Source organism: Crocodylus siamensis, chromosome 2 (genome assembly GCF_052110815.1).
Source record: "Crocodylus siamensis isolate JL-2025a chromosome 2, ASM5211081v1, whole genome shotgun sequence".
NCBI lineage: Eukaryota > Metazoa > Chordata > Crocodylia > Crocodylidae > Crocodylus > Crocodylus siamensis.
Window position 1 is genome coordinate 244,489,907 of NC_143396.1, and position 72,089 is coordinate 244,561,995.

Sequence of the window (72,089 nt, forward strand, 5' to 3'; positions counted from 1 at the left end):
GACATCAGGGTTGGAAGGGACCTCGGGAGATCATCGAGTCCAGCCCCCTTGCTCTTTGCCTCCCTCCAGCTTCTCCTCCCTGAAGCCCCTCCCCCTTCTTCCTGTCAGAACCTGTTCTCACTGAGATTAATTAATTAAAGAGCAATTAATGTGATTGTGGTGGCTAGAGCCACTCATGGGAGCCAGGGGCTCTGGGAGCCTGCCCTGGGAACCCCGGTCACAGACAGGGGACCCCAAGGCAGGTAGGAAACTCACCTGAAGGAAGGAAGGAGCCAGGACAGAAGTGGCGCACAACACTGCTATGCTGGCCTTTGAACCAGCTGGTAATTAGGATCAGTGGCACCCGGCTCATGACATCAGCCTCAGGCACCACCGCAGAAAGCTTAAAAACCCTGGCAGATGCTGGGCAGGGGGTAAGCAAGCCAAGACCTAGCCAGGGCATCTGGGAGGCATCCAGGCTGCTGGTCACTTCCTCAGCATGCTGTTCCCTCAGGACAAGATGTGGAGGCAGGGACAGCAAGGCTGTGAATGCTTCCCTAGCAGGAAGTAGCCCAGAGTGGAAGGCATGGCAAGGCAGTTTGTCTTCCTGTTATCCAACTTCTTTTTTTTTTTTTGTATTTAAACAAGATTGCTGCTAGAAGGACCGGGGCAGAGGCTAAACAGGTGGGCACCTCAGAGGTGGGCACAGAAGAGGTAGGCACAGAAGAGTCCCAAGCCTGAACCTCCTCAGACAGGAGTTGGCAGTGAGCCTTAATAAGGAAGCTCCAGAGGCCTGGACCAGTGCCTTCAGACCATGGGTTCCCAACTCGCATGGTGGGTGTGAAACTGGGGTGTAGGGGAGGCGGAGCCCCAGGACCACCAGCTTTGGAGACATGAGTACTACTGGCAACAGGCATGAGATAACACCACCGAACTCCTCCCCATTACATTTTGACATCAAGGCATGGCAGACAATTGAAGGAGCCCACCCTTGGGTGCCAAGAACTGCAGGGTCCCTTCTTCGCAGTGGTGCATTGGCCAGAAATCAGTAGTGGATCAACAATCCTGACTTGGCAAAAGCTATGATGCAGTCAGCAGCCATGGCCCAGATGGAGCTACTAAGTCAGGCTATACAGAGCTGAGGGCCTGGGGTTCAAACTGACCTGGAGGTGAGGCCAGGGCCTGTGTAGCCAAAGGTCCATGAAGGTGAAGTAGGCTATCTGAGTGGAGGGATCATGTAGGGGTCCAGAATAGAGAATTCTGGGACCTAGACTGGGGCTAGTGATGATAACAACTGAGGATGCCATCTGCAAGGCTTGGGCTATGGTGTAGGGGAAGAACGGAGCCACAGATAGGGCCCCCTGGCATCGGGACAAGAAATGGGCAGCCTCCCGCTATTTAAATTAACAACTTAATTAAATATCATCAAGGCATGGCGTGCGAGAAGGTGAGCTGTTTGGCCCAGAACAGTTGGGCAGGGCCATCAGTAGATGGGCCCCAAGAAGGCCCCCTGTTACAAGGTCATAGGCCAAGTGCTCAAAATGCAGCAAAGACAAGGGGCCCATCAGCAAGAGTAGAGGCAAAGGAATGCATCACTAATTTAAGATGTCCCATATGACTAAGGAAGATAATCCAGAAGGCTACATAGACGTATTTGAGCACACAGCATTGCAAACTGAGCTAGATCATTCTCAGTGGGCCCACCAATTAGGGGACTTTGTGATAGATAAAGCCCAGGCAGCATACCAAGCCCTCTCAAGGGAGGAGGCCTGTAACTATGAAACTGTAAAGGCCAACATTTTATATAGGTTTGAGATCTCATCTGAGAACTAGAGGTTAGCCTTCCAGGCCTGGAAGGCTAACAAGGAAAAGATGTCCTGCATCCTTCTGCAGTGCTTGAGGGATGCTTTGAACAAATGACTACCTCTGGCCCAATTTGACCATGAGGGAGTGATAGCCAAGGTCTTGCTGGCCCAGAAGTGGACATCAAAGGGATTGGCATACTACTGCTGTGGCAAGATGGGTCACATAGCGCAGAAATGTGGCCTAGGCCTAAGTGATTTTGGACAGGGCCCAACACCCACATTCTTGTCCAGAGACAGACCTTGGGAACAAGAGTGAAGTGAACCCATGGACTGTAGCTTCAGGTCCGAGTTTCAGGAAGGTGGATGGGAGTGCCCCGTAGTCACAGTATGGCTTGGCAGACAAGCTGTCTGGGTGATTTTAGACACAGGGTGCTCACAGTCACTTATCCAAGCAGATCTATCTCCCAAGTCATGGGTGAGATGGGCAGAGCCTCTTACCATGACCTACATATTGGGGTTCAAAATGAACTTTGGCAGTTGTTACATCCCCAGAGTGATGAAATATCAGGGTGAACTTCAAGTAGGGTTGGCACCAATGCTGGCTTGTGAAATGATCATAGACCAAGAGTGGGACCTGATACATAAAGTTCTGGACAGGGTTAGAGCCACTGTAGAAAAGAGGAAGCAGCTGCTCAAGGGTGAAGGCTGGCTAGGGTAAGTGAGCCAACTGAGGGCACAGGAGGGTGAGGCCTCCATTAAGTTGGAACAAATCACCAGCATTGCCCAGTTTTTGTGGGCACAACAAGAGGTCCCAGAACTACAGCAGCTAGCAGAAAAGGATTCCCAAGAAGGCACACACCAATAAAAGATGCATAGTACAAGGTAAGGAGAGGTCTCTTGTATCAGGTTAGCAGGGGACAAGAGACTGGGGAGGAGCTTTGGCAGCTAGTCTTACCCAGTGTGTTCCGCAGACAGATCCGGTAGCTAGTACATGATACCCCACTGGGAGGGCTCCTGGCCCAAACAAAACCAAGGTGCAGATTACTCGAGATTTCCTTGGCCTTGTCTACAAGCAGATATTGACCAGTAGGGAGCAGCATGACCAGAATGCCAGAAAACAAAAGAACAGAGGCCACCAAGGCTCTCTTACAGGCAATGCCGATAATAGAAACCCCGTTCTCATGAGTAGCCTTAAGCATTGGTAAGGGGGCCCGTTACCAATGTCTTATGTGGGACACCAATATATATTGGTCCTCATCAACTATGCCACCTGCTTCCTGGAGGCAGTACTCATGAGATCAATCATGGCATCATGAGTAGCTGAGGAACTACTAAAATGGATGGCGCATGTGGGCATACCCTGGGAGATCTTAACCGACCAGGGGACCAACTTCATGTCAGGCATGATGAAGGTACTGTGCAGCACACTAGGAATCATCCATTTGAAGACATCTGTGTACCACCCCCAGATGAACAGCCTGGTGAAGAGGTTGGAATGGAACTATAAAAAGAATGATCCAGAGATGTGCCCAGGAGAACCCGCACAAGTGGGATATGGTATTTGCACTGTTATGCACTGCAAGAATCATCACAGTTCTCCCCTTTCCAACTCATATATGGACACAGCCCCAGGGGTTTGTGCACATTCTTAAGGAAGAATGAGAGAGACCGGTGGAGCCAAGGGTGACAGTAGAAGGTTAACAGCATGATCTGTAGGAACTGCTTCACCGGGTGCAATAGTTCACCAATGAGGACTTGAAAGAAGCCCAACTCTGGCAGAAAGCTCAGTATGAACAAGGCATGAACATGAGGACATTCCAGCCCAGAGACATGGTGTTGGTATTACTCCCCACCTCCATGAGCAAACAACTCATGACCCTGAAGGCCCTTTTAAGGTAGTCAGACAGGTGGTGCCAATGAACTATGAAGTCCTGAAACCAGAACATTGACGAGAGCACCAAATTTACTACATGAATCTTCTCAAAGAGTAGAAAGCCCTCCAGGGCTGGATGGCTATGCATGCAGAGGAGGATGAGGAGTTAGAGCCCTCCTACCTGGAGTTGCAGACCAAAAAAAAGCCGGAGGCACAAATATGGTTTGGGGATGAATTGACCATAATGCAACAATATAAGTTATAGGGGCCGGTTCAAGCTTTCCAGGATGTGTTCCAAGAAGTCCCGGGGAAGGCCAGAGGGATGGAACATGACATAAGAACACAACCAGGGGCTCTGGTCAGGGAAAAATTGCAACCCATCCCACAGCACCTCCATCAGGTGGTATGCCAGAGATTGATAAGATGCTGGAACAGGGTATAATTCATTCATAGTGTAGCCCATGGCACGGCCCCATAGTGCCCGTTGCTAAGCCTGACCATTCACTTAGACTGTGTATAGATTACTGGAAACTAAATGCATTGGCGGCATTCAACGTGTTCCCTATGCCCGACATATCCCACTTGCTGGAGAGAAGCAGGGAAACCCAATTTATATCGAACATCAGTCTAGCAAAGGGGTACTGGCAAATCCCCATGATGCCCTCAGATTGTGCAAAGACAGCATTTGGGATGCTGTGGGACTTGTTTGAATTTGTACACATGTTGCTCAGGCTCAATGGGGTGGCAGCCACCTTTCAAAGACTCATGAATGCATTGTTGGCACCTCATGCAGCATACACCACTGCCTGCATTGATGATACTGTCACTTCTACAATGACTTAGCCGCGACACATCCAGGCCCTGAAAGCCTTCCTGCAAGAGCTTAGAGTGGCAGGGATGACAGCCAACCCAAAAAAGTGCATGTTTGCTGGACAAGAAATTAAATACTTGGGATTTAGCATGGGGTAGGGGAGAATCAAACCCACAAAATAAGGTAGAAGTCATATACCGCTTTCAAGAACCTCACAACCAAAGACAACTACACCCCTTCTTAGGCCTCATCAATTACTACTGGAGGTTTATTCCCCACTTTGCGAAACTAGCTATACCTCTGACAGATGCATTACAGGGAAGATCATCAGAGGCTATCCAGTGATTTCCTATCATGGCTATACCCTGTACAGGAGGGATCAAGTGGACAAAAGGGGCAGTGGTGTAGCTCTCTATACCTGCAAAGCTTGTCACCCAGCTTCCCTTCGATCGTTAGGTCACTGATTAGGTCATCCCCAGCTGCCAGTACCAGGTTGAGCAGTGCTTTGCCTCTTGTTGGTTCGTAGACTTCTTGTATCAGATAGAGCTCATCTACACATGTGAGGAAGCTTTGTCATAGAGATCAGAGACATGGTGGGATTCCACCCATGACTGGACCATGGGTATAGATGGAAGCTTTGCAACTGTTTGGATTTGGCTAAGCGCTCTTCCCATAAGATGTCTAGGAGAGACAGCTTGTCCCTACAAGCTGACATCAGCACCCAGGGTGGACAAATAGAGACCCTCTGGGTTAAAAACTGTGGGGAACATGGCACAGGAGATACAATGGTAGGAGTCTACTACAGACCTCCCTCCCACAATCAAGAGATTGACCAGGTGTTTGCCAGGGAATTGGCCACACACTCCCAGTCCGTGGTTGTCATGGGAGACTTCAACTACCTGGATATCTTATGGGAAGAGTGCTTAGCCAAATCCACACAGTTGCAAAGCTTCTTCACATGTGTAGATGAGATCTATCTGATGCAAGAAGTCTATGAGCCAACAAGAGGCAAAGCACTGCTCAACCTGGTACTGGCAGCTAGGGATGACCTAATCAGTGACCTAACGATCGAAGGGAAGCTGGGTGACAGTGACCATAAGCTGATCACCTTCACCATCCACCAAAAAGCTGTCAAATCAGTCAGCAGTACAGAGGTCCTCAACTTCAGGAGGGCTGACTTTGACAAGCTCAGGAGGCTTGTAGGTGAGGCCCTAAGGCACAATAAAAAGTCTTTTTTCAGATATGTGGGGAGCCAGAGAAAAAAGCAAGGGCAACATTGGGCCTCTGCTAAACCAGATGGGAGAACTGACAACCGACACCCAGAAAAAAAGCCAACTTACTAAATGGATACTTTGCATCAGTCTTTCACAAGTCCCATGGGACGCCCCTGCCCATTACGGGACAGAGACGCTCGAGTGAGGGTGGTTCTTTGCCCTCCATCAATGCTGACCTCATGAAGGAACACCTTGAGAGACTGGGCACCTTCAAGTCAGACAGCCCTGACAATCTACACCCCAGGGTACTCAAGGAGCTGGCGAGCATCATAACCCAGCCCCTGGCACAGATCTTCAAGAGCACCTGGCACTCTGGTGAAGTGACCGTACACGGACTTGTACACATCCAGCTTTTCTAAGTAGTCCCAGCCCAGCAGGTCAGTCAGTGGGGAAGGGAAGAGGCAGGGGCCAGATGGAGGCCTACATGGTGAGAGACAGAGTGCAGGAGCAGCCCGGTAAGTGAGGCCCTGGCCAAGCAGGTGGTGGGAGGGAGGATTGAGCCCAGGCAGCTCATCCAGGGGTGGGGGGCTCCAGCTGCTGTGTGCAGCCCAGCAGAGGCCCCAGGGGGCACATGCCCCCCCATCTGTATCTTGCAGAGGTGGCTTCTGCTGCGGGCTGAGCCTTATGCCCCAAGCCCTGCTGCAGCCCACCCAGGAGTGGCCCGATGCCACATACATCCTGCCGCTCCCAGGTCAGCTGCAGCAAGGCTCAGGGAGCAAAGCCCAGCCCACAGCAGGAATCACTTCTACCATGCACAGACTGGGGGGCCATGTACCACTCCTCCCAAACACAGGGCAGTGTGGGTGGCTGCAGTAACAGTGAGAGGGAGCAAGGCTGTAGCAGGGGCAGGCCCTGGTCAGCCAGAGCAGGGTGGGATGGAGCCATAAGTGGCTCATCCAGTGGGTGTGGGGAGGGGGGCATGCACCTTGGGAGGGCATGGAGGGGTGTATGCCCCTCAGAATTCCCCAGAGTAAAGTGGGGCAGGGCAGACTGCAGCTGACGGCTGGGGCCAGGCTGTTTCCAGTAGAGGCTGGGACAATGCAGCAGCACTGGCACTGGGAGCAGGACAACAGGGGGTGCAGACACCCAATATTTTGCTGTAGGCCCCCCAAACCCCTCCCAAAACTCAGTCCAACCACAGCCCCCATCCTCCACTGAGAACAGCCTGGTGCTGCCTTTCAGCCCACAGTGGCAACCAGGCCTCCCCCACACAGATCCAGGGCACACAGCCCCCCCATACCCTCCTGGTGGAAGGGAAGGGGCTGGGAGGTGGTGGTTCTGGGAGGGGGGAGGATGAGGATGGCTACAGCAAATTTACTGGTGGATGCAGCCCCCTGTAGTCCAGCTCCCAGGACCACCACCACTGCATGGCTTCAGCCTCCTCCAGGAACAGCCCAGCCCCAGTCCCAGCCAGCAGCTGCATCCCACGCTGCCCCACCCTGCACAATTCCAGGGGGCATGCCTTAGGTGGAGAAAGGGGAAAGATGGTGAAAGTATTTTTTTGTGTGTGAAATTAAGGAAAAGAAAAAAAGGAACTCAAAGCAGTGAGAACTGAAGAAGGAATCCAAATAGAACGGGGTTCAAAAGGTGTTGGACACAGCAACAGAGTTTTACGAAGAGCTGTACCAAAGAAGAGGAGTGGATGGAAGAAAAATGAAGTGTTGCTTGAAGGGGAAAAAGAAGGAAAAGAGAATGGAAAGAAACAAAAATTGGAGGAGAAGGTAAGTATGAAAGAGGTGCTGGTCTACTTAAAAAGCTTGCAAGAGAAGGAAGGCACCAGGAAGAGATGGACTTCCAATTGAATTCTGTGAAAAATGTTGGCAATGGCTGGGGACAGATTGAATTGCATTAGTAGATGATATTAAGAATCATGAACCAAAAAGATTACAAGAAGCCATAATAGAAATTCAGAGTGCCTGAGTGAGGCACTCACACAAGAGGCATGGGGGTGAGAAGGGGAATACAACTAGGTTACAGAAAATACAATGTTAGCCAACTAAGTCTGGGGGTGGGAGGAGGGAGTAGGGAAGGGGAAGCAGGGGGTCGTGACGCTAAGAGAAAAAGAGGATAGATACACACAAACCTCTACAATAGTCCACAATGGTGGAGGGGATAGGTTGAAAAAAGTTTCTCAGTCTATAGAGTCTTATTGCAGGGGTCTTCTTTAGATAGAGTGGAGTGGTCCATCTTGGAGTCCATCAGGTGCAGAGGGAGATTCAGGCAGTCCCCTCTGGGTCCGATCTAGTTGCGGTTGGTCTAGTTGGGTTGGTTTATTGTCGATGGCCCATAATGTGATCGACATAGATGTCATGGGACCAACGGATAGGGTTGAACATCATGAGGTGGTACACTGGCTTGGTATAGCGACAGTGGGGATGCAGCAGGCATGCAGGACAATCTTGATCTGAACCTTCAAGAGGCCAAGAAGCGCATCTGTCCCACGCCCCCCTCCCCCTGCCCTGGCTGGGCAGCACCTACCCCTGCCCCCTCCCTTCCATCACAATGGACTTACCAGCTGATGGCAGCTGTATCAGATCGTTATCAGCCGATATGCCTCCTTAAATATCAGTTATCAGTATCTGCCCTCAAAATCTATCAGTGCACCCCTAGTTGGAGACCCTGAGCTGCCCTGGTCCCCATACAAACCCCATGCAAAATTAGCTATGGGTGCACAGCTTGAACTTGCCTAGTAGGGGAGCCAATTGGTTCCCCCTGCCTGGCACTTGCAGAGCTGTGTACATGCAGCCTGAGCTGTACCATGCTCAGCTTTCAACTTGCTAATTCATGTGGATAGTAATCACATGTCATGCATGTATGTTATGGAAGGGCACACAATTGTTGGGATTGGGGATCAGATCCTATTACACCATCAATCAAATATCACTTAGTAGAATCTCTGATGCCATAAAACTACTAACTATACATTCTAAATGGAGTATCCAGGAAAGATGTTAGACAAAATATATGTCTAATATAAATTATAAACTGGAAAAAATACAACTTTTCAGGTCATAAAGAAGCACTACAACATAAAGCATGCACAAAACCAATTTGTTTTTTTCTTTAGCAAGCCACCTATAAACTGCAATATTATTCTTATTCCTTTTCTCCTTAAATATCAGATTTATATTTTATGGAGTACTTCTGGTTGGTAATTTTTCTTCAAGTGTTTTGAATGTATTCATAATAACTGGAGCTAGTTTAGTCATTGCTGTACTAATATGAAGTAAGAAATGAAAAGAATGATTCATTTCTATTCTGAAGTTTTAAATACAAATTAACAAAAAAGCCCCACTAATCTTCCTTTTTTTGGATTTAGATGGTGCAGTAATATGCAAAGTACTTAAAAGCAATAAAAGAAATAACCTGAGAAAATTAAGCAAAATGAATTTTCAATTAGTTTTAGAAATTGTGATAAATGCATTTTGAAAGCAAAGAGTAAAATGTAACTTTGTTCAGTATAAATTGAAATTGCCTTTTGTGCTTAATATAGTTCACTTATAATTAGCTGAAGATTTTGTTCTGGCTTGAAACAAAGTTCCATCTTGAGATTACTATGTTCTGTGTACACAGAACTTTTATCAAGAAAGGCTGGTGCTGCAGGGTTTGCTTTGACAGCCTTTATCATAGCTTTATAGAAATGAAAAGTGAAAGAACACAGCTGGTTTTAACAATGGGGCATGTTCAACATTAGACCAAAACACTTTAGATATTGCAAAATATTGCACATTATATTTATAGCTCTGTGCAAGTTTTTTGAAATTCATGCTGATGCTGCTCTACTCTAGCTTCTTGGAACAATCTGTCCCTTAATGATGGAATTAGCTTTCAGTTTGAGAAACTACTTTTTAAACCAGGGCAGAAAGGCTGCTTTCAGAGCAATAGCAGCACAGCAGTATGCTATAGTGCTTTATAAGTCACAATGAAAGATCTCAAAGAATTGCACTGCAAACTTTGTGACAAATTTTGCAGTGACCAGCTAGTCATTATAGTTTAGATTCTGTTCATCCTACTAGGCTCTGAAATGCAATTCAGTTCTACCCTGCTCAAGTCCCAAAAACAGTTCATGCAAAAGGTGAGTGAGTCCTCCTTTTTTGTCATTCAGGATTAAGAGTTACAAAAGTAGATTCATTGATGGATTTTTCAGGCATTTGAAAGGGGTGAAACAGAATTACTCTTAAGTATTTAAGTCTACTTAGATGCCTAGTAAGTAGAAAAGAATCTAACTCTAGGCATGAAAGCCACTTTTAGGATCTTAGACCTGACCTCAGAACTCTATCATAACAGTACAAATACTTATGTCTACTCTAGATCCATCATGGGCTCCACAAATGCCATTTCTGGTTCCTAACTTAAGTGCTGATTATGTAAAGTCAAATTCTGTTCAACCTATTAGGCACCTAAGTGCAATCCTGTTCCACTGTCATCAAGTCCCTGAAAATCCATAAGTGCACCTACTTTTACAACAACCTGTTGCCATCTTCTCTCAAGATTAAGTTACAGAAAAGCAGGGAGGAGGAGCAAGACCCATGCACCTTTTGAATTGGCAGTTTTTTAGACTAGAGCAGGATGGAATAAAAAAATCACACTTAAGCGTCTAAGTCCACTTAAATAGTTGGCAGGTGGAATAGTATCTGGCCTTTAAGCATGCCTAAGGTTCTCAAAAACCCTGTTCAGCTGCTGCCTAGTCTTAGAAGCACCTAAATTCCCTAGACACCAAAGCTCCTGCCAATACAATTCTGCTGTTGGACATACACAAACGATCAAAGCCTTGACAATACCAAGCTGTTTGGCTTCTACATCCCTATGGGATTTACAAATTTGGCTTTTCCCCCTCCATTTTTCCAGCAGGACCTATTCTAACAGGCTTTCACATAGCACACTTAACCCACGCAAAAGAATAAGGAAGTAGTTCCCCAAACTCTGTAGTCCCCCAAACTGTACTGGTTAGAATACCTGGGTATTTATTATGGGAGAGACTCAGAATACAATACCACCTCTTTCTGATTTAGAGAAAGTACTTGAAATGACTTATTTCACCTTCTGATTAAATGCCCTAACCACTGAACTATGGCTTATCCTGGAAAAGTTTCTCTTATTGAAGTGGTTCTACTTTGTATAAAATAAGTATTCATTTGTTACAAAGAAGAGTAAGAATGACTTAATAGCCTTGGAGATGTAGTGCTTATTGGAAGCTCTAAGTTTAGATCTCATCTAAATCAAGCAGAGTTCTCTAACCACTAGGAAACTGGATATAAGAGTGATACTGCTATATCCTCCTCCTCCATGGATCAAGAGTAATGTTTAACTTGGCCTAGGTGCTTAACTCCAAGAGTGCAGGGAGATTTTTCCTGCTTCCTTTTCTTTGTAACTTCATCCTCTCTACCTAGACAACCCCTGCTCAATTTGGTGGCCTCTGTAAATATCATTCTTTGGCATTTAACTCTCCAAAGAAATGTTTTGGGCTGTACAGGCCACTAGGCTGAATGGCAATACCAAGTGAGTGTTATGATGTCTCTGTCCCTTTGTGAATTGAGCCCTTCATCATTTTGTTAGTTCATATTGTAGAGTTAGCTTAGCTTAGGGGGGACTTACTGCTTAGGAGTACCTGTTAACTTAATTTATATAACTGTGGGCATGTCTACATATGCTACTAATGTGATGTAAGCTTACTGAGCAGTAAAATACTAAGCAGTAAGCTTTCCCCAGCAGGGTGTCTCCACTTGCACCTGTCAGGATCAGTTCAGTGCAGGGCTACTCCAGGAGAGGGGACACTTTCCCAGACCCATGCTCTAATTGGCAGATCAAGGCATGTGCCCACACTTCAATTTGCTCCTAGTCCACAATCTACACATGCACTACTGCACAGTAGTTACAAGGTGTGCCTACATGTGTATTTGTGCTGGATTAAATTTACTGCACAGTAAGCAGGAATATCTACATGTGCAGGTGTTAAAGTGCATTAACACTGTGTGTGGACTGACTTGGGACTAAAGTTGGTCCCAAGTCAGTCCACACACAGTGTTACTGTGCAGTAAGGTATCTACACATGCATTACTGCGCTGTAACTAATCAGGAATAAATGCTCAAGTTGGCATAAGTTGCCATATTTACTGTGCAGTACAGGTGTGCACATGTAGACACATGCCTGTAATTTTGGTTACTGCACAGAAAGTGTACATGTTTAGATGCACACACTATGCAGTTAATCTACTACTTGTATTTACAAGTAGTAGGTAACCATGCAGTAGACTAATCTACTGTGCAGCAAATGCTGCACATGTGTAGACAATGACTTTATTATGTGGTACATTAGTCTTTACTACTGAGCAGTAAACCATCTTATGTAGACACACCCAGATTCATCTAAGCATTGCATATCTGTATAAGGTTTAATGTTACAGTGTTAAAAGTTTTAAAATATATTTTAGAGGTTTAGTTCACTTATATTAGCATAGGATCGGACAGACACATGCCCCATAGTATAATTTTTTTGTCAAACCCCATCCTTGGAGTGCCAGATGTTTAATTACCTGAGACACAAGATAAGTATCAATTTAAAAATGTTTTAACTAAAAAAATGGCCAAGAATTCTTAGTAACTTTCAAATTTGCAAATAAAGCTCTTAATCTTTAGAAGCAGACACAAGTTGAATTAGCTATGATTGAGGGGACTAACATGACAGCTGAATATACTGATAAACTCATTGAAAAGTAAAATATATCTGTGGCTATTTCTTTAGCTTAAGCAAATTAACTGCAGATATACTTAGTTGGTAGCTAAGGGTATTGGTGGGGAGGTCAAACTAACAGATTATTTTTATAACGACTTTCTTTCTACTCCTAATACTTTTTGGTTTTATTCTTTATTGCAGAGTGCTCCAATATAATTCAAATGACCTAACACAGTTTAAAAAAAATAAAAGTGACAACCTGCATTAGTCCTTGCATAGAAAATTAAAACAAAAGATAACATGTCCTTTATCTGTATAACCATAAAGAGAAAAAAATGGGGTCATTATGCAATAAGGGTAGACATCAAAGATAAAGCTAAATTAAATTTTACATCAGTTTTTAATATGGATGGCATTGTAGGCTATTAGGACAAAGGCAGAATGACATGGGCAGGGGATCTACTTAAATTACACTGGAAATGCACAACACAGCAGCTACTTTAACCTACTTGTTCTTTTTACTGCATGCTCCCCATCTCTCCATCCCCCAACTGATTGGCGGAGGAGACCAGGCAGCCCTACCACTCACTCCTGGCTCCTGATCAGCCAGGAGGCAAAAAATGCAGTTTTAAATATGCCTTGGTTTTTGCTTCCTGGCTGATTAGCAGCAAGCAACAGGGCTGCTGAGGCCCCTCCACCAATCAGCAGTGGGAGTCAGAAACAGTGGCATATTTTAGACTGTGTTTTTTGCCTCTTGGCCAATCAGGAGCAAGGACAGGGCCACTGGGGCACTTCCACCAATCAGCAGAGTGTGGGTGCACAATAAAAAGAACAAAATTAAAGGAACCACTCTACAGTATACTTCCAGCACGATTTCGGTAGAATCCTACTTATAGGAATGAGCATATGGAAATGAAAATAGAAATGAGCTCAGCTCAGGTGTAAGCAAAACTTGAAAAGCTTAATCTTCTTAACTGGCTGGCTAATTTCCATCCTGGAATGTTGAAACAATTGGCACATGAAAGGATTTCAGAAAGTCTGTCAAATTAGGGTAACATTGTGTGACTGCAAAATAGCAAACTTAGTACCTACTTTTTAAGGAAGGGAAAAATTTAATTAGGATCAGCACAGGCTTATTAATCTGACCCACAGTAAAATGCAAGTTTGGAACAAATTCAGAAGGAAATGGTAAAGACACAGAGATAAATGAAAAAAGGATAAAATACAATACAGATTACCGAATACAAACTAAATAAAATTTAGGTTATATCTTTCTTTATTATGATACCTGATTTTCTAGGCCCAGTAAATCTTGTATATCTCATCTGTTTTGACTTCAGTAAAACATTGGATAATGTACCATACAGGAAATGATTTGTTAATATGGGAATTAACACAAGAATTATAAGATGGAAAAAACTGGATAATGGAGAGACAACAGTGGTTATTAGGAAAAAAAAAACTCACTGGAGGGAGTTAACTAGTAGAGATCATGAAGGATTGGTTTTAGGAGTAAAATGGTATTTTTTTTATGAATTATTTTGGCACAAGAAGTTGGACTATATTAATTTTATTTGCTGATGACACAACATCCCAATTCTACTTCATTTCTAAAGCAGCAAGGCAGTGATAGTTATGATTCTTTTCTACTTTATTCAAGTGCCTGAAAACACATTAACTAAAAAGTAGATAAGTCCTTATTTCTTTCACTGCTTTCCGCTTTTTTCTTAAAAGATAAATGAAGATAAATTACAAAAGTTGCATAAAGGAATTCATCTAGAATTTTCACTTCAGAAGCCATTGTTCAATCTCTAGACTCATTGTTTGAAGCTACCAATAGTTCGGGGTGCTGCTAAAGCAAAGCCTCTGGGTCTTTTCTAGGACTTGGTACAGGTGTTTGAGGAGGTTAAGGGGAGGTTTGATTGCACCAAAACTGGCCCCTCTAACTTATTTTGCCCAGCTGCAAACATTACACTTAGATTGACATAACTAGGGATCTAAGTGTGAACTGTACAGAAGTTCAGGAAGTTTAGATCAACCAGCCTGATCTAAGTGTACCTTGGAGATAGTCTAATTGAGACTGGGTCAGGTGAGATTGATCTACCTGGACTTCTATACAGTTCTCAGCACAGCCCAGGGGCTGGGAAAGCCCAGCCACTAGCCCGGGGGCTGCATTTTTCCTACTTACCTCCCGGCACCAGGTTATTTTTAGCCCCACAGCCCCTTGCCCCTCCCCTAGATGGACAATCCCCCCCACCACAGACCAGCCAGTCCCCTCCCCACTTGAACCCACCAACCCCCCCATCCCACAGGCTGCACCTAGTGCTGGGAGCAGATTGAAGTTAGTCATTGTGGGGGGACGGATGGGTGGATTTGGGGGGAAGATTTGCAGAGGGGTTTGTCTATCTGGGGGCAGGATGGGTCAGGGAGCTAAAAATAGCCCTTGGTCTGGGGACGATAGAGCCCCCAGTCCTCCCAAACCTACCTGCAGGCCACACTAGTCCCCTTGACCATACCAAACCCTCCCAGTCCCCACCAAACCCCCTTGGCAGACCGTGCTTTCCCCCCAATCCTCCCAACCCCCCTCAAAATCCCCACTTACCTCCCCAATCCCTCCACCCTCATAGACCCCATTTGCCCCCCACAAAGTCTACCAACCAGTTCCTCTATCCTGACTTACCTTGGATAAGGTGGCCATTTTTAATTCAATCTAACCTTCCCCTAACTTCCCTGTAACAGGTTGCCCTTCCCAGCCCCATCTTCCTAGTCCTCTGCGCCTTGCGTTGGGCACCCTTGGATCCTTCGTTGAGGTTCTTATGTCCCGCCCTATACTCTCCTGCCACATTTTGATGGAAATTAGGATTATGTTCTTGCAAGTGGGAGGCTGCCTATTGTATTGGATACACTGGGGCCTTTCCCCTATGTGGGACTGACCCCTGATTTTCTCTAGCTAGGCCTCCCCATCTAAACCCACTAAACAGGGTTTGACTCTGAGGCTCTAGCCTTTTCCATTGTCTTAAGGCCCAGGGCCCCTTTTCCTACTCCAATCTGGAACCTGGTCCAGAGGCCCAGGCACCAACCCCACAGCCACAAGCCCAAAATCAGGGGATGACCCTGAGCCTGCAGCCTCCCAGGCCACAAAAAACAAACAAACAAAATAAAGCTGCACTGCAGATGCACCAGAGCTCCCCGGCTTTAAGATTGCATCTCGCTGGTCCCGCGCCTTCTCACTGCCCCCTCTCCGGGGCTTCTTGCTGCCCCCTTCTCCAGGGTTGGGGTTCCCACACTGCCAAGGGTGCCCTATGAGGCCTCCTCCAACCCCTAATAGCCTCTCCCAAGCCTCCAGTGTTTTATACAACAAGAAACAAAACACAAGCCCCTGGGCTGTAACATAAATTCAAGCTGCTTGGCTATAACATTATTCCCGCCACATCAGGGGTGCTCTATCCTTCCCTCAGTCTCGGAGCTGTACCTACAGTCTGGCCTCTCCCCTCTGCTTGCTCTGGAAGAGCTCCATCCCCCATGGCTGCTGGCAGGGAACTCCTTGCCTGCCCTCAGCCTGGGAGTTATATAGGATCCAAGCCCAGGCACTTCTGGTCAGCTGACTCCCACTGGTTGCTGTAGCAACCTGCACTTGTGCCTCTTCATTACTACTCCACAAGTAGCAGGCACCTCAGTGCCCTGCTACAATCCCTGAATGTCTATATGTACTCTACAAGAACAAAAAGATCAATACCTGGAATAGCATAGGACATTTCTTTTTGTAGTTTGGAATCAGCAAAAGCTGTAGAAACAATCTTTATCACAAAGTTCTATAGCTCATGATGACCGGGATCCATTTCTATGTGCTTCAACAAAGCATTTCACTTAAAACCATGTTGAGAGAAAAACAAAAATTATGTTTTTTTGTTTTTTTTCTATTCTGTTTCATGCTCTGGATACGTTTTACTAAACAAGAAGATAAAGAAGCACTAGGAAAGGCAGTATTATGGCAATATTATGGATATTAGAAAACACATTACCTCCAAAATGGTATACCGAACAATGTATATGCTATGTATAGACTATTTTAAGCTATTTTGAAACATATCCTGTAGTGTAACTAGGGGTTGAGAAGAAGGCCACCCACTCTGGTCATTAAGGTAGGAGGGCACCAGAATCCCACCCTCACCTCCCAAGTCCACACTCTGGTAGCATATCAGGGGTGACCACCAGGATCTGGGGGAACATTTGTTCACCAGAGCGCCCCAAGGGATGATGAGGTTGAACGATGATAAACTACTGCGAGACCATTTCAGGCTGGACATAAGGAAGAATTTCTTTACTGTCCAAGCCCCCAAGGTCTGGAACAGCCTGCCATTGGAGGTGGTTCAAGCACTTACACTGAACACCTTCAAGAGCAAATTGGATGCTTATCTTACTGGGATCCTATGACCCCAGCTGAGTTCCTGCCCTTCGGGCAGGGGGCTGGACTCGATCTTCCGAAGTCCCTTCCAGCCCTAATGTCATGAATCTATGAATCTATGAAAAACCCCTGCCAGGAACCCCAAAACAGTCCCTGACAGCTGCTGCTGCCACTGCTTTAAAGCAGCAGCTCAGCCAAGGACTGTTTAGGAGTTCCTAGATTAGGTAAAATTACTGTACCCCACTCCTGATCCCCTCAATTGGAACTACCTGTTCCCCCCCACCCCAAACTGTGCATCCCCTGATTTTGGAACCTATGCCCCCCGCCCCAGCCACAGGACCATGCTCCTCCTTCACTCTTTGAATCACATTTTCCCCACCCCACTTCTGCTCTCAGAACCTGTGCACCAGTTCCGCCCCAGCTCTCCTGCAGGGTTTTCCCTCATGCCAACTCTGCTTGTTACACCTCTGAACACATCAAACCTGAAAAGCAGCCCTATAAGTTTAAGAATATAAGAAAAGAATGATTTAAGGTAGTTGTCACTGCTGAATACTTGAAGGGCATTTCCAATACTTGGCCTGAAGGCGGCCAGGAGCCAGGATGGATTTGCAGGTGGATCAGTGATTCATTGCATCAAGTCAAGTGTACAAGCAAGAACATCAACGTTCCCCCAAGATCAGTTCCATACAGTTTATAAAATTTGTTTTTTCTTATGTTACCACACAGGGGCTTCAAAGGGCACAAAAACAGTGAATGCAGAGACAGTGCACATGAAAGCATGAATGAGAAACATGAAAGCATGAATGAGAAATAAATTTTGGGTCTTGGTCCTAAAAATGTTTTTTGTTTCAAGGAGTTGACAGCAGTAGATGCTAACAAAGGATATCCTTGGTTAGGTAAGTCAACACAAAAACAGACTTCATTAGAACTGTTCAGTTTTAAATATGCACATGTGACTGTAGAAATGAAGTTTATCTCCTTTTTTTTTTGATGTCTTGCATCTCTGTGTTTATCAGATGATTTCTAAAGGGGAAGGCTACACATCGGGCTTCCTGTCACTTTCCAGTAAGAGAGTCAACTCAACTTCAGAAACTTAAATATAAAGAATATTAAATAGGAGAAGTCATGAAAACTGAGTATTCTGGGCTTTGGGATTTTGTCTGGTACTTATGCTCAACCAAACTCTAACATTCAGTTCACAGCTGAAGAACATGTTGTAAGAAAAGTCTGGTAAAATGGCAATGTGTTTAGTCTGTAATGTGTGCAGTTTGTTTATTTACTTAGTTTAATGTGTGTTGTTTTTATGCAGAATCCCATCCAGTCAAATGAATGAATCTGATATGCATGCTTAACTGTATTAGCTCATCATGTGTTACTAAAGTTCAGAAGGAGAAAATACGCAGAACACTTCTGTTGGTTTTCATTTTCTAAAGACCATTTTTGCCTCAGCAGAGACAGTGCACTGAGATGGATTGAATGACAGTGTTTCTTTTCAGAATAGTATTCCACATTTATACATTCAAAATCAGAGCCCTACAAATCTTCAGGGTTGACTTGCCAGTAATAATGTTGTTGTTCTGCATAAGAATGTGCATCATTTTCTCACTGATTGTGGGAATAAGTAAGATGAATTATTTTCCCTGACTGATTTTAGAAATAAAGGCTTTTTTTTTTCTTTTCTACTTATCTTACTGAACAAAACACATTGCATAATAAGTTAGGCTGATGATAAAATTGGGAATGATTGTCTGTCTGTTTCAGAGGTTCTCATATGGTCATTTTCTACATTAATCATATGCACCCTTCTCCAATTGCTATAGAAAATATTACAGTGGATATTTATATCTTGAAACCATTTTTCTGGTATTGCTGTGGGGGCTTGTACATTTCAGTAGGGATCCAAAAGAAGTACAAACTGGGCACCAAAAGGAATCAACTAGGACTGTGCAAAGCGGCTAGTATTCGTTTTGGATTTGGCCTATTTGGGGGACAGTGATTCAGTTCGGTGATTTGATTCACTGTCCCAAACCAATTCGGCTGAATCTGATTCAGAGATTTGGCCGCTGATGAATCAGCCAAATCTCCAAATCGAACAGGCTCCATCCCCCACCTGCTCTCCCAGTCCCATCAATGGCTGCCCCAGGCTCCTGGCTCATTAAAAAACAAAAAAGCCCAGCACTCACTGGCTGCTGCCAGGTGGGGGGAGGAGGGGTAATCCCCACTGCCCTCCACTGCCTTGCGCTGCATGGGGGACTTGCCGCCACAGGGAGCTGGACCCAGACTCCATGCCAGTAAGTAGTGAGCGGGATGGGGCTGGAGGAGAGGGAGGGGACCATGAGGGGACCCCTGGCAGGCCCTATCCCCTGCTTGCTCCCCCAGCCTTCCCAAGCACCCCCATCCCCCACCAGCTCTCCAAGCCCCTGGCTGCTATCAGGTGGGGGGGCAATCCCCACTGCCCCCAACTGCCCCATGCTGCATGGGGAGCTCTGCCATGAACACCCAGAAATCCCAGTGGCCACTACAGCAGCAGTGAGTGGGGAGGTTTTTTTTTTTTGAAAGAACTGGGAGCTGGAGCCATGTGGGGCAGCCAAGGTGGGGGAGGCTGGGAGAGTGGGCAGGGGTTAGGAGGTGTTTGGAGGGACTGAGTGAGCAGGCAGGGGATGGGATCTGGCAGGGGTACCCCCATGGTCCTCTCCCCTCTCCTCCAGCCTCACCTCCCTCACCCACTTCCTACTTACGGGCACAGAGTCCAGGTCCAGTTCCCTGTGGCAGCAGGCAGGGACTGCCAGAATCTCTGAAGCTCTCCAAATCTTTTCCTAATCAATTTCAAGAGCTTTGAAGCAATTCAGACCTTTTTATTGGTCTCTTGATTTGATTTGGATTCGGAGATTTGGCCGCTGAATCAGGCCAAATTTCTTCTGAATCAAATCAGCGCCTGAAGCTTCACACAACCTAAGGATTTCATAGACAGGATTTATAGATTTCATACACTGTTTACCAGGAATAAAATTAAAGGTGAAAATTATGGCTAAGTGGAGTCAATTAAAGATTTATCATTGGTTTCAGAATTTTAGTCAAGTCTGCCCATCCTGAACAGGGAGATATCAGATGGAAAGCTTAGTTTTCTTTATTATCTGGTTAATGACATCATCATCTCCTAGACAAGGCCTGAGCACTCCTATTGGGAATGTGATTGAAGTAGAATTAGTAGTTAACAGCCATAAGACAATGCAGAAGTTCTCACTGGGTACATAAAGGTGTTACATATGGATCAATCTAACCAGGGTTAGGTTGATCTAATGCCCAATCATACAGATGTGTAGGGAATTTTAATTACCCCAAAAATGATGCACTTGATCTAAGTTAGTTCACCTGAGTTAGGTGCACTACCTTAGATTGAGATCAGATTATTAACTCAATCCAAGAAAGGGTTAGTTCAATATTTTAAATGCTTGTATGCATCCACAGTGCAGCCCCAGTCACTTGCCCTAATTTTAGGATTCTGCTATTTCTACCTCCCACCCTGACACTGACTGAGCTATTTTTAGCCTCCCAACTCCCCGCAACTTAGCAACCCCTCCCACAAGTGATCCACGCCCCCTGCTCCCACCAACTCCCCCAGATCATCTAGTGCCTCCCAATCCCACCTGCCCTTCCCCCTACCCCAAGTTACTTCTACTGGTTTCCCCATGCTGCTCCTGGGCAACAAATGGTTGTATGTGCTGTTCCTGGTCTCTGTGTACACAGCTTAAAGTAAGCCCACTAAAGTAGACTAGGTGTGTGAATAACTGTACAAACTCACTGAGTTCAGTTACAAAATACAGACCCTGATTATCTTCTGGAGCAGTTTAGCCACTGACAGGAAGTATTTAAAATAACCGGGGTGACTGAGAACCTTTATGAAATTCATGTTTAGGTTTTGTTTTTCTTAATATTCTGGTTTGCAAATCAGATGAGAGAGATTTTAAAATCAGACTACTTTATATTGCATTCTCCTTCGTCCTTTGATACAGAACTAGTTAATCAGTAATGATGCATTAACATAATGGCTGACACATTTGAAGAAAAAATCCATCAGAACACTTTCAGACATGGATGAATCCAGCAGTTCTTCAGTGAAGCTTTTTTATGTCTAAAGACAGCTGAAAAATTGCAAATAGATGTTTTTTTATCGTGTGACTATGGTGAAATGCAACATTAGATGAGCAGCAGTGATTGGAAAGACTGGCATGCAAGGAAAATTGCATCAATCTCTATCATTTATCAGAAAGCACTGTGACAAGCCCCTATGTTAAAATATCACCAAATGTGGAACAAGCATATGCATTTCCTTTCTTTTTCATTAACAGTCATGTCTACAAAGAAAATGCTGAACTGATTTTGCATGGCATGATATGCTGACCGATGGTGACTAAAGAATATTGTTTCCATATGAAGGACAGTCCCAAGTCAGTCTGATCCACAGGAACATTCTTATACCATTTCCTATCAATAAGAGAGAGAGCCAACGCTGTAATCCATAAATAGAACAGGTATGAGTTGTTCAGAATGTTAGAAATATTACTCTATAACATAATCTAATTGTCAGACTGGCATTAACCTTTATGTAAAACATCTTATAAAATATATATACAGAAATATGTGAAATAGCCAATTCTTTCAATAACAAAAGTAAAAATATTGAGATGACATACATTTTCAAGCTAAATCCATTTTCCAAACCAAAATTAAATGGGAGGCAGGAAGGAAATAAAAGGAGACTACTGCCTAGCTATAACGTCACAGTGGCATGTATTTATGGCATGGTTACTCGAACCATTTGAACGTCGCCACACATTTTTGGACTGTGAACTGTGTTTTTACATACTTTCATGTGATCGCAAAAGAAATTAATTTATCATATGATGGATGGAAGACATAATCAGCTTTCACCACTCTATGAAGATATCCTTGATGAGTTTTATGGCTGAAATATTTTATTGATATGTTTTAATTTCTAAAGAATCAAATATAAAAATCAACATGTCCAATAAACTACTGAATATACCACTCTTTTCAACCTCATTCTAATAAGGTGCATCTACACATGCCCCTACAGTGTTGTTACTGCACTGTCATTTGGTACTTCCTTTTGGAAGTCTGTACTGTGCTGTGCCGGTGGCACACTGTTATTTTTAGCTGTGACATAGCAACGCACTGTAGCAAGGTAGCACAGAACTACGGTGGTGTAGCTGCAACGTCACATTTTTTGCCCACCGACACTACATTGCTGTAATACGTTGCTAAAGCTACACAGCATCAAGTGTAGACATATTCTCCTTCCTTTTCATGCTCACTCATCTCCAAGAAAATTAATGGACATTGCAACATGCTTTGAAGAACAATAAGGTCCCTATAGCAATAAAAGGTCCTCTGCAGGGGAAAAAAAGAAAAGTAGCAAATTCCAGAACTAAGTACCAGCCATTGAAAATTACCAATGGGCACCCATCTCCTCTTTAAACCCCTGAATCTTTATAACAGCTCTGAATAGGTACTGATTAAAATAAGGTTTCCTAAGGGTTAGGAGCAATCCATTTATTGATTAATTCAATAGATAAATTACTGAATTGCACTGGGACACAAGTACAACACATCTTAGAGCACAGTTGTAATATACTGTCTTTGGGAATCTTAACTAATGTCTGGTCTTATTCTGCACTACGTGGAGTTTCAGATGTCTTAAGGTGTAACCACATGGAAGACAGTATTGCAGCTTACAAATTCATGTATAAATTCAAGTACCTTTGTAGTAAAAAAAATAGTGAACTGAATGAGTCAGCTATTTTTGGAGTCAGGTTTGTTAGGAGACCTAGTGAAATTGAATCTTTTGCTATTGTAACATCAGAAAAAAATATAATACATAAAATTCAATAGCCACTATACTAAATATTAAAGTTGTTAGACAGGTTCATTGTTCTCTTCCCATTTCTTTTGCCTTCCATAGGCAAAATTAGTGTGGCCTCTTTGAACGTTAGCTGTATGCTGCAGCAAGCCAGAAACTACTAAGCAAGCATTAAGGATGAAGGCACAGTAAACTGGGCACAGTGCATATCGCCTGGTGAAACATTAGAGTCAAACTTCTGGAGTGTCTGTACCTATACTCAAAAATTATCCTTTATATAGAGCATTTGACCCTTGATTATAAATATCCTCCAACTGAAGTATCTGACAACCATTAAATATGTGGGCCAAGTGATTACTGTACTTCCACTCCAAAAATGGTGAAGCCATTCATTTATTTAGAAAAGATTAAGAGAAAGATGACCTTTTGTAATCTTTATTCTCTAAATCTATTTATTACCCCCCCCATATAATTAGTTTTTATTTATGATCTGCTTCTCTCTGTATGTACTTGTAATCTTTTTATTAAAATGAGGAAAATTCTTATGTGCTTAGTTCTATAGGGCTATTGTTTAAAGATAGGTCATATTTTTATGAAGACTATTTTATGGATTCACAATACATATCATCACAGCCATTTTTCATCTGCTTTTCTCATGTGTACTTTTCACTTGCAAGTAGAGCTGTGGAAAAGAGTCCAATATTAAAAATAAGATGCTGATAACATTTTGTTTTACCATTAAAAAAATATTGTATACACTGAGTGTGTCTACATGAAATGCTTTACTGCACAGTAGATTAATTGACTGCACAGTTAAGCTACTACCGATAAATACAGGTGGTAAACTAACTGTGCAGCAGACACTACACAGTAAAACACATGTAGATTCTGGCTGGGAGCAAATTTGCTCCCAGTCAGCCTAGCCAGCACGGGACCACAAGGGACAGGGAGCTCACTGTCCACAGTCCTGGCACTGCTCAACTCCCTGGCTCCCTCACCCCCAGGAGTTGGGAGCTGATCAGGGCCAGGACTGAGGAGCTCTCTGTTCCCTGTTCCTGCTACCTGCACAAAGCTGGCTGCTCTGGGGGACAGATGAGGGCTGGGTGTCTGCCACTCCCCCCCAGAGTCCCCTCCCCCACACCTGGCAGGAGGCTCACCCACAGCTGCTTCACACCCCAGACAGCTCCCAGCAAACTGCCTGCCCAGCAGGGGGCTTGCTGGCAGCTGTATCTCCAGTTGTACATGGGGCCAGGAAAGCGCTGGCTGCTTCAGGGACAGCTCTCTCACGCTCCCTTCCCAATGTGCACAGGGCCAGGAAACAGTTGCTGCTGCAGCTGGAAGAACAATCCTGGCCCCATGCTCACTGGGACTACCCCTTGCCCTTTGCCAGCCCCTGGGCTAGCATGTGGGGAAGCCTGAAGCTCCCCCTGGCTGCTGCAGGGGGGCAGAGGGTGGAGGGAGCTCATGTAGATGTGCTCCCCTCTAGGCGTACTGTACAGTATATTTACTGTGCATTAAGCCTACTTCGAACTAATAGAACCTGTAGATGTGCCCAGTGCTTATGAAAATGTAAGGCTGATCACACCAATATCTTGCACTTCATTCACCAGTCAGAATGGTATAATGGCAAACTTGTACATACCCTTTCAGCAATACACTACTCCAGTTACTCAGCAACTACTCTCTAAGAAATGAAAGAAATCAGTTTCCAAATCCCATTCAGGCTTAGGCCTTTCCATCAAATCAAACAGCAAAGGAACATTAGTCTCAATTGTGGTATTTTCATCTGCTGTAGACACATGTCCATAGGAAAGTGAACTTAAACCATGAACTTTTTTTAACATCCATTTCCCATATTACAGTTTATTAATTTGTTGTAATTAATTATTTTTCCACTAAAAAATAATTACAACACTGCAGAGCATAGACAAAGCTGCCATTTGCACCTAGTTTTCCCCTTTTTCATCAGAAACAAGCTGTATGTGGCTTGCTTTTCTATGCTTGGGGTTTATGAAGGCTCAGTTATACTATTCACCCTAGTGCAGAAAAGATCTGATGTTGCACTCCTGAAGACTTCTCTATTTCTACCAAACATATTCACCTGCTGTTGTTGTAATGAATGACTCAAAATATTAGCACAAATAAAGTTCAGAAAGGACTGTAAATAGTCAGACCAATTAGAGGCTGTTAAGAATGTGCCATTAGTGAAATACCTAGCTTAATCTGTCACAGGTTGGACAGATGTTTTATTGTTTAAAAGTTATAAAACTTTTCTAAATCATCGGGAAAATTTCTTATTCAAGTATATCATTATGTAGGGACAGTTTTGTACTTAATGTCATGAAGGTTTATGGAAGTCCTAATCCTGCCTTTAGAATGGCTAGTTTTTAAGTCTGCAGATGTTTAAAAAAAATAGAAAACATAAAAAGAAAAGAATGTTAGATCTGTGAAGATTCGGATGGGGGAAGAAGTCAATAATCTTCACTCCTCACCCCTTTTCTCCTCTTTGCTTAGGTTCTTCTTCTATTACATGCCTTCTAAAGAAAGAGGGGGGAAAAACTGTAAGTCTTCATGTATAATTTTTGTTGTTATACCTAAAGTGATAGTTGAGGGCTAGGAACTGAAACAATATTTTATGAAAGTATCATGTTGAAGTTTTTGCAGGTTTCAAAATATTTAAATATGTAAATTTCAATGAAGAGATGTTCAGATTTTTTGATAGCCTAATGATTTTAAGCATCTCATTTCTAGTCAAACACTGACAAAAGATGTTCAGATTGCAGTGTGAGATGGTTTCTATGGTTACAGTTGTTTCCTAGCATTTTAGTGACATCTTTTGTGAGCATTGGCTGCTTCACTTATTTGTCACTAATGTATGTGTAGAACTATAGTTAATAGCCTTGGGCGGACAATTTTTTTTTCTCTGAATGGCTGTATTGTTTTTTAGCAGCATTTTTCAATAAGGTGACAATGCACTAGAATACTAATGGTATGTATGGTATTTTAAGATGTCAAGTTTTCAATAAAATGGTAATGAAAATTTTGCATTTCATTTAATAGTTAAATATTCATGAATTTTCACAGCATGATCAAGTGAGTGAAAAATAAAGAAACTGTATAATGTATAATACTAAACATCATAAATTAAACTTCTTTTCATGCCATCTATTCAAGGATTTTTAATATATGGCTCTTTGTAGATTTAAACCAGTCTGTGATAATTTAGAGGTATATAAAAATGAAACCACTTTAAATGAATTTAGCATATTTAAATACAGCATGTTTACAGTGTAAAAGAAAAATACACATTAGACATAATACAGTGCATGTATATAAAAATTATTATGACCAAAGAGCAGATTATAATTTTTTTTTTGCTAGAGAATGGTGAACAAGTAGATATTCAGAGGTAAAGAATATTCTTATTCAGAGGTCGTTATGTTTGGATCCAATTTAAATATATTTGTCTCAATCTGAATATATCCAAATAACAGGCTTAAAATGTTAACTGCAATGGGTTGGGGAGAAAGGGAAGCTGCAACATAGTTTGTATAAAATATTGCCAGCAATTTCTTCTCATAGTAAGAGTCCAATTCTATTCCCAGTTAGTCAGTGGGAGTTTTGCTGTTGAGTTTAATGGAAGTAGAATTAGGCCATCAGGTAAAGTGAGTATCCTACGTGGTTCTACCAGCACCAATATCCATGATAGAAGTCATTGCATATGTAGTTTTCCCCGCTGGATCTTTACTCACTATAGTACTCTCTGCATTCAGTATTAATAGTCCTGCTCTTTACTGAGAATCAGCAGTTCAGCTCAGACGCTATAGCAATTGGTATTTTTTCACTTCTGCCCATTGAGGTAATAGCTTAATTTCATATTTTAAAATGTAAGTAAAGGTGTGCCATATAGCAGCAACACAGTAAGTAATATGCTGCTACAGAGACAAACAGGGCCTGGCTCTCCCTGTCCTGTCCTTTGTGTGGCTGTTTTCTCTATGTTACCGATTCTGTACTGACCTACTCCACAGTTATTCCCTGTTGGTTGGGCATATTTTTACTGTTATTTTTCTATATGCTTCATGAGCTAACACAGTATTCCAATTTATAGGCTCTAGAAATACTTTCCTCCAAATCTAGGCATATGTATATAAGCATAGTCTGAACTATGTCATAACAGCGACCTAACCCAGGCTGGGTTCTGATATCCATTACATCGCTGTAAATCTGGAACAAGTCCAATAAAGTCAGTAGCCCAACTTACACCAGGGTAAATGAAAGTAGAACTTAACCCATTTTCAATATGTATAAAATACCCAACTTGTCTTAAGATAGTATTGAAGTGATGCTGTAGCTATGATGGTCCCAGAAATATACAAGAGGCAAATTTCTGACACACTTGCATCACTAGATACCTTTCCAAGAAAGGGAGCATTTGGCCTACAGATACCCCCTCTCCCTTTGCTCTCTGTGCCTTCTCCAGACCAGGGTGATCCTGGTTTGGGGAAGATGTGGGGGAATAGTGGCTGTTCTACTTCTCCTGTTCCCAGGGGTGGGGGAGAATGGAGCAACAGAGAAAGACTCCCAGTGCTTCCCTAGATCAGAAACATCCTGATTTGGGGGGTAGGTGAGGAGTCTTTCCCCAGTGCTCCACTCCCCTCCCATAGACCAGACTGGGACATGGGTGCAGAAGGGCAAAGCCAGGACCTGCAGTTCCACATGCAGACCTACAGGTATGTGGCTGTGCAAGTGCTGCATGGGGGAAACTGTGGGCACTGACTTTGAACTTGCCATGCAGGGGAAACAGATGAGTTTCCCTCATCAGCCCTACACTGCACATGGCACTTGCAAAGCTGTGCGCCAACAGGACAATGATCCCTCATGCCTTTTCCAGACAGGGGTGTCCCTGGCCATGGGAAGACTTGGGGGGCAGCAAAAATTTGATTCCTTCATAGGAGGAGTTAAGCTGGGAAATGATCCCCTGCATTTCCCAGACAGAGGCACTCAGTCTAGAGAAGGCACAAGGGAAGCTGCTACTCAACTCATGATCATGGAGGAGCCAAGCAGAAGTGTACAGGCATTCATTCTTGTAAGAGAAACTCCCTCACAGGGGAAGTCTTTGATCTCTCTATCTGGAAGATCCTTCTCCTGGAAGGGGTTCATTTCCTCCAGGAGAATTTGAATGAATACTTGTACATGCCTGGTTTATATTGAGAGAGCAATGATTTTCCTAGTTGAAATGTAATGCTATGTGGCCATAGATAAGCTTTTAGGTTCTTCTTCAGGTCCAATCAGCCAAAAACAAGCAATTATACATTCTTCAGGGTTACTATGCTGCTTCTTACTGGGCCAAGTTTGTACAAAACTTCTTCCTAGCCACTGGTTGCCTGCAGCTATGTTGGATTCTCTGAGGGGCTACTAACACATTTGGCCTCAGGGAAAGTCATCACTATAACATGATAATCAGATTTTTATGTTGAACCAATGATGGGCCTAGAAAAGTAATTTTTGCATTCAGATTTGGCTCTGGATACCTTTCTGGTCTTTTTCAATTAACTTAATTTTTTGCCTATGGTTTTTTTAACAGAATTTTTATTTTCTGCTTTTGGGAAAACATTATTTGTCAGTATAGTAGATCAACTTAGCATCTGATATGAATGAAAGAACTATCACAAAGTTTCTTGCAAAATTGTTTCTTAAAGATAACTTCTTCAAGTTTAGCAATAGAGTACATCACTATCAAATGTGTCCACTTAAGTACACTAGTGGACACCAGTAAAAGAATATCCTTGTAGCATGAACTCATCCCAACATTAAGAATATTTTGGGGTATTCATGGAATATCATTCATAGATGGTTTTCTGAATTAGGTTTAGTGACATAATGTGTAGTTTCTGTCTATAGCTAATGATAAACTATGTTTAGATTTGTTATATGGTGTGTAGTCTATGGCTAGTTAATATCAAATATTATATTTTTGTGAATTAGAGTATTTGATTTGAATGTATTTTTATATTTTCATATTACCTCGTATTGGGTAATAGGGGTATGCGAAGCTTCAGTCAGTGATTCAATTTGGAGAAGATTTGGCCCAATTTGGATTTTCAAATCCCAATTGAATCATGAAACCAAAAAAACCCTCTGAATTGATTCAGAAAAGATTCAGAAAAAGATTAGGAGATTCTTTCAGGGGAACAGAAACTGAGAAGAGGGAGGGAAAGCAGGGGGGGAAAGACTGACATCTGTAGCTAGCCAGTGACTGTGATCTTTCCCTGAGTCCCCTTCCAATCATAGTGCTCTGGGGAAGGGCTGTAGAAACAGCTGCAGCCTTTCTGTCCCTTGTCTGAGTTGTTTCTGCCTGAGCAAAAGAGGGGCAGGCTGCTGCCAAAATCAGGTGGGTGAGTGGAGATCTAACTGGCACCTGGAAAGCTCCCTGTTACAGGTTACCATTCCTGCTGTTTTCATTCAAATCTGCCTTAACGCACACAAGTCACATTAGTTTTGAGGTGCGTCTTCTCAGATGTCCTCAGAAGGGGCTACCATTCCTGCTGTTTTCACCCAGATTTGATAAAAAATTACAAAGTTATAGGTATTTCAGTGATCACCCATTATAGTCTAGGGCTGAATCACCAAATCTCTCTGAATTAGTGCCAAATCTTCTGAAGACAATTCAACCAAATTGATTTGGAACAGTGATCCAAATCTCCAAATTCAATCACTGTCCTCTGAATCAGCCGAATCTGAATCAAATACTTCGCTATTAGCACAAGCTTAATGGTTTCCATTTCAAAAGGAAGAGGCCCAGGGAGGAATAGGACCCCTGCTAAATGGGCAGAAACAATTGGTGACGGACAGAGGGGACTCCTCAACGAGTTCTTCGCCTCAGTGTTCCTAAGCGAGAGGCATGACAAGTCTCTCACTGGGAGTGTAGGGAGGCAGCAGCAAGGCACCAGACTTCCATGCGTGGACCCTGAGGTGGTGCAGGGTCACTTGGAGGAACTGGATGCCTTCAAGTCGGCAGGCCCGGATGAGCTCCATCCGAGGGTACTGAAGGCACTGGCCGACATCATTGCAGAGCCACTGGCGGGAATATTTGAACACTCGTGGCGCACGGGTCAAGTCCCGGAGGACTGGAAAAGGGCCAATGTGGTTCCCATTTTCAAGACGGGGAGGAAGGAGGACCCGGGTAACTATAGGCCAGTCAGTCTCACCTCCATCCTTGGCAAAATCTTTGAGAAAATCATCAAGGCTCACATTTGTGAGAGCCCGGCAGGACAAATTATGCTGAGGGGAAACCAGCACGGGTTCGTGGCAGGTAGATCGTGCCTGACCAATCTAGTCTCTTTTTATGACCAGGTCACAAAACGCCTCGACGCAGGAGGAGGGGTGGATGTCGTATACTTGGACTTCAGGAAGGCCTTTGATACGGTATCCCACCCCATACTGGTGAACAAGTTAAGGGGCTGTGACTTGGATTACTGCACAGTCCGGTGGGTGGAGAATTGGCTGGAGGGTCGCACCCAGAGAGTTGTGGTGGATGGGTCGGTTTCGACCTGGAAGAGTGTGGGCAGTGGGGTCCCGCAGGGCTCGGTGCTTGGACCGATACTCTTTAATGTCTTCATCAGCGACTTGGACGAGGGGGTGAAATGTACTCTGTCCAAGTTTGCAGATGACACTAAGCTATGGGGCGAAGTGGACACGCCGGAGGGCAGGGAACAGCTGCAAGCAGACCTGGACAGGTTAGACAAGTGGGCAGAAAACAACAGAATGCAGTTCAACAAGGAGAAATGCAAAGTGCTGCATCTAGGGAGGAAAAATGTCCAGCACACCTACAGCCTAGGAAATGACCTGCTGGGTGGCACGGAAGTGGAAAGGGATCTTGGAGTCCTAGTGGACTCCAAGATGAACATGAGTCGGCAGTGTGACGAAACCATCAGAAAAGCCAATGGCACTTTATCGTGCATCAGCAGATGCATGACAAATAGGTCCAAGGAGGTGATACTTCCCCTCTATCGAGCGCTGGTCAGACCGCAGCTGGAGTACTGCGTGCAATTCTGGGCGCCGCACTTCAAGAAGGATGCGGATAACCTGGAGAGGGTCCAGAGAAGGGCCACTCGTATGGTTAAGGGCCTGCAGGCCAAGCCCTACGAGGCGAGATTAGAGAAACTGGACCTTTTCAGCCTCCGCAAGAGAAGGTTGAGAGGCGACCTGGTGGCTGCCTATAAGTTCGTCAGGGGGGCACAGAAGGGAATTGGTGAGTATTTATTCACCAAGGCGCCCCCGGGGGTTACAAGAAATAATGGCCACAAGCTAGAGGAGAGCAGATTTAGATTGGATATTAGGAGGAACTTCTTCACAGTTCGAGTGGCCAAGGTCTGGAACGGGCTCCCAAGGGAGGTGGTGCTCTCCCCTACCCTGGGGGTATTCAAGAGAAGGTTGGATGTGTATCTAGCTGGGGTAATGTAGGCCCGGCACTCTTTCCTGCTTATGCAGGGGGTCGGACTCGATGATCTATTGAGGTCCCTTCCGACCCTAGCATCTAGCATCTATGAATAGGTGTAAGGGGAAAACCGTCTTCTGTCAAAATAGTGTCTTATTAGAAACGAGAAAGACTGTATCTTTGATTTGAGGTTTAGCAATCTTTGTGGCTGTTAGGAAATACTTTTTTTCCTGGCCATAATAGGATCAGGGAAGACTCCCCTCTTGTCAAACAGATATACATTTAGGCAGGAATTTATATGCATAATACAGGCTCCCAAAAAGTCCAGTATAAATATTAATAGCCAAATAAGGACAGGTATTTAAGAGTTGCCATGGCAGTAAATTTTGATCTAAAGGTCCCTGGGCATTGGGTGCTTTAGTCCCAGTGGGAAAGCTGGGTAATGCAAGCTAACAGTCTGGCAGGGATTTTGGCTTGGTCTGAAGTGGAGCTGCATATTTAGGGCTAAGATGCAAAGATAAAATCAAATATTGTTCATCTAGTTTTCTATTTGTTTTTCATGTCTCTGTGCTTAACATATGGTTGCTTATCCTTATGATTTCTCTTGGTTTTTGTAGTAAAATTTTTTCTATTTCTTATAACTTATTGTCAGTGGTAAGTGTGATTTCAGAGCATTTGACTATGCAGATAGGCCTCTCCTGGGGAGGAGGGGACTGTAATTTCGAGCACAACTGGACAAAAGGGTGTGATTCTGTAGCTAGAAATATCTCTGCTAAGATTTGTGCAGGCCCGAGTTAGACAAGTGGAGCAGAGATGCTCTGGGCCAAGGACTTGGCCTCTAGAACATCTCAGGCCATTCTCAGTGGTACAGCAGCAGACAGCAGAGAGGTGTCTTAAAGCCAAATATTAAGAATCCAGCTCAACTCTAGCACAGTAGAGAAATTTAGGATTAAAAAAAAAATCTAACATGAGGGTTACAATTTTATTCTTCCCTAATGTAGTGATAAATAGTAGCAAGAACTGTCACAAGATACTGTATGGGATGCATGTATAGTTCAAAGGATCTAGGAGATCATGGAAGGCAAAGGCCTATCACTAGGCAAACTACCACACACAAGAATGGTAGTAGCCCCTTTTTCCTAGGATTGTTTCCTAATAGTATTTTGCGTTGGCCCATCTTTCAATAATTTCAGCAATTAACTTTAATGATAAATTTCACCACTGGATGCCATCCCACATACATATAATGAAATAGATAATAAATGTTCTATTGAACGCATAGAGAAAAGCAGATTATTGAGTGCTTAAACTTTTATAAACACCCATTTTGTCAAGAGGACTTACCCCATAAAAGGATACACACAATGTTCCTCTCCCCTGTATCCAGGTTTCTTTTTTTCAGGTGTTATGTGGGGGATAAAAATGGTTTGCCAGTAGAAGTTAAGAAGCAAGTAAACTGAAGAAAATAGCATTTCCTGGACAATCCTGATGGGAATCCATATTATCACCAACTCCTGACAGTTGAAAGGTTCAAAACAAACAGGTTTTGAAAAATCATTCTCTGTAAGAGAGATTGTCAGCTGTTTCATTTTATTAAAGGAGCAGGTGGTTTATATCCTTTTCTAGCATGCTCCACTGATGGAAGATTAAAAATACCAGCAAGCCTAGGACCTTCTATTCCTCAATTAGTTCTGGGCACTGGCAACACATAGGGGGTGCACATGGGTGCATGTGCACACCCTGGAAGCACAAGCCACGAAACCAGAAGTGCACTTCCAGGGTTGCCACTGGCTTAGCAATTGACTCCTGGGGGACCCCCTCCTCCCCCCATCAGCGATGTGGTGCCCCGCCAGACTCAGGGGGCACCAGTCGCCATGTTACTGGGTGAAGTTGCCCACACTTCAGAGTTCCAGTCTCAGGCCCTAAACTGATTCAAGAATCTGGGTTCCCTTTATACTGTAAACTACTCTCGCAGCACCGCTTCCTTGTTCTCTCCCTTTTTCCTGCCTACAGTTTGAAATAAAACAATATGGCTCCAAAAGATTTTCCTTCCCTATTTAAAATGCTGCATATTGCATTAAAATCCAGATCACATTAGTGACCAATACTGAGACATGCCAAAAATAACTTTTAGGAAAATGACAAAAAGCATGTCAATTGTTTTCAAATCTACAGTAAAAATGCAGCACTAACAGAAGTAGAAAAATCCTTTTTCTCAGACCCCTACTTTTATAAAGCAAATGGTAAAGAAGTCATTTGCTTTGCGTATTCTCAGTTAATCAGACAACTGAATTTGGTATATTCAATGTGTATGTGACTGACTATGCAGATACTTCAAACTGACCTGTTGTTCTCCACTATGAAATGTTGGCTCCCACAGGTCCCTGCAAAGATTGCACAAAGATTGCAAAGAAAGTGCCAGGAATCATAGCACCAGCATCTTGCATGGCCGCCATGTCATGACAACTTCCTGAGTGTTAAATAAGAAACACAGATAGATATGTTATATGTATTCCCTCTCTAAATTCCCACAGCTCCTCAAATTAGCTTAATTTTTTTGCATATATTTGTTACAAAATATGACATCTCAAAGATGTCAAAAGGTTTTTTCAGGAGCAGTTTCCAATGTGGTACAAGCACTTTTCCCTGTTATCAATTCTTTCTTTCATAAAAAGGTAATTATATTTAAAATAAACGTTAATGCTGATTATTAGTGTTGTTGAAGAAAAGCAGCCAAGAATTATATAACACATGGAGGACATTTGTAAAAATACATCAGAACATAAGGAAGTATGCTCACAATTTTACAAACAAAATAATAACATCACTTTAGGAGCACTACAAATTTGTGTCTCAGTGGTCCTGAAATTTTTGCCTCTCTCTGGGACCAATGTTACCAGCTGTTTGTCCTCTAATGGACATGCCATCTCTGGAGCAGTCCCTGCTACTGACAATGAAGGACTTTTCCCTTCCTTGTTATTCCCCCTAAATTTTGAGTTATTTTGTGCCTGTGAAACTGTAGAGTAGCACTGGCTGGAGGCAAGCATAGTCTCTTTGTTGGCTAGAAATAAAGACTACAGGAGAGGATAGATGTGCTCAGCATCCCCTCAAGTGACTGGAGATGAAATGATGTTGGCAAGATCAGACTGAAATTATTACAAATCATGACTACTAGATGTGCAACTCCTGCCTGGCTGGTTTTGTGCTTCTCTCTCATTCTTAGGTACACTAACTTAAAAAAAAAAACACCTTCAAGAGCAAATTGGATGCTTATCTTGCTGGGATCCTATGACCCCAGCTGACTTCCTGCCCTTTGGGCAGGGGGCTGGATTCGATGATCTTCTGAGGTCCCTCCCTGTCCTAATGTCTATACTCTAGCATGTTGGTGTTACAACTTCTTGAAACAATTTGACACAACGATGTTTCCCAAACTCTAGGGAATAACCTCCTCTTCATTTTCATTCGCTTGGGGTAAGGAATAAGTATCTATCTATTATGTACATTCTGTTCAGGATAGAAATTAGAAGAAGGATTTTTCCCTCATTATTCCCACTAAAATTTGAGTTATTTCTGTGCCCATGAAATGAAAGACAAGTACTGCTTGGAGCCAAGTGCAGACAGGCACTATTTCAGCTTCCCCAACACTGCCAGTGCATCTCAATCCCAAGTTACATTATCCCTTTTATTTCAGTCCTAGGTTTATCAAGAGGAAGTCATGCCAAATGCGTGGTGCTTTTGTGATGAGAACAGTTGGGGAGTAGTGTGAGATCATTTTCATTTTCAATAGGGCTTGAATTCAGATTCAGAAGTAAAAACTAGTGCTACCTTACATCATCTCCTACTAAACCCCCTTCAGAGTTAATAGCCCTGTTGAGATCCTCTGTGTCACTGCCACAACATTTGGAGCAATTCCAGCTACATGAGACCTGCTTTTCTCAGAGCTTGCTTCTGATGAAGGGAAAGATATTCTTCTCGTAAATGCGACGTCCTGGGATCCAGGAGACCTGGAACCAACTCCTGTCTCTGCTACTGACTTAGCAACAGGGGCCAAGATAGGATGGCATGCTAGCACACTGGTAGGTGCATTTAAGTCTGAGAAAGCAGAAGAGAATCAGAGATGCTCTGTTCACCAAGGCTCCTCTTGGGGTAACAAGAACCTAACCTAACCTAACCATATTGTTAAAGCCTAACTGCATCCCTTGACTTAAGCCAATGATGCTAAATTGCTACTGTTCATTCTTTCTTTCCTTAGTAACCTTATTTATTTGCAAATTATAAGATCATATTTCTTAATACTCCTCTTATCCCATATGGTCCTTGGAATACACTTATTATTTCAGAGAATTACCTTAGAGCAACCCATTGTAATTCTTTGCATGGGTCTCTTGCATCCAGGACTTGGCCCTCCAGCCACTTCCAACCACAGCCCTCCCTCACCACTTCCACAGCATGAAAGCACATCTGGCAAACGCAGAAGATATTCTTCCCCACTGCCAAACACTGACAAAAATATATTATATTTCTTTTCAAGAAACATGTTGGTGATTTTGCAAGCAGTTGAAAACTGCTGTGGACTGTTGAATCCACAGTTGTTGCTTTTTCATCTTATCAGGACTGTGTTTAAGACTACTTTTTCCATCTGTCCTTTAGTAGGAGACTGCTACTGTTTCTTTGCTACTCTTATCCATGGACTCATCACACCCTTAATTGCTTAAATGCTTTTTACCTGGGACTCACCTAAAAACACCAGAAAAATGTAAACTGACAGGTGACAACCTGCTTCCTAAGCAGCATATCCAATAGCAGTGCATAAAAGAAGTGCTTTAGTATATGAACTGCTTATTGGTTTCCAGGTGGAAATTAAAATACTGATTTTGACCTACTTGTAAAACCCTAAATGATCCAAGACCTGTCTACTTAAGCAACTGCTTCTTTTCCTATGCCATACTGCCACAGTTACAAGAGTGTGATGCTTGAGACAGATTTTTCTCAATTTAAAAAATATTATCTCCTCAGATACCACTAGTGAAAACTAGTGGACTTCCCTAAATGCATGCAAGAAGTTTGGGCAGAACCGGTAACAGAACTAGATTCTGGTACTACTCCACTGTGAAGTTTGGTTGCCTTGACTGTTAACGTCCAATTAGGACAGGTAGAGAACTTCTTTATGGCTGTAGTAGGCAGTTAGGCTGGAGAGGGAGAAGGGTGTCTCATCTTAAGCAAAAGACTATGTGTGGGTGTTAGTAGAAAATAAGTCTTCTATATCAGTTTTTATCACTATTACATGATATTTCATAAGTACTATATGAAAAAATCTTATCTACTTTTATTGGTCTTAAAATATCATTCACTCCTTTTGTGTTTTATTGTATTGTCCTTGGTTCATGGAACCTATACACATTTGTACGAGTCTCCACGTAATGCTGAATGATTTCATTTTTTTCACAACTTTTATTACCACTACACTAGTTTTTAAAAGTACACTGGACCCTGCAGTTCTAATGAAAGCCTTCTACCTGTAAATGTTTTATTTCATTTTGTATAACTGCTGCGTGGCATTTTTCACATTTATGTAACTTTATAGTCTTATCTTTTAAGTCAACCCAAACCAAAATGTTTATTTAGTAATAGCTATAACCGAAATCCTATCGCGTGTGCCGAGTTTTGTATTTGCCGTGCACGCGAATTTTATATTTTCCCGCGCGTGCGAGTTTGTATTTTCCTGCACGCGCGAATTTTGTATTTGCCGCACGCGCAAATTTTCTATCAAGCTGCGCATGCGTACTTTGTAAGTTTCTTTTCTATCCTGTAAGTTTCACTTTTGCAGAAACACAACCTATATAAAAATATGCCTAGCAACACTCATGTAAAAGAAACTATCCTATCCCTGTACGCTTAGCTTATGTCATAGTTAGTGTCATAGAGGCGGTCCAACCAACATCAATAAAGAGGCGAAGAAGCAGGAAATGGCAGAGACAACAACTGGATAAACCTCAGGCTTGATCACCCTGTTGCCGGTCCTCAGCCTCCCGTCTGGGCATATCCCAGTGAAAACCCGTCAAAGGCCTCGAAAACCCGACAACGAACGTTAGCCTCTCAGCGTAGCTTAGACCGCATACCCGCTTTTACCATACCTCCACGCTTATACTTTAGCTGCAACTTCGCTCCAGCTGGTCTCCCCTCTTATTCGTAAGAGGGTGAGGCCAGGTGAGTTGAATAAACCCTTTTACTATAAACTTTGAAAGCGTATAGCATTTCGCCTACTTGCACCAGTAAGGCGAACCTCGAGGGCGGTCAACGAGCCACCTCTTATCCCGCCCCACAAGCCACGTACTCACTCGCTCCATAAAGTCCACGGCTCACCAAGCGGTGTCGGAGTCTCTAATCCGGCATTTCGCAACACTACCCTGTCTTACAGATTCACAGATGCTAGGGTCAGAAGGGACCTCAACAGGTCATCAAGTCTGACCCCCTGCCTGGGCAGTAAAGAGTGCTGGGGTCAGATGACCACATCCAGATGCCTATCCAGCCTCCTCTTAAAGACCCCCAAGGTAGAGGAGAGCACCACCTGTCTTGGAAGCCCATTCCAATTTTTGGCCACCCTTACCATGGAGAAGTTTTTCCTGAATTTGCTGTCAGTTTGTGAGCATTGTTTCTTGTTACCCGAAGAGAAGCCTTGGTGAACAGAGTATCTCTGATTCCTTGCCGTGTCCCCCTAATGAATTTGTAGGCAGCCACAAGATCACCTCTCAGCCTTCTCTTGCGGAGGCTGAAGAGGTCAAGGTCCCTCAGTCTCTCCTCATAGGGCTTGGCCTGTAAACACTTAACCATACAAGTGGCCCTACTCTGGACCCTCTCAAGGTTATCCACATCCTTCTTAAAGTACACTGCCCAAAACTGGACACAGTACTCCAAAAGCAGTCTAACTAGTGCTGCATAGAGGGGAAGTATCACCTCCTTGGATCTATTCATGCATCTGCTGATGCATGATAAAGTGCAGTTAGCTTTGCTGATGATTTTGTCACACTGATGACTCATGTTCATCTTGGAGTCCACTATGACTCTAAGATCCCTTTCCACTTCTGTGCTGCTGAGAGGATCATTTCCCAGCCAATACATGTGCTGGATATTTATTTTTACACCCTAGGTGCACCACTCTGCATTTGTCCTTGTTGTACTGCATCCTATTGTGTTCTTCCCACTTTTCCAACTTGTCCTGGTCTGCTCTGCCTGCATCATTCCCTACACTCCAGAGTGTTCACTTCACCCCACAATTTAGTATCACCCACAAACTGGGACAGAGTACACTTCACACCCACATCCAAGTCACTGATGAAGACATTGAAGAGTACAGGTCCAAGGACCGAGCCTTGAGGGAACCAACTACCCACATCCTTCCAGGTCAATACCGACCCATCTATTACCACTCTCTGGGTGCAACCCCCAAGCCAATTTGCCACCCATTGGACTGTGTAAACATCTAAGTCATAGCCTCTTAATTTATTTATGAGAATGGGATGAGATACCATATTGAAGGCCTTCCTAAAATCCAAGAAAATGACATCCACCTCTACTCCTGCGTCTAAGCATTTTGTGACCTGGTCATAAAATAAAACCAGATTAGTCAGGTATGATCTACCTGCTATGAATCCATGCTGGTTGCCCTGCTGCATTATTTTTCCCACTGGACTCACACAAATATGATCCTTCATAATCTTTTCAAAGACTTTTCCAAGGGTGGAGGTAAGACTGACTGGTCTATAATCACTCAGATCCTCCTTCCTCCCCTTCTTGAAAATGGGGACCACATTGGCCCTTTTCCAGTCCTCCAGGACCTGATCAGGGAACCACGAGCACTCAAACAGCTGTGCCAGTGGTTCTGCTATGACACAAGCCAATTTCTTCAGTATTCTCAGATGCAGTTCATCCGGGCCTGCTGACTTAAACACATCCAGTCCGTCCAAGTGACCCTGCACCAAGTCAGCATCAACCGTTGGTGGGCTAGTGTCCCTCAGATGCCCATCTAAGAACCTGTTAGGAGACTTACCATGACCCTTATTCAAGAACACTGAGGCAAAAAATTCATTGAAGAGCTCAGCCTTGTACCCCACCATCTATCACTTCATAGTTTCATAGTTGGTAGGGTCGGAAGGGACCTGAGCAGATCGTCAAGTCCTACCCCCTGCCATGGCAGGAAAAAGTACTGGAGTCAAATGATCCCAGCAAGGTATTCTTCCAGCCTCCTCTTAAAGTCCCCCAGGGTACGAGCCAGCACGACTTCTCTTGGAAGTTGGTTCCAGATCCTAGCCGCCCTGACAGTGAAGTAGCGCCTCCTGATGTCTAGTCTGAATTTACCTTCTGCCAGCTTGTGACCATTATTTCTAGTCACTCCTGGTAGTGCTCAGGGAGAACAGGGACTCCCCCAATGCCTGCTGGTCCCCTCTGACTAACAGGCCGCTAGATCCCCCCTCAGCCTTCTCTTGTGGAGGCTGAACAGGTTTAGGTCCTGTAGCCTCTCCTCATAAGGCCTACCCTGCTGCCCCCTGATCATGCGAGTGGCCCTCCTCTGGACACTCTCCATGTTGTCCACATCCCTCTTGAAGTGCGGCGCCCAGAACTGGATGCAGTACTCCAACTGCGGCCTGACCAGTGTCGCATAGAGGGGGAGGATCACCTCGTTGGACCTGCTTGAGATGCATCTGTGGATGCTTGACAAGGTGCAGTTGGCCTTCCTGACCACATCCCCACACTGCCAGCCCATGTTCATTTTGGCATCAATAGTGACTCCAAGATCCTTTTCTGCCTCTGCACTGACGAGAAGGGAGTTCCCCAGCCTGTCGGTATGGTGCTGGTTCTTCCTCCCTACGTGCAATACCCTGCACTTGTCAGTGTTGAAAACCATCCTGTTCTCATCTGCCCACCCCTGTAACCTGTCTAGGTCCGATTGCAGCCTATTCCTCCCTTTTAGCATGCCCACATCCCCCACATCCTAGTGTCATCTGCAAATTTGAACAGTGTGCGTTTTACCCCCTCGTCCAAGTCACTGATGAAGATGTTGAACAGTGCGTGCCTGAGAACTGAGCCCTGGGGGACCCCACTGCCCACATCCCTCCAGGTTGAAAATGACCGATTCACCACCACTCTCTAGGTGCAGCCCTCCAGCCAGTTAATGACCCATTTGACTGTGTAGGTGTTGACACCACAGTCCCCTAGTTTTTTAAGGAGAAGGGGGTGAGAGACAGTGTCAAAGGCCATCCTAAAGTCCAGAAAAACTACATCCACTGCCACTTATTGCTCCTGCTTGTTCGGTAGGGGTCCTATGCAGCCCTGTGCCTTCCTTTTACTCCCTACTTACCTAAAAAAAGACTTTTTGTTGTCTTTGTGTTGCCAACCTCAGCTCCATAGTTGCTTTGGCCTTCCTAACTGCCTCCCTGCAAGTGTGGGCCAAGTAGGTATACTCCTCCTTGGTAGCTTCCCCCTACCTCTACCACCTATATGGCTCTTTTTTTGTCCTTAGGCTCCCCTGGATTTCTCTGTTTAGCCAAGGAAATTTTTTGGCCCCTTTTGCCCCTTCCCCTTGTGCTAGGATTGTCTCCCTCTGTGCCCAAAGGATTGCTTCCTTCAGGAACGACCGCCCTTCCTGGACTCCCATCTCACCAGTACTGCTGTCCTGTAGTGCATCATTGACTAAACTCCTGAGCACACTGAAGTTAGCCTTCCTAAAGCACTTCCACCCTACTAGTTATCTTACCTGCCCTCCACCATGTGGTGAATTTGATTGATTGGTGGTCACAGTCCCCATGGTGACTATGAATCTGCAGCTCCCTTACTAGATCCTCCCCCATAGCCAACACCAAGTCCGATAAGGCATTCTCCCTAGTGGAACCATATACTTCCTGCATTAGGTGAAGGTCCTGTATGCACGTTGAGAACCTATGTGAATGGTTGGATTTGGCTGACTGCTCCTCCCAGCAGATGTCAGGGTAGTTTAGGTCCCCCATGACAACCACATCCCTAGACTGTACGGCCTCTGAGAGCTGCCTCCAGAATTCCAAGTCTAGCTCTTCCTCTTTATGTAGTGGTCCCCCATCACCAAGTCCCTTTCCCCTCGACCTTCATGTATCCTAACCCACAATGCCTCAACTTTCTCCTCCTCTGATCCCATTTTGATTAGGGTAGATGTATAATGCTCCTTAACATAGAGAGCAACCCCCCACATCCCTTTCCTCCCTACTCTGTCCTGTCTGTACAACCTATAGCCCTCAATGCATACTGCCCAGTCATGGGTAGGGTTCCACCAGGTTTCTGTTAGCCCCACTAAATCAATGTTATTGCCTTAAGCAGGAGGTGAGTTCTTCCTGCTTGTTCCATATGCTCCTAGCATTAATATAGGGTCATTTGAGCCCTCTGAATGGTGCCTTTGGTGCTCCCCTCCCCACCATTCTGATGCCCAGTGAACCTGTTAGTACTTACCTGGAATGTACTGTTTCATGTCTCTTAGTTTGTAGGTCCTAGATTCTCTCCATCTCCTGTCTCCCCATCCCCCTTTGAGCCTAGTTTAAAACCCAATGTAGGAGATCAGCCAACCTGCAAGAAAAGAGACTCTTATCTTTTGTGGAGAGATGAAGCCCATCACATCTCAAGAAGTTCCTTGCATTGAAGTGTGGATCATGGTCCAGGAAGCCAAAACCCACACGATGGCACCAACTCTGGAGCTGCAGATTGACTTTTCTGACACAGATGACGTGATGTCTACTGTGACTGCTGACCAGAAGGATCAATGAGAAGACCACCTGTGCCCCCTTCCACTTAAGCCTGGCCCCCAGAACCCTGTAGTCACTCATGATACAGTCTGGACTACTCCTGCCCACATCATGTGTTCTCACATGGATGAGGACCTTGGGATAGTTGTCAGAGGGCCAGATGAGGTCAGAAATCCTCACCATGATGTCCCTGATCCTGGCTCTGGGCAGGCAGAGAACCTCTCGCTGCATGGGATCCAGGCAACAGATGGGTCCCTCGATTCCTCTCAGCAGTGAGTCACCCATTATGATGATGCAGCGTTTTTTCTTCTGGTTACCTGGCTAGCCCTCAGCTTGCTTGGTGATGATTGTAGGCTCCTCCAGTGCACTTTTCTCCACTGCACACTCCTCCAGTGCAGCCAGGGCCTCATATTTGTTCCCCAACTGCACTGGGGGAACTGTTTCTGTGGCAAGAGGTCTGAATGGAGAATGTCCTCCATTCACCTGCATCTACTTCCCTTGCTGCTTTTCCACCAGGCATCTTGTCCTGCAGAGAATGAAAGTAACCATCAATCTCATCCTCTGCAGTCCTGATCCCCAACAGCCTGCTTACCTTTGCCTGGAGTTCCCTCATCTGCCCCTCCAGGGCCTCAAGCAGGGCACACATAGGAAAGGCCAAGGGACTCCTGGCCCTTCCACTACCTTCAGGCCCTCGAGGACCCACCAGGCAACCCCTGCAGGCAGGAGGCCTGAGTGCTGCTGACCCACCCAAAGGCTCTGTCTGGGTAGAGGCCTTAGAGGAGCCCCAGGTGGGAGGCAGCATCAGGACAGGGTTGCTGACTGTTCCTGGAGTCACCATCCCCCATTAAGGCTCCTTTATGTGCATTCACCTGAGGACTCTGAAGACTCTGTCTGAAGCTGGCAATGCTGATGTGCAGAGTTTGGCTCCTCCTGCTCTCTCCCCTGTGTGAACTCCCATGCAAACTCTGGTGTGCCCCTGAAGAGCACGCCTGTTTGCAGGACCTGTTCACGCAGCTCAGGAACATGGCTCCCTCTCGGCACGGCTAAATAGGTATGGGAGGGGAGGAAAAACCCTTCCTGATTTTCTACAGGTGGGCTGACTCTCCTTTCCCCCCCTGCCCAGCTTACCTTATTGATTCTGCTGGCTTCTCGTTGCTCCACTCAGTGGGGTAGGGGGAGCCAAGGGCACACATGCACTGGTGCACACGTGTGCTTGCTTCGGCATCTGGGTCTTGTAGAGGTTCTCATCCTAAAGGAGTGTTTAAAATCATATAGGACAATCTGACTAGCTCATCTGTGACATGATAAAGTCTGCTGCTTTTTAATATAACTATATTTTAAAGTAACTCTTCTTTTCATCCTTGATCCTGCTAAGGTTTGAGCTCATGTCTTGTCTTCATTCTGTTCAATTAACAGATTCTTTATGGCAAAAATGTTGTTGTTATTATTTTGAGCCTAGTTCAAGTAAAGTTATGCTGGTATGAACTTCAAATTCTTCTTGCTTAAACATCTTAGAAGAAACTGATATTTCCATATATTAGCTGAGGTCAGTTTCATTGGCCTGCTTGTCTCACCAAGACTTTAATTTGCCAATTCCTAGGCTACCACATCTTCCATTTACTGTCTTCTGTCTTCACTCATTCCTTATAAATGTCTCAGAATCTGTCATTATCATTCTTTCAATCAAAACTAAAGACATCTTGTCTCACTCATTAGCTGCAACTCCTGGCAGGCTATAATATTCAACTCCTGTATATCTTTCATAAAGTGCTTGTTATGTTTCAGCATGATGAAGCACTCTACAGGTTGCAGTAGATATGGTAAATGTTTTTAATAATTTTATCCTGACGTTCAATGCATTATCTTTAGAAGGTAGTTGCACCTTTAGTATCTTTGTTGGCATATTTGCCATAGGACACGAGACAGTTAAGATGCATATAGATTTTTTATCCCACAGGAATATGGTATAATAAACAGCATGAATCTAGTTAAACCATTGCAATTTTCAGGCTGCAGGTGTTGTACTGAGGGATTTGTACCATACCTAAACAAAACAAGGAAATCTCTGTTAGAGCTGCATAGCTTCTTTTAGAACTATAGAGTTGGTGTTTCTGTCAAAGTTTAAATACCTTGCAGAATGTTGGCAGCTAGAGAGAGAATTCTATGTTACAATAATTTTTTTAAACATTTTTGTTGGCTCTGGGGTGTGGACCCACACTCACACTGACCACATCCTCTCCATTTGATAATAGGCAAATGTATTGGTATACAGTGATAACAGGAAAGAAACAGTACAAACAATCAAGCAGTTACATATATCTTCCAAATTCTAGAGCTGTCATCAAAGTACATCTGGCCAGGACACAGTCTCCACTCTGAGGCTTTTTCTTAGGTGTCAGATGTCAGCATGTAAGCAGCCTGGAGGTGGGATGCCAAGGCTTACACCCCTTCTCCAGTGGGATGGGTGAGACGGGCTGGTGGTGTGCCTTCTGTCCATGGTGGCCTTGCGGACCCTTCCTGGGAAACAGGGATGGGCACCACTCTTGAGGAGGAGGAGGAGGGACCTGGGTAGAGGATGCGGAGGAAGGATGAGGGAGGAAGGAGGGACTCTCTGTTAAATTCAAGTCTCTGCTTTTGTATTCTCCTTCTCTTCTGATGACTCTTGATCAGTGACTATCTTTGGTTGGTTGTCTCTGTGTAGTCACATTCCCACATAGCTTTCCAGGCCTTCTCCTAATTTAGCCTGTTCCCCCAAAACTGAGACTCAGGCCCCTCTCTTCTCTGGGGCCTTGTTAGCTAGTGCCACTTTATCTTGTGTTATGGGCAGTATAGTACATACTCCAAGTTCCCAGACTGTTTTTCAGACTCTGTGTTCTTGTTGGCCTTGTTTTGTTAGACATCCTGACTGCTTCCAAAGCTATGATCTCGTGTAACTGTGAAACCCAGACTCTTAAAAGTCAATTAACCCTTGCTGACCATCCTGAACCACTCTAATACATATATCTTTACATATAAGCCAATTCCCAAAAAAGCAAACCTTTAAATACTATTTCTAAGCCAACAATTTTTAGCAAATATTTTATGCTTATGCTTGAGCACTTTTTTCTTTATATTTTGCCCTTATAATGTCTATATGTTTTTATGTTTTCTATGTAGAGCACACTGTGCATTATAGAAATGAGCAAGCATTGTTAGCCCTTTATACAGATAAAGTAATTGAGGCGAAAAGTACTGATATGACCTCACCCCTAGTGAGTAACTAGCAGAGTTGGAAATAAATCTCCTAGGGTAAAATCCTGACTGCACTGAAGTCATTGGGCTTTAAAGAGGCCAGGATTTCACCTCAGGTGTGTCTGCATGGGTATTTGTACAATGACATCTGCCCCTATAACTGGAACTTGGAAGCTGGAAAGTAATAACTCTAATGCACAAGCATACTTTTAAACTTTCTTATGTCAGTCTGCTTAAAAAAGTAAGTAAAATACTTTATATCAAAATGTAACATTTCCAAACTATTTTCCAAAACTGAGGTGTATGAAGATCGCTTGCTGATGGCACATGGAGAGATGGCTGATCATATCACCATGTCTCTCTCCATTTTTTTCATTGAACCAAGCAGCTGAAAAGTTATTTCCAAATATTCCAAAAAGGTAAGGTGTATTGCTGCATCATGAACAAGAGAAAAGGCTGCATGGCCACAAATGGAAAATGCAGTCTTCTATAAAACAACCTCCTTTTAAGGTCTCTCAATTAAGATTAAGAATTCCTGGAAAAGGCTATTATTCCACTTCCTAACCTTTAAACCAAATGTATATATAGTACTTGAATAGCATGGTAGTGTTGTTTAATGTTAGGGATAAGTATTCCTCCTAGTTCATCTAAGGGAGCAATAGCACACCTAAACTTATGTATGACATAGTTTCTGTTAACTAAATAGAGCCAAATGAGCTATTTTTTAAATCTATAAACGAGTTTAAGAAAGCCACTCCAGTCCAGATCCTTTCAACCAAAGGAATGTATACTAGGGCTGTACGAAGCTTCAGGCTCCGATTCAACTCAGAGGAGATTCAACCCAATTTGGCGGCCAAATCTCTGAAACCAAATCAAATCAGGGGACCAATTAAAAGGTCCGAATCAATTCAAAGCTCTTTGAATAAATTCATAAAAGATTTGGAGAGCTTCAGTGATTCTGGCAGTCCCTGCCAGCTGCAGCAAGGAGCTGGACCCAGATTCTATGCTGGTAAGTAGGGGGCAGGGGAGTGGGGGCCTGGAGGAAGGGCCTAGACCATGGGGGGATCCCCTGCCAGGCCCCATCCCCTGCCTGCTCCCCCAGCCCCCTGAGTGACCCCCGAGCTCCACCTGCTCTTCCAGCCCCCCCCACCATGGCTGCCCTGCCCACCCCAGCTCCCAGCTCTAAAAAAACCCAGTCTCACCAGCTGATGCCAGGTGGGGGGGGAAGCCCCACTGCCCCCCACTGTCCCATGCTTCATGGGAGGCTCTGCCATAAGCTCCCTGACCTCCACCCACTTTACCAGCCCCCACCATGGCTGACCTGCCCACCCCAGCTCCTGGCCTTTAAAAAAACAAACAAACACAAAGCTCTGACTCACTGGCTGCTGCAGCAGCCTCAGGGCTTCTGGGGGCTCATGGCAGAGCCCCCCATGCAGCATGGGGCAGTGGGGGGCAGCAGGGATCACCCTCCCACCTGGCAGCAGCTGGTGAGTGCCGGCTATTTTTTTTTTTAAAGGGCTAGGAGCTGGGGTGGGTAGGGCAGCTATGGGGAGTTGAGGGGTTTGTAGCAGAGGCCCTCACACAGCATGGGGCAATGGGGGGCAGTGGAGATCACTCCCCCCACCTGCCTGGCATCAGCTGGTGAGTAGGGGCTTTTTTTTTCAAGAGCCGGAAGCTGGGGTGGGCAGGGCTGGGAGAGCAGGCAAGGGATGGGGCCTGTGTGATTCAGAGATTCAGCTGATTTGGCAGCAGATGAATCTCTGAATCAGATTTGGCCTAATTGATTTGGGACAGTGATTCGAATCACTGAATCGAATCACTATCCCCCAGATAGGCTGAATCCAAATCCAAAGAGAATGACTTTTATTAGTAGATGTTTTGGATGGGGAATCCAGGAAAAAGATGACAAAGTTGAGATGGAAATACAAAGCGCCCAAGCGAGGGACTAACAATCGAGGGATGGGGGAGAGGAGGGGAATGCGACTAGGTTACATACCATACAATGTTAGCCAACTAAGCCCGGGGGTGGGGGGATGTGGAAGGGGGAGGGGGGGGTCACGACGCTGAGAGGGAAAGGTGATAGATACACACGTACCCGTTACAGTGGTCCGCGATGTTGAAGGAAGTGGCTCGGAGTGAGCGTCTCAGTCCATAGAGTCCGATCGCGGGGGTCCTCTTCGGGTGGGGCGGGGTCGTTACTACCGCTTTGCACAGGCCTAATGTACACAACTCTTTAACAGTTCAAGTCACTAAACCCAGGCCCTAGGTAGCTGGGAGAGTCAAAATTTCTTCCACTCCTCCAATTGAATCCTGGCCATGGTAGAACATAAATGGAAAGAATACAAAAGGTATGGGGCAGAAGGAAAGCAGGTTGTGTTTTTGTAGTTCTCTTCTATAGAGGGAAATCCTGGGTATGAGTTCCTTCTGCCAGGATTATTTTTATTTTTATTAACAGATGAGTGCTTAGTGTAAAATTCATGAACAGTCCAGAAAGCAAGCAAATTGGGGTGTGACTTAATAACTTTGAGGTTTAGGCTGTGGTCCATGCTGACAGAACTATTTAGGCACTTGTCAATAAATAAAGAGGATAACTAGCATGAACCAGAATCCAGAGACTTCCCCATTGGGATACAAAATATTGTTCTCCTCTTTGCTTTCCTTCTGGCATCATTACTCTTGTATTGCTTTGCACCAGGTGGTCCAGATTCAACAGGAGGGGTGGAAGATAATCTCTGCCCTAGCTAACCTGTGGTTTGATGTTTATAGAATTGTCCTGTAAAATCAATGAGCTGTATTCAAAACCTCAGAACCATCTCTACCACATAGCTGCTGGGTTATGGTGGCACCACCACCACTCCCCTTCCCCCTCCCACTTTACTTTGAAATCAATGCTTACTTCAGTTAGGATCACTAGTAGATATCCCCTCTGACTGAACTAGATCCCGCTTCGGTTCCTCCCCTGTAAGGAAATTGAAAGAAGCTAACTTGTGATTGACAGAAGCACATAAGGCTGCCCATAACTATACTTACTGAGGGAACGGGAGATTTTCATCTACTTGAGACATCCCCCCAAGCTCAAACAATTTCTTTCTAGCAACAGGCTACCTAACTCCTATTCTTGCTTAGATTCCAGACCTTGCAGTAGACCCAGAAGCTAACTGTGCCCTTCATCAACCAAGACCACATTATCAATGGACCAAAAAACATGGATTATAACACCCAAGTTTCATTTACATGCTCCTCTACCAAGGTCATATATACTGTCACCTGCTTCAGTGCTCCTCTCCTGTAGGACAGCACATTGGACAGATGGATCAATCTTTATGTGACAGAATGAATGGGCACTGTAGCAGGTTGGTGAGTTGATGGGCCAGACAGAGAAAGGAAGGCTGCAAGGCTGAAATTTACAGCCAGAGACAGACTACCCTCTCTAGGACCAAGGACCAAAGGTTGGTTTGTGTGTTCATTGTTTGGTTACTGTGAAGAGAAGATGTGCTTGTTTATCATAAAATCATAGAAAATTAGGGTTGGACGGGACCTTTCGAGGTCATCTAGTCCAACCACCTGCTCAAAGCATGGGGAATGGGGAGGGCTTGTTTATAGATTCATAGATGTTAGGGTCAGAAGAGACCTCATAGTTCATCGAGTCCGACCCCCTGCTTAGGCAGGAAAGAGTGCTGGGTTCAGATGACCCCAACCAGATGCCTATCTAACCTCCTCTTGAAGACCCCCAGGGTAAGGGAGAGCACCACCTCCCTCGGTAGCCCATTCCAAATTTTGGCCACTCTAACTGTGAATAAGTTCTTCCTGATGTCTAGTCTAAATTTGCTGTCTGCTAGCTTATGGCCATTATTTCTTGTGACCCCTGGGGTGTCTTGGTGAGTATAGCCTCACCAATTCCCTTCTGCACCCCCACAATGAATTTATAGGTAGCCACTAGGTCGCCTCTCAACCTTCTCTTGCGGAGGCTGAAGAGGTCCATCTTCTCCAGAGGCAAATGTTCTGGGGCGTATAATAAACAGACTAGTTTGGGATTGTTCTGAACAAAGGCCACTCATGAGGGAATGGGAGACCTGGGAATCTTAGAGGTACAGTAGTAAAGCTCACAAACATCTTGTGAGCTGTGATAGATTTCATAGATTTCATAGACACTAGGGCTGGAAGGGACCTCACGAGATCATCGGATCCATCCCCTGCCCAAGAGGCAGGAAGTCAGCTGGGGTCAGATCACCCCAGCAAGATAAGCATGCAAGCATTTCTTGCACCACTTCTGGAGGGAGTCCATTCCATACTCTGGAGACTCAGATGGTAAAGTTTTTTCTTATATCCAGTCTAAAACAAATGCCTCTTAACCTCTCCTCATAAGACCTGTTCTCTTGACCTCTAATCATGTGCATGGCTCTCCTCTGGACTCTCTCAAGCTTCTCCACATCCTTTTTAAAATGTGGAGCCCAGAATTGGATGCAGTACTCCAGCTGTGGCCTCACCAAGGCTGAGTAAAGTGGGAGAATGATTTCTTGAGTCTTGCTTGAGATGCATCAGTAGATGCAAGACAGAGTTTTATTTGCTTTGTCAGCTGTGGCATCACATTGTTGGTTCATGTTCATCTTGCGGTTAATCATAACCCCCAAGTCTCTTTTCGTCGTGGTGCTAGTAAGTGTAGCACTGCTGAGCCTATAAGTATGACATGGGTTGTTTCTCCCAAGGTGGAGCACCTTGAATTTCTGTGTGTTGAATGTCATCAGGTTTTGATCCACTCACCTTCCGAGCCTGTCCAGCTCAGCCTGAATTGCTTTAGTAGGGGAGATCTTTCTTTAGTAGGGAATTTTAAAACTTTCTTTTTACATGCATGAAAAATCTTGCTAGGAAAATTAAGGGCCTGTTAGTTTTATTAACAGATCTTACACTTAATTTTATCTTGTCACAGTAGCATGCTATAATTCCATATGCCTTGGATGGCCCTGCTTGCTTGAAGTATTCTCAAGGCATTTATTTACATGATTGTACATCAGGACCATGGCACAATTTTTTTTTGGATTATCCTTTTTCTTGGTCAAGAAGTATCTTATCAAATACAAGGTATTCTAGTTCCCAAATAAACTCCCTATGCATGAATACTAAAGCTTGCACTCTTAAAAATCTGCTTAATTTGAACAACAGGATTAAAAAAGCTTGATGTTCATAGAAAGCTCACCCAAGAAGAAAGTAAACATAACCTAAATGAATTCACTTTCAAATCTGGGTGAATAATTCCAGACGTTCATTTGTGGTTCTTGCTGAGATATGCTTGTTTGGTTTGGATTGAACTGTGATCAATGCTTCCCTTAATGTTCATGGTAATATGCCATTTTCTAGCCCTTTGCCATATAATTTACTAAATTATGGTATAAATGTAACTGGTGGGCCCCTACAAAGCGTGGCATTTTACCAGAGTTCAGTGCTAATATAGCTGCTTTTATTTCTGGACCTTTTATTTCTTTTTCTAACACTTCTCTACGGGAATCTGACACTACTAAATCCTGTGTTTATATGTCTAGCCGATAGCCTTATTTTTTTTTTAATAATAACCTCTGCTATAGCAATATGCTATGTTTTCAATTTTTGCCTCCAGAACATTCCAATTCCAGAATATCTGTTATTGAGAACAGGTACTCAGTTCCTGCTGGGAACAGAGGTCAGATTTCCTTACTGCCATGTATAAGGGCTATTCAGAAATGGGGACCAACGTGGGAAGTCTTATACTTTGGATTTGCCAACTTTTACTGTGTTCCTTTGAAGGCTTTGACTTTAATGTTTCCCTCAGTCTTAGATTCTAAATCCACAGTAGGGAGAAATGCATACTGCAGTCCAAATGCATACTGTACACTTAGGACAGATTCTGCTCAGCTGTACTACTACAAATCCATAGTTATTCCCTTGAAGTGGTATTATTTCAGGTTTCCATCACTGCATTCGACAGTAAAATTGAGTCCTGGGACTGAAGATCTTTACATATTGCATAATGCAAATTTTTCAAGGCTGAGAAAATTTAAACTGCTGTTGCTTCACAACTACTTATTTGGACTTTGTTGGGTTTGGGGGAGTGTTATTTTGTTTTTTGTTCCTGCAATGTGAATGAGTCGGCTAAAATGCAATTCCCAAAGCTGCAAGATACTTAATTGACATCTCCAGTTTGTCTTGCTTAAGTCTTTTGAGGTAGTTAGTGCTGTATGCCAATATTCTGTATGCATCTGATGTCAGTAGGGCCAAGGTTTAATATTTGTTTCCATTCTAAAAGTAAAGTGCCAGTTTATGGATACTGCAATGTCTCAAAGCTTATTAGTCCCACACAAGGAGATTGTGGTATGAATTCATCTCTTTTAGTTTTTTAAGTATTATTATTTTTAGTATATTTTTAGTATTATATTTTAGTTGAGTATTGTTTACATAGGGTTTTAATTGTATACCTTAAGAAAATATGTTTTCTTTCCCTCAACATTTTAATTCTGAAATTCTAAATTATCAAGGCTAAATAGAAACTTTCATCTCAAAATTATTATTCCTCCCTGTGAATAAAATCCTCATAGAAGACTAAAATTTAAGTTTGTTTTGTTCAGCTTGCAGGGACTGTTGAGGGTTTCATTAATAATACTGGCAACTGGTTTTAAAGAAGGAAAAGCCATGTATTTCTATTAATAAATATTACTATAATATTAATAAATAATTCCATGGACTTTCAAGGTACCTAAATAAAGGAAAAGGAGACACACTCCTCCAGCTTCTGCCATGTAAAATGTTCAAATCGAATTCTGTGAGGCACTGAGTGGTTAGCAAAACTAGCGAACCCTTAGCTGTCATGCTGGATTAGACCCAGGAATTTTTAAAAAGAAAAGAAACTTCGTAGTCAGTTTTATTTTTGGAGAAAAACTTTCTATCATAAGGGTAAGAAGATTTGTTACTGCAGTGTTGCTTCATCTCTATCATCAGAAAAAAAATATGTTGATTGCCAACTGGGGGAAGTCTTAACCCTTAAGGCTAGGGACAACATGACACATAAACTGGTTTAGGTGATAAGAAACTGTTTTAAACTTGTAACAGAACAGATGTTCAGTGCATATAAACCAGCTTGAAAATGGCTGAAACCAGTTTGAAATAAACCTGGTTAACATAGTATCAGACTTAACTGATTTGGCTCAAACAGGTTTATGCAATGTTTGTCCCAGACCCCTTGCCAGTTTAAACTAAACCAGACACCCCCAGCATCTCGATATGCTCTCTTGGCTGGATGGGAATCTCTGCTCCACAGCAAGGCTGCCTCTGTCCCTTGGCTGGAACTTTCATAGATTTCATAGATTTCATAGACATCAGGGCTGGAAGGGACCTCGGGAGATCATCGAGTCCAGCCCCCTGCCCAAAGGGCAGGAAGTCAGCTGGGGTCATAGGATCCCAGCAAGATAAGCATCCAATTTACTCTTGAAGGTGTTCAATGTAGGTGCTTGAACCACCTCCGCTGGCAGACTGTTCCAGACCTTGGGGGCTCGGACAGTAAAGAAATTCTTCCTTATGTCCAGCCTGAAATGGTCTTGCAGGAGTTTGTGACCATTCGACCTAGTCATCCCTTGGGGCGCTCTGGTGAACAGACGTTCACCCGGATCCTGGTGGTCACCCCTGATAAACTTATAGGTGGCCATCAGATCACCCCTGAGCCTACGCTTTTCCAGGCTAAAGAGACCCATGTCTCTCAGCCTATCATCGTAAGATCTGTTTTCCTGACCTCTGATCATGCACGTGGCTCTCCTCCGGACTCTCTCAAGCTTCTCCACATCCTTTTTGAATTGTGGAGCCCAAAACTGGACGCAGTACTCCAGCTGCGGCCTCACCAAGGCCGAGTACGAGGGGAGAATGACGTCCCGGGATTTGCTCAAGAAGCATCTATGGATGCAGGCCAGCATTTTGGTCGCTTTATTTGCCGCAGCATCGCATTGCAGGCTCATGTTCATCTTGTGGTCAATGATGACCCCCAAGTCTCTTTCTTCTGTAGTGCTATCCAACGTAGCACTGCCGAGCCTATAAGGATGCTGCAGGTTTTTCCTCCCAAGGTGGAGAACCTTGCATTTTTCGGCGTTAAACACCATCAGGTTCTCGTCGCCCCATTTGCTGAGCTTGTCCAGGTCAGCCTGGATCACCCGCCTATCTTCTGGCGTGGATGCTTTGCCCCAAAGTTTGGTGTCATCGGCGAACTTGGCCAGTCCACTCCTGACTCCAATGTCCACAACATTAATGAAGATGTTGAACAGTATGGGTCCCAGGACAGAGCCTTGAGGGACCCCACTGGTCACAGGGCACCACGATGAGTGACTGCCATCAATTGCAACCCTCTGGGTCTGACCACGGAGCCAATTTCCCAGCCAGTGGATCCAGTTTGGCCAAGAGGTGATCATGGGATACCAGATCAAAAGCTTTTTTGAAGTCAAGATATATGACATCAATCTCTTGTCCCTCGTCCAGGAGATAGGTCACCTGATCATAGAAGGAAATGAGATTGGTCAAACAAGACCTACCCGCAACAAACCCATGCTGGCTATCCCTTAGGATGTTGGCGTTGGCCAGTCCATCAAGGATGGCCTCCTTAATAAACTTTTCTAAGATCTTCCCTGGGATAGAAGTCAGGCTAATGGGTCTGTAGTTAGCCGGATCCACTCTCCTCCCTTTCTTAAAGATCGGCACCACATTGGCCTTCTTCCAGTCTTTGGGCACTACACCAGAGCACCAGGAGTTTTCAAAGATTCGTGCCAGGGGCTGGGCTATGACGCTCGCCAGCTCCTTGAGTACCCTGGGGTGCAGATTGTCAGGGCCGGCTGACTTGAAGGTATCCAGCTTCTCAAGGTGTTCCTTCACGAGGTCAGCATTTATGGAGGGTAGGGGATCCCCATCACCCGGATCTCCCTGTCCCATAGCAGGCATGGGCGTCCCATGGGACTGATGAAAGACTGACGCAAAGTACCTATTTAATAGGTTGGCTTTTTCCTGGGCATCAGTTGCCAGTTGCCCCATCTGGTTTAGCAGGGGTCCAACGTTGCCCTTGCTTTTCCTCCAGCTCCCCACATATCTGAAAAAGGACTTCTTGTTGTCCTTGATGCTTGAAGCTAGTTGGAATTCAGTTGCAGCCTTGGCTTTCCTGGTTTGCTCCCTGCAGGACCGGACCAGTGCAGAATAATCCTCCTTGGAGGTGAATCCCGTCCTCCATCCTTGGCACAGACTTGCAGACACAGAGTATCTGCCTGGCTTTTCCATGTTAAGCAGGCATTATTCCCCACTCCCCTATGCCTTGCATAGATACCTCAGCATTACCTAGCAGATCACACACTGGCTATGGTCCTTGCTGTGGGAGAGGACAGAGGAAGACAGGCTTTTTGGAGCTAATCAACAGGTAGCTTTATGTCCTTCCTTGGAAGAGCTGTTTAAGAAGAGCTCCATTAGTTAATGGAGAGAGGCTTTGTTTTCTTAATGAGCTGATAAACACTGAGTTAAGGGTGATAAACATTCCTGCTGGGACGCTCAGGAATGGTGTGGGGGGGAATAATCAGAGCCTTCTACCCGAGCCTAGCCATGACTCCCTCAGCTCTGCCCTGTGGAAGCAAAGGGAGGGCTGCTATAGTGCCCCCCAGCTTCTAGTCTGAGCCACTGCAGGCATGTCCTTGCATTTTTGGGATGTCTGTCTGTGTTACAAACTGATTTAGCCTAGCCTGTTAGACTAACCGGCAAAGACTGAATCAATTCAGGCTTTTTTAATGCCTGTCCCTAGCCTACGTGGGAAGTTCTTCAGTGATGGTAAGCAACTGCAGATGCATTAGATGTTCATTATTGCATTTTTGCTAATGCTCATTACATTTAGTACCTCCATTGTGAGGTACTTGAAAAAAAGTGCATTAGCCTATTTTAATGTGCATTAGCATTTTTATGATGCTTTAAAGCACATTAAAATCAGTTAATATGCATTGGAGTGCATGTGTAGACATGCCATGCTTTTCCTAAGTATCATCAGAGCTAAAGTCTGAATGTTATGTGGTTCAACACAGAAGGTTTATGAGGTGTGCTAATCATAGGCAGATTAATGCACAGGCCAGCAGGGGCTTCTGCCAGTCAGGGGCCTCCAGATGCCTGGGTTCCTTGCAGGTGGGCAGTATTTCAGCTTGCAAGGTGTCCTGCTTGGAGCTGCTGGGAGATGCAAGGGCAGCACCAGCCTTTTCCCAATGTCAGGGCTGGGCTGGGGCTGGGCTTAGCCAGGACAGGAGGGCCATGCCTCTGTGGGCTGCAGGCAGGAGAGGGGCGGGCAGGGGGTGGTGGCGGCTCTAGGGGGGTCTCAAGTGAATTTTGGGGGGGCAATGGGGGGAGGGCTCAAGTGAATTTTGGGGTGGCTATAGTCTTGGTGTGCTGTGACCAGTGGGGTCCTACAAGGCTCTGTCCTAGGGCCTATACTGTTTAACATCTACATCCATGATGTGGACATTGGTGTCAGAAGTGGACTGGCCAAGTTTGCCGATGACACCAAACTCTGGGGTAAACCATCCACACCTGAGGACAGGAGGGTGATTCAGACTGATCTGGACAGACTCATGAAATGGGCAGAAGAGAACCTGATGGTGTTCAACACCGAAAAATGCAAGGTTCTCCACCACCTTGGGAGGAAAAACCTGTACCATGCTTCTAGGCTCGATAGTGATACACTGGTTAGCACTGCAGATGAAATGGACTTGGGGGTCATGGTTGACCACAAGATGAACATGAGCCTTCAGTGTGATGCTGCGGCTAGTAAAGCAATCAAAACACTGGCATGCATCCATACCTGCTTCTCAAGCAGATCATGGGATGTGATTCTCCCACTGTACTCGGCCTTGGTGAGGCCACAGCTGGAGTACTGCATCCAGTTTTGGGCTCTGCAATTCAAAAAGGATGTGGAGAAGCTAGAGAGGGTGCAGAGGAGAGCCACGTGCATGATCAGAGGTCAGGAAAACAGATCTTATGATGAGAGGCTGAGAGCAATGGGGCTATTCAGCCTGGAAAAGCGCAGGCTCAGGGGTGATCTGGTGTCCACCTATAAGTTTATCAGTGGTGCTCATCAGGATCTGGGGGAATGTCTGTTCACCAGAGCCCCCCAATGGATGACAAGATCAAATGGTCACAAACTCCACTGTGACCAATTCAGGCTGGACATAAGAAAGAACTTCATCACTGTCCGAGCCCCCAAGGTTTGGAACAGACCCCAGAGGGGGTTCAAGCACCCACTTTGAACATGAAGCTTCAAGACACATTTGGATGCTTATCTTGCTGGGATCCTGTGATCCCTGCTGGCTTCCTGCCCCTGGGGCAGGGGGCTGGACTCAATGATCCTCCGGGGTCCCTGCCAGCCCAAATGTCTATGAAATCTATGAAATCTAACTGCTCATGTAGGTTCTTAACCTGAATACAGGACCTCCACCTAATACAGGAGTTATACAGTCCCAGCAGGGGAAACGCTTTGCTGGACTTGGTGGGGAATCCGCAGGTACAAGATAACCTAGGGGAAAGTGACCATTAATTGATTGAATTCACCATCCGGCAAATGGTGGGTAAATTAACTAACAGGGCTTAAGTGCTAGACTTCAGAAAGGCTAACTTCAGTGTGCTTAGGAGATTAGTTAGTGAGGTGTTAAATCTCAAGAGCATTGACAAAATGGGGGTCCAGGAAGGGTGGTCATTCCCCAAGGGAGTGATCCTAAGGGCACAGAAGGAGACAACCCCATTGCACATAAAAGGGGGCAAAGGGGCCAAGAAGCCCTCTTGACTGAAGAGGGAAGTCCAGGAATGGTTAGGCGCAGTTGGAGCACTGCATCCAGTTTTGGGCGCTGCACTTCAAGAGGGATGTGGAGAATCTTGAGAGGGCTCAGAGTGGGGCCACTCATATAGTGAGAGGCCTGTAGGCAAGGCCCTACGAGGAGAGAGTGAGGTACCTAGATCTCTTCAGCCTTCACAAGAGAAGGCTGAGAGGTGACCTTTTCTCTTCCTATAAATTCATCAGGGGAGGGCACCAAGGAATAGAAGATGCCCTAGGGCAGTCGCTGGAGTAACTAGGAACAATGGCCACAAATTGATTTATGTTGGACAGTAGAAAGAACTTTTTCACAGAAAGGGTTGCCAGAATCTGGAATGGGTTTCCAAGGAAGATGGTGCTCTCCCCTACCCTGGGGGTCTTAAAGAGAAACTGGACAAGCACCTAGCTGGGGTCATCTGACCCCAGCACTATTTCCTGCCCAGGGCAGGGGGTTGGACTTGATGACCTACTGATATCCCTTCCGACCCTAACATCTATGAATTTATAAATCTCCCTGCACATAAATCTGATGGCAGCGAAGGGACATGAGGGAGGGAAGGGGCATGGGATGGCAGATCAAGGCCCCCATGGTGAGGGAGGGAGTGGGGCAAAGCCTGGGGCTCGGGGTGCTGCCCAACCAGGGAGGTGCATGGGACCTGGAACCAGGGTGGGGAGTAGGACAGAGATACCGGTGGCTTGTCCAGGGGTCACAGAGGGGTGAGGGAGAGCCCTGAGCCAACAGTGGGAAGTCCACATCTGCCCTCACCCCTCTGGACTCCAATCTGACCACGGCAGGGAGGGGGGCAGGGAGCATGGAGGAGAGGTGAGCATGTGTCATCCCACCCCCAGCCTAGCTGGGTTCACCCAGCTTCCCACAAGGGGCATGAAGGCCTGCCTCACCCTTGGCAGCAGCAGCACCAGGAGGCGAAAGGGCCCCATGCTCCACTGAAGTCCAGCTCCTATGACAGGGAGCCTCCAATTTTGCCTAGGGCCCCAGTAAATCTGAATATGCCTCTGGTGCTAATGGTATGACTTCTATACATTTCAGTGCACTTTTGGATAAAGCCCATAATATGTAAAAATGGTGACCACGTGACCTCAGCTGAAAATTGATATTTGTGTATCTTGCAATGAGATTCAAAATACCACAAAAGCTGAAACAGTCAGTGCTATCCAAATCTGGTATGGCCATGGACCACACACAATGCTGGCACGCAGCTCCCGGGCTGCACCCCACATAACCTGGGAGGGATCTGTCCCTGCCATGAGGGCGACCCCACGTTGTACAGTCTACACTGAGTGCATGCAACCTCAGGCTGCACAGGCTGTACCAGCAGCCCATGACCCCTCTATACCCCACTGCCTGCACTATGCAGGCATTGTGCAGCCCCCCACCCCCACCAGCCTCTGCTGCATGGGCTGCGCAGGAGGCAGGGGGTACAGGAAGTCCCCCGTCACACTGTAGTGGGAGAGGTGGCCTCCAGGGCCTACAGGCTACATGTTAACCACTCACAGGCCACCAGTTGAACAGCCCTATTCCAAATGTTCAAAACTGAGAGAATGATAATACATTTTAAAAAGTAGAAGCCATGGGGCCATGGAATCAATTTTGGGGTTTTTTTGTTTTGTTTTTTTGCATAGGGAAAAAATAAAGTAGCTCGTGAACAGTCTGGACTATTCAAAGAGCAGTTCTAGTATGTATCCAGTTCAGAGCTTTAGCAATAATCAAATTCCTGTCAGGCATCCTTTTTCTAAAAGGCTGGGCAGCAGCACAATAGTTCTTGGTGCACAGTACAATTCAGTTTTCCATTCACACCACTGACAATGCCTTTTTACCATGTATTTAGTTTTAATGGACAAATGACCAACAAGCACTACTTTCTTTACTTCTAGCAATGAATCATTTTAGTCAAGCATGTCCTAACATTGACAGTTATGGTCTGGTCATGTGTAGAACAAGGTAAAACATTCATGTTGCATTTGTAATTTGGGACCTGATCTTATGAAATGTTGAATAACTGCTGCTGCCAGAGGATGGGGCTCTAAATATAGAAACAGCATGATATTTGTTAAAGGTGCTCACCAGCATACCCTGTTGTTACATTTTAGCCAATATGAAGAAGAACATTTATTATTTTTAAAGATTACATATGTTGCAAATATCTTTAGAAGACATTATGAAAGTTTAGAAATATTGGCTCTGAAGCTAAAAAATCCAGTGTCACCAAAACACATTAAAGAATGCCAAAATAATTTCTATTATTATTCTATTATTATATTATTTCTAATTCAGTTTTAATTAAAAAAAATAAGAATATATGAAGGCATCTGTTTTTCTGATTCATTTAAACTAGAAATATGGGCAATCAAGAGCTGCAATGCATAATATGAGACTATTTCCCTTAAAGGCCCAAAAAGTGTGTCAACACTGCAGGTACTATGTAAGGTAGAGATCCCCCAACTAGCTCAGGTATCAAAAGTAGTCAAGTCAGTGTTTCAATGCAGACTAATTTACCTTGCCAAGAAGCTAGTTTGGGTAACTCTGTGCTGCACTGTAGACTGCAGGGTAGACTGAAAGGAATTGATTGGATATGAAGTCATTAATAGATTCAAATTTCTTCTGTAGATGCCCATGCTTACATAAAAAATAAGAACCTTGCCCAGGAGAGGGATTCATTGTCACTAGGTTTATGTGCCTAGGATTTCTGTACAGTCAGTGGGCTATATTAAAGGAGCAATTCAAGATTAGGTATCTAAGCAATGTATCCTGAGAATGGGGAAAGGTAGGTTCTTTCACAAGTTGATTCAGAAAACCCTGAATCCCAAGAGGTAGGTAACAGGAAATGCTAAACATTTATGTTTGCTATATGCAGCATTCTAGGCAGCTAAACTACCCATTCCCTGTACTGAGATAAGCAGACTAAGAACATCAGAGTCATTGTAGTGATGCACCTTTTCCCAATGGTCTGGTGGTGATTAGAGCATCTTCCCAGAAAGGAGAATCAGAGTCTAAGCTCCCTTCACTGTAACTGAATTTGAACCTGTATCTCCCACTTTCCAGGACCAGTCAGGCACCTTCTACCCCTTGTCTTGAGGCTGGCCCCTGTGCAGAGTGAGAGCCAGCAAAGGAAAATAGCTTCTGTAGCTTAGATACAGCACTCCACCCACACCCTGGAAGGGCAAATCATAGGTTCTGGTTCCTTTTTCTAGGGCTCTTCATACATTTTAAATTAGAAGTTTATTGGCTAAAAATCAGGTCCCCTTTGCAGTAGAGACTAGAACCCAGGCCCCCCATCTCAATGGACTGTCACAAGCACTACAGTACAAAGGCACACCCCCATTTAATTGCTCTCTGAACCGTTTATGCACTTTGCATGAAATAATCATTGGGTAAAAAGCAGAAATAACCCTAACAGCAGGAAACCTAAGTGTCCCTCCTTCCAGGGGAATTCTGTAATACAAGGTCCTTCTAGCTTGCTCTTCTTCTGACTCTTACTCTTCTTGCTGTGTGATAACATAGCTTCAGCCAGGATATGCTCTATACATAGAGCCTAGTTTAAATCATAGGCCCAGCTTGCTAGTATCATGGCACAATAATGGTGTGGACCGCCTTTTTTGCAGCCAGATCATGGCACATCCCCCACTATGATTGGGCCATAGTACTAGCAGTGGGTGTGGGGTGGACTCACCTAGCAGTGCGCTCAGTGTCTGGCAGACCCAAGTCCAGCTGAACTTGCCTGGCATTGCAGCAGCAGTGGCAGCCCAGCAGCACTCGCAGCCAACAAAGAGTTGTGAGGCAGATGGTGGGGGAGGCTGGAGCACAGATAGCATAGCTCACACGTGGGGGGGCCCCAACCTGGCTGAAATCACCTGGCATCATGGTGGCAGTGGCTTAGTGGTGCCTGCAGCCCACAGCCAACCAAACTGCAATACTGGGTGAGCTCGGCCAGGCTGAGGTCCCCTGTGAGCAAGCAAGGCAGTCCATGTTCCATCCCCCACCCTCCACCTTGTTCACACTCAGAGGCCCCAGCCCAGCGGGCATCATGGCATCAGTGGCTCAGGGGGGCACCCACCACCAGCAGCCAGTGAAGGGTTGCAAGGCAGGCAAAGAGGCTGCAATGAAGGAGCATCACTCACACACAGGGTGGGTGCCACTGCTCCTCAATCTCATTTGCCACTGCCCCTACCCCTTCCCTTACCCCTGGCTCTGCTCCACATGCAGGAGCCTTGCTGGGGCATCACGGAGCAGTTCCCTCCCACTGCTCACATGGCCCCAACCAGCGATGCACTGCTACAGCAGTGCAAGTTAGGGTCAGAGGCAAGGACTGGACACTGCATGGTGGCACAAGTGCTGCCACAGGTCCATCTTTTTGCAAGGAAATGCCACATGATATTGCCGCTTGCTAGGGAGCTTAAATCCCAGCAAGCACGCATATAGTGCCATTTTCTTGGAAATCTCATTTTTCAAGAAAATCACTTAATTTTGTGATTTTAATGAACATGGAATGTTACCATTTAAACCAGACCTTATCTATAGACTTGTGATTAAAGTACCCTTCAGGGCAGTACAGGTGGATTTAAATCTCTTCAGGTCAAGAAGGGGCTGGAATCCTCCCTCCTGGTTGACTACTCTAACCACTAACCTATTGGGCAAAACAACCACCATTTTTTAGCTGAATTAGTATGGCAGTGCAAGTTAGATATGCTCTGAGCATGCCTAGTGGATTGTGACTCTGTGGGGACTTAAACAGAGTGTAGGTGCTTTGTGCCAACATGAATGGGAATGGCGTTTAGGTGGCAGTTAAGTGGCTAGAGTACTCCAACTTGGACACTTCTGAGCATGCTCAGAAGACCTAGAGACCATTGTCCTAAATGAAAGTGCCTAATGATTCCAGGCACCAAATATGTTTTGTGACTTGACACAGTCATTTGAATCATTCATTTGGACTTAAGACCTCATTTTCACAGAGCTCTCATTTAGGTGCCTACAGTTCCAATATGAATCAGGTCCTCACACCAGATTTACCTAGAACTATTTAGCAAGCAGAATCTTATCAGTCTGCTGAAACCAAAGGCAATGTTTTGATTGATATGAAAGCATTACGATCTTTATTAGAATGGTCATTTTCAAGATTTTTTTTTTAATGTTGATACGACAAAAGATTACAGTGATCGAAAACATTTCCACAGCACAGAAACGGGTCAACAAAAGAAGGATAAGATAATGAACTTTAGTTGTTTATTTTTGAATTTCTGAAAGTCTTAGGTGAATCCAGGCAATGGATACGACTAAGAACATTTTACAACTCAAGAGCATTTTTATATAGTTCAGTAAAACGTTGCTTATCCAAACAGTAAAGACTGGCAATACAGGAAGGATTAAACAATAGGATTAAAGTTTCCCCATATCCACTTGAAAATACTATGCAAAGCATTTTTTTCCTAGAAGAGGCTATATAGTGTGGTACTCTTCTGTACTGTTGGCATCTAGTACTGGTGGCATCTGTTAGCTTAAGGACATGTTGATGAGTATTTGGTATTCAAAAGCCTACCTAAGACATCATTCTTCATAGTTTTTAAATAAATACATATTTTATAAACATATCTAATTGATGTATTATATATATAATTATATTAAAAGATAATATGTTTTATATGGGTGAGTGGGTGTGTGTGTATGTGTGTTTGTGGGTGTGTATGAAAGACAAATAGTCACCAGCTTAGAATTAACATTATCCTTCCCTGATTTCCACCTAGACCAAACTTTTAGCACTATTTCTGTTTAACTATACTATAACACATAGATAACTTCACGATGTCACCTTGCCCACATGTACTCAGGCCTATTCTGAGAAAAATAGTTTAAAAAAAGGAGTGTCAGACTTACAGTTGTCACATTTATGTTATTAGCTACTAACTTCAATGGTGCTTGATGCTGGTACAATGATTCTCCAGCACAGATCCAACTGTAAGGTCAGGTCATGAAAGATAACAGTGATGGTTTAAGAGCAAAATATCTGCATTATTGTTCCAATTTCATAAATTTATGCTTTCTTTTTATACCCAAGTTAAAGTTTTGAGATAAAATCACATACTTTCTGCTTCACTTTCTTCTTTACCATCAAGCTGTGGAGAAGGTCACCTCTTGAAAGACAGCAGAGCACCATCTTTTTTGAGGGAGAATAAAATAAAATATAAAGGACGGGGAGGAAACAGAAAAGAAAAAGGGAAAGAGAAGAAAAAGGTAAGGAGAAGAAAACAAATGAAAGTAATATTTAGGTATAAGGAAAGAAGGTTGTAAGGGAGCCAGCAGCCGGGCACTAGAAGGGAAAGAATGTCTAAAGTAAATACTGTCTGCTCCTGCTCAGTCCTGCTCCTTTCACTCTTCTTTTCCTTTTGTTTTATATCTTGCGGGGGGTCTTTTTTCTGGACCAGGTTGTGACACTTGATTACTATTCAATTATAAGTGGCTAACTTGTACAGAGGATGTTTTGGGCTGTTCCCATAAGGGGAAGAAATTTCCCTTAATATAATCCTATTTATTTATGAGGTCTGGTCTTCTTGAGCACAGGAAGGATTAAAGAACAAGACACGGTTTCTTCTCTCAACAGTTCCAATCCTCTTTTCAGAAGTAATTCTGTCCCAAAAGTTCTCTACTTTCTATCAGAACCACATTTTCTTTCATAGATTTCATAGACATCAGGGCTGGAAGGGACCTCGGGAGATCATCAAGTCCAGCCCCCTGCCCGCTCTTAGATGAGTGCTAAGCATTTTCACTGTTTCTGTCTGTCGGTTCTTTGGTCCTGAGTGTTTCTGGTCACAGGCACACAAATTATCACCAAACCATAGTCAGTGAAACCCCTCTTCTCTCATAGTTTCTGATCAGCATTGCATGTGGCCTGTGTTTGAATGCTTTCTTCTATTGTTTCAGATCTCTTACACCCAAAAAAGGTTACCTTGTGCTTAAATTGATCTGGAAGTATAGGCAGATGTCATAACAATCACCTTCCACAAGAGTTCATCTAACCTGCACCACAATACAATCTTGGAGAATTCATTCTATTAAAAGCAAAAAAAATGTTTTGGCTTCATAACATCACCATGCCCATTTTCATTCTTGAAGAAAATTTTCTATGCTGCCCAGTGACAAGCAATTCACAGAGTCATTCTGTAAACTGTGCTGAGACCATAAAATTCATTTAATATAGAATTCCATGATAGAAGTGAACAGAGTATCCACAGATCGTAATAGATTGCATTGCCTAAATCAACTTGCTCCCCTAGGCAAACAATTCTTGTGAAAAAATTAATCCACAGTCAAGGTCTTAGTCAGCTTCTGAAGGAGTTTTATTCTTATTCTTCTTAAACAATCATTTTGTCTCCTGGACTGACAGCAACGTTCTGGTGAAAAGACTTGCCAGTAATGCATTGTATTTGTCAGTAGGTCACAGCAGTACCTGTTAAAGATGTCACAGTGGGAAAGACAGTGAAAAGTGGACATAAAAAATGTCCTTTATTTACAGGGAACATAACCTGTAATATACAATTTCAACACTGATACACATCACAGTAAATTTAAAAGATTCCTGATTGCTTGATGAAAAGTTAAGTGATTCAGAGGTCTGGGGTTTCTTGCTTTAGGTAATTATTCTTTACCAACAAGGTAAAGTGATTATTCTTTCCTGGAATGTTCATACACATCACTGCCATTCTGCTTCTATGCCAGGGCTGCTTGGCCTTAGCTTTGAAGTTAAGCTGGTCTCTTAATTGAAAAGATAACAAAAGGTAGAACAATTTATTTTTCATTCACTCACTACATCATAACTACATCTCAGACATAGTGTACTAAGGACTTACAATTTAGAAGCAAGGTGTTTTCTTTCTGATAACATTGATGAGATATAAAGAAAACAATGGTGATAAACAGAAACAATAATGAAGGAAATTATTTGTATAATTTGGGAGGCGCTATTAGCCATTTTAAAAGCCATATCACATGCTGTACAAGTCACAGTCTTCTCTCTTTCCATCCATCAGGATAGGCAGGCATGTAACAGGCTGACCAATTTATTATAAACAGGCCTTTTTATACTAGACTGATTGCAGAAATATTACTTTACCAGAGAATGCTGCAGATGACTTTAAAATACAGACAAAATGCCAAATACGCTAGTGGTTTCTCAGGGTTTTATTCATGCTGAATGTTACATACCTTTCAGTGTATGGAAACCCACAGGTGGCCATAGAATAGGTTTGAACAGCCTGTCAGCCTATTCAGATGACACATGGCTGGACCATGGAAGCTAATTTTGCCCAGATCTGCAGGTGCCTTTCTCAGACTGCCAAAAGAGTTTGTAAACTGCCTTGCAATTCTGGCACTTATCACTCTTTCTAACTAAAAACTCTTATTTTTGAGGAAGGTATTTTCTGTTAATTTTTAATCCATCTCTTACATGGATAAATTCCAGTTCATTCATCACAGAACATTCTTGTTTACGAGTATTCACATGTCTCCCCCCTCCCCCATCACTGTAATAGCTGAATGCATCACAGTAATTAATAATTTTATTCTCACATCCATTGTGGTAGAGAAGTTGCATAATCAGGGTAGTGAGGCAGAGAAATAAATGTCACACTCAAGGACTCACAGGGTGCCAGCTGGGATGGAGTCCATGTCCGTTGGGTCATAGACCAGTGCCCTGCCACCAAGATCCGTCTTCGATCCATATGTAAGACGTGGTTTGCAAATGTCACATCCTTATTATGTCAGGCTGTGATACCCAAAACCAAGGACGATGAGATAGCAAACCTGATTTGCAGATCTTTAGAGAACATTCAAAAGCTGCAGTGTATTGTTTTCATTACTTATGAGATGAGTCTCTTCCTTCTGATTCAATATTGATTTGACTTCTTGCCCTGGTCTGTTACAAGCACTCATTGTATTACAGGAGTTGACAACTTGTAAATGATATGCAAAACTTCTTATGGTCATTAAATAGCCCATGGTACTTACACTGCTTTGACGTAACTCCAACTGAAATTCTGCCTGCTTAGCAGTCCCTACACATTCAACTATTTTTTTAAGCTGGTGTGTAGGTTTGCTGAACACTGTTTCAAGCAAGTGACTTATTTTACACTAGCATTTGTATGCAATACTATGTGAACTCATCCCTTAGCCCTGTACCTTCTATGCTTACCATTTTTCTAAGTTTCTAAAGCCATTTAGGCTCCTTCTGAATAGATAGGATTATTTTTTGCTTCTAACAGTTTCCATTTTGAGTCCTATCCCAGAGTCTATAGGGACAAAACAATTTCAAAGGGAGGGGAACTGAATACTTGTGAATTCATGTTAGCTCATCCTTTTTTGTTTGGGGGGGTCCACTCTATCCCACAGTAAATACAATAACTTTCCTCTGGTTCATTCGGGACATTATCCTGGTTTAGTTTCTACTTTCTGCAGGATAGGCAAGGGTTAGTTGCAATGGATCAGTTTGATGCATAGTCAGTCACCTTTCCCTTTTAAATTACTATTAATGTTGCATCTATCCATATACATATCCATCCATAATAGTTCATCTATCCTGATCTGTATTCTGTTACACCAGTTCCTATACTTAGATCCTTTAAAAAGAGGACATAGTGCTCATTTTCAATAACTGTATGACGTTTGTTAGAAGGCATAGATGCCAAACAACAATGAGGTAAGATGAAATGACTAGAGTTCTTAGACTTGCAAGTGCCATCTGTTCTGCAGAAAACCCATCTTTGGTGTTGGCATTGCCACATTGGCATGGCATGCATTATTATTTTGTTCATGCATATGTGCTGGAGAAAAACGGATTACATGACAGATAATAGCCTACAGCCTTTATCACAGTAGGTACTTCAAAATCTAACAAAAGAAAAGACCATTTAGGATGTCAAAATTTATGTTTCTAGGATGTACTGACCACAAATGTCCCACATGAAAGCCATTTTGGCAGACCATGATGCCAAGATCAATAAAAGCCACAAGCAGCTTTTTCAACAGAGAGCAGGAACAAAATACACACTTGTAGATGAGATAAATAAATCAACTAGTAATCACATAAAATGACATTTTCATGAATATTAAAAACATTTATGTAAGAATAAAATGTCACTTTTCTAAGAAGAACATTGCATGATACCGTTACACCAAAAAAAAACCCATGAATTTCTTTTTTGTTACAATCCAGACTTTTTGCCAGCTTTACTGACATTAAGATTTCTTTGTGTATCTATAGACTTTGTCCCAAATAAAGGAAACAATGTAAAGGGATGTCAAGCAAAGTGGTCATTACAAGGGCATTTGATGTGATGCCCTTCCAGATAAAAACAGGGGAAAAATTGATCTGAATAGCATTTTTTATGCTTGAGAAGCACAGTGTTTGTTTGTACAGTGCACAGTCAAAGGCAAATGTATAAATAGATTATCTGATTCCTAGTCACAGTCAGCATATAGCTAGATGTAGAACTGCTCAGCAGGATCTGATCATCATTTCAGGAGATGAAGAGATCCTAATACATAACTAATGTGTATGACTGTTTTTTGTTAAGTCACTGGAGTACTGGGTGTCAGTACACCCTGAGAGCACACTTGCTAGTTCTCACCCCACACACATCAAGTGATCAGTGCTGTCTTTTGAGTAGGCTCAACTGAGTCCAGTTTTATGTCACCATCTATGGCTACCTTCCAAGCATGGACATGTGGGGAAATGCAACTTCTTGCTGCGTGTAGTCAGGAGGCTGTTACTAATGTCTGGAGTTTGAGCTCTTCTGGAACACACAGAGAAAAACAATATTTTGGCTCTTGCATTAAAATTAAGCAACGTGGCAATTAAGTCATAGTAGAAAGATGTAGCCAAAACTACAGAAACTGTGCACTTCATTTGGGAGCTCAGGCAGCTTCTGTGTAAAAGTTTAAATATTTGAGAATGATTATAGTAGATTAAATAATGGACAGAATATATGCCATGCTATTTAAATAACAGTTGTTTTGAATTCATCTGCTCCATGACTTTTTCATCACACCATATCCCTCTGATGTAAGCTCCAGGATATTACATTCTAAAATGTTATGTTAAAATAAATGTTATTCTAACATTTTTATGGACCGTTTCATCAGATGCTTGCATTGTAATCTTCAAAATCCTTCAATATTTTAGGCAGTAAAGAATTAACCTCTCTCGCAGTTTTAGTGTTACAATATTGATTGCAAATGATTAATTTAAGTAAATTAGATTTTGGCAGTTCTTGCTATCGTTATAATATGTCACTAGAATAAGATGATAAATGTATGTTGAGAATATGTGCTTTTGCAATGTTTGAGAGTCACCTGGGAAAGGACACTATTGACTAATATTTTGGGGGTTTTTTTTAATAATTTACTACCCTGTGGAATAATAGCTGATATTTAAATGCATTATATTCTTTCTCCTGGCTTATGCTTTGAAGAGGTATGTGTTGAAAACAAAACAATTTGTATGCATATTTGAGCAAATGGCAATTAGCTACTACAGCTACATTTTTTTTGGTTTGTCAATATGTGGAAATAGATCAAAATTGCACAGTATCACAAATGCTTAATATACCCATAATTATGGCATGTTCCAAGAGCTATCAGCACCTCAGAATCACTAAACATTTTTTTTAAAAGACAAAGCAGCCTCCTTTCTTTCTAAAGTCTTTTCTTCTTTTCTAAATATCCCTTCCACAGTGAAAAAAATACAAGTGTCATTGTCACCACACACAGCTCTATCTCAGTGTAACTAAAAATGTAATCATATGGATTAGAAACATCTTTCTAGTGTTCTGGAGATCTGGAAGAAAAGTGCTGAAACCTCTTTAACATTAAGTACTCAATAATGCTTTCTGTTATTTAGGGTACTTAGAATGTTATCAATAATGCACAAATTTAATCTTGTTATTTAAAAGTTACCATTTAAGCAGAGTTGGAGTTCTCTTCCCTATTTCTGGGTTTTTCAACCTATTTTAAACAGCTGCAACACTCTCTTTCTGGCTCTGCCTGAGGTACTGCATTTATGCAAATAGAGGAAGGTGAGCCCGAGGCAAGGAGTTCTATGTCAGCAGTAACTGTGAAACATGTCAAAGCTTCCCATTGTAGTTACTGGTGACTACTTCTGGGTTTCTGTTTTACATGGGACAGAGCCACTGGGTTCAAATTCAGATATGAATTTATGCTTTTCTAAGTTTGGGCATATTCACAAAAGGAGAATTGTTTAAGGTATCTCACTTTTATTTTCCATATTCTAGGTTATTTTATTCCTTAAAAGGGTTAGTAGTAGCAGCCACAGTTTGCTGGAAAATAGGTAAATTTATTGCAAACTCTTTACTTCTATGACTTATATGTCCTGTATAACTGCAACTCCTGATAAAACATACTGTTTTATGAGTGGTTGAATGGCCAGCTGACTGAGAGAACAAGAAATATACTTTTCTATTAGTCTATAAGTTGTTTTGTATCTAGTGGCAGAGATCGGTGCTTTTGGAGATAAAGGAAGAGCGTCCTAGAGCTGGCTCCTCCTTGTGTATGTGTCATTTATATAGTAATTATGCCTGTTGACTGTGGAATGTGGATTTGTTTCTTCAGAAGCTGTAAAATAATAATTAGATACATATTGAGCTCCATAACAGTTCATAAACAGACCTACCATTCAAAATAACCCATGCACAAAGCGCTGCACAACATGAGAAACTGAGGGGCAGTCAAGGGGGAAAGGTCCCAAAGATTTAGGCCTCGTTCCTGAGAGTCCTGCTGCCAGTGTTGAGATATCAAATTCCACTCAGGTGAGATTTTCCCTTCCCCACAGAGGACTTCCTCTATTTGATTGTACTACAGGAAAAGAAACTATCCCTTAAGCAACTAGATCTCCACTAAAGTTGACTTTTAAATGGTACAACCTTGACTTGCACCTGGAACTGAATAGGTAGGTATTGCAGCACAAAGAGTGCAGATGTTAGGTGCTCAGTTTGACCCACCCCTGTCTGAAGACAAGTCACTACATTATGCACCAGCTGTAGCTTTGGTAGGCTCCTCATAGGCTTTCCCAAGAGGCATGCATTACAATTATCCAGCCCAGAAGCTGCATATCTCTATGGGCTGGCTGTTTCTTCCAGCAGTGCTTGAAAATGTTCTATTATTGAAAGAGTTAAAAAAAATCCCCTTGGAAAAGCTAATTATTGCATGCAGATACTTCTTTGTGTGATCAAGGAGGGGACAATTTAATAGGCTCTGTAATACAACCAAGAACAAAATTGCTTTAAAGGAAGTCTCTTGTTGAGTGACAACTCTGTTGCCTGAGCCAATTAGGTCCCAATAAAGAGTGTTGAATTGGCTCCTGCTTTCTCATTAATTATGTTCTGTCACAGACATGGGGCTTGATTTAGCAATTTTGTATTACATTAAGATACTGAAAGGAATGGAACAAATGGCTCACTCTGATAATAGGCATTCTATACACGGTGTGACATTTACTATCCAGCTGTCCATAAGGCAGCCTAGCACTTCAGTTCAGGGGTTTATTTGTCATTGCTTCAAAGGGACACTCAGCTTTTCACAAAAAAGAAACAGAGAGGCTAATAGATAGGACAAAATGTACTGCTGATATGCTTTATTAGAGATAGGATGCTAGGGTTTTGCTAACAAGCTCATCCGTTGGGACTAAGCCGAGTTTGCTGTCAATCATCCTACACACAAAAGCACACTAGTTAACAAGGAGAAATGAATTACAGACACTTATTCCTGCCTGTGGGATCACAAATACACCAATCTGTGAAAGAGGCACAAACTCAGGAGACAAACTACATATTTGTCAATAACCTCCTAGAAAGAACCCTAGTAATTCTTTGAAGACCTTTGATTTAGCTTTCCTCTAAAATACATGTATAGGAAATGTTTTAGTTACCATGACATTTTTCCTTTGTTACTCGTACAAATTTTCATCACATTAAAAACAGAAAACTGAGGAGGTCTGCAAATGTTGTAGTAGGTATATACACTGCTTTTTATACCAAGCCACAGGGGGCCCCTGCTGTTGCAATATTCATTAAGAGCAACAGAAAATTAAATCTTTAAACTTTAGGTTCAAACCTTCATCCATCAATGTGTAGAGCATAATCTAAATCCCAATTTATATCTTATATGGTAATTAAAGTAGCAGGATTTTTTTTAACTATGCTCATTATTCCACTAGCCCCTATATATACACAAGAGGAAACCTAGCCCTGTGGAAGCTTTCCCTGCACTGATTATGCAGGTTAAGACCAACTGTATGCTTTTATGTATACAATCATGTATGTGAGTAAGCACATAACTATGATGAAAGAAATATACCTTTACCCTATCCTTTTCAATGTATTGGCATTTATAACGTAATATTCTAAGTCATTTTTTAAAAACTTCTTGAAATCCTTACAAGAATCCTCATCTTTAATTGAATAAGTGAAGATATTCAAGAGCAGGCAGAAGGTCTGTAATAACTAAAGAGGGAAAGTCTGGAGCTTGCTGTCAACAAAGGGACAGAGTTAAGGTTGTTTTGTCACTGTGTAGACAGCAATGGGCATTTTAAGGGAGGTGGGTAATGCTTGGTGTCAAAAGTATATAAATAAATAACCTTAGGTGGTGATTTCCATAGCTTTTAACATGTGCAGTTTTATTTTTCAATAATGTTAACAATTTTACAATTATTTGGAATAACACTTCTGAACCTTAACTATTATCCAACAAAATTTGTGCTTTGCAAATATTTATATATTTATTACTGTTATGATACCTAGGTGTAGATAGAAGTCCTGATCATACACATTCTTAAACTCCCTTCTTCTTCCTTTCTGTGAGGAAGTAGGTCACTTTGTACTATTAAAAGGATATGTCTGTTTAGGCTAGAAACATGGGTGCAGTTCCTAGCCTTACAGTTCTTCAACCATATGCATGTGCTAAATAAAACCACCACAATCTCAAGGATGAAAGAACTGCGTCTGAACTAGTAAGAAAAAGAGTTTCATCTTCTTTAAGAATCTCCTCCCCGTCCCTCAGCAACTGGGAGGGAAGCTGAGTTTAGATAATGTACTACTTCAGAGAGCAGAT

The 72,089-nt window shown here is 43.6% G+C and overlaps 1 pseudogene; it reads right to left on the reverse strand.

Annotated features, from left to right (window-relative positions):
• Positions 1 to 17,856: 17,856 nt before the first annotated feature.
• Positions 17,857 to 42,514, reverse strand: LOC149871959 (uncharacterized; annotated as a pseudogene).
• Between the last annotated feature and the right edge of the window lie 29,575 nt (positions 42,515 to 72,089).